At 35.0% G+C, this 72,089-nt stretch overlaps 1 protein-coding gene across 1 annotated transcript; it reads left to right on the top strand.

The window, feature by feature from the left end:
- The first annotated feature begins 31,176 nt into the window (after positions 1 to 31,176).
- On the top strand, positions 31,177 to 68,122 carry LOC131860150 (receptor-like protein 47). The gene is made up of 3 exons (XM_059214525.1): positions 31,177 to 32,658; positions 67,538 to 67,789; positions 67,901 to 68,122. The coding sequence occupies exons 1-3, from the start codon at positions 31,177 to 31,179 to the stop codon at positions 68,120 to 68,122; spliced, it is 1,956 nt and encodes a 651-aa protein (XP_059070508.1).
- The last annotated feature ends 3,967 nt before the right edge of the window (positions 68,123 to 72,089 follow it).

Below are 72,089 nucleotides of genomic sequence, written 5' to 3'. Positions count from 1 at the left end.
TACAAGGCATCTCAAGCAAAAGGAAGAGAACATTCAGAGAGGCTAATGGAACTATCTGAAAGTAGTGCTGAAGATGAAGCTAACATGGAAGCCATGATTGCCAAAGTGAATAAGCTGAATGATTCAAACTCCAATCTGAGAAAGGAGTTGGAAGGACTGACTATTCGATTTAGTCAAAAGCTTGAGAACTAGAGAAAAGTGGAAGATCTGGTAAAGGATAGAGAAAAAGCTTGAGTCATCTAGATCGGCAAAGAATACCAATGGTCTTGGTTTTTCTAGACATGAGGAAGGAGAATCCTCAGGAATAAATGCTGAAGCATTAAAGAATCAACCGACACTCAAAGGAAAAGGTAAGGAAAAATTCAAACCTGTTTGCTTTAACTGTCTTAAAGAAGGACACACTGCCAATGTATGTAGGAGAAAAGCCTACAATAATTTTCCTTATTTTATCAACAATGTACCTAGATCTAATAAGTTCAATGGTCATTGTTATGCATGCAACAAGTTTGGGCATAGAGCATTTGAATACAGGTCTATAATGGATAACACTGGAAGATATCCTCAGAGGACCCAAGGAACTGGTCCTGAACCTTTTATGAACTAGAACCACAACTGGTTTAATGTCTTCAATCATCAGTCAAGAAGCGGTGGTCATCAAGCGGCAACCAGATGGAGAGAAAGTTGTATGATTTGTCATGGTCATGGTCACACTACTGCAACATGCAAAAGGAAGAATGGAAACATGTACAATGGACCTTGGAGAGCACCTGGACTTGTTTGCTATCACTGCAACAAACTAGGTCACATTGCAAGATTCTGCAGAAGCAGAAAAAGTATATCTGATGATATACCATTCACTCAAGAAGGAGTAATAGATGTTGAAAAAGTTCAAGGAGACATGAAGAAAACATGGAAGAAGAAACCAATATTGTCGGAAGAGGAACCGGTTTCTGCACCTAGTGTGGAAATATCGGAACTAGCAAACTAAGCCTCAAAGGCTTAGGGGGAGCAAATGGCGAAATGCTTTCAAACCCCTCGTTGACACTGATAAAAGACCTTAATTGGTATGTTATACCTAACGCTTGGCAGAAGACCGAAAATGGTAAAAAGGAAAATTAGTGTTTACGCCCTAATAGAGGAGCATTAATGATGGTAGGTGAGAGACATGTATAAATGCATTTTTCAAATCATTTCTCACTATCAGTTTTTGAGCAAAGAAAAGTTTTCAAGTGCAGTGTGAAGAAAAGGCGATTTGAGCTTAGATTTCAAGAAATTGGATAACCTTGAAAGAGATTCAAATCTAGTTTGCAAGCGGTAGTGGAGAACACAAAGCAGTGATTTGGAATCCGATGGAGAGTGAAGTGAAGCAGAATCAGGAAGCCCTAAATTTGCATTTGAAAGGTATTTTTTGTGTTCTTGAAATACTCTTCAATGGCTTCCACATCTCATACCAGTTCAAGTACATCCATTGAGTCAAAAAGTTTCATTCAGAGGAAGTCCAAGTATAATGCTTTGTCATAAGTTCCAGCTGGAGTCATAGTCGAAGAAGGAATTTTTGATTATATTGATTGCAAAATAGAAGACCTAGGGTCTTTAGCCATTAATACTCAGTTAGGTCTATTTTGCGGAAATGACAAAAGGATCAAACTAGAATACTTAGTTAGGTCTTTAGCCATTAATACAGAGGATCACATCAGGATCATCTTGAGCAAAGTCCATGGTGACAAGATGTACCTAGAGAGGATGCATGATATCACGCCTCAGGCAATTCATGCAGTCACCAGTTTTTGCAACACAGGGGAAGTGCCAGCCCTGAGAAAAGTGAGCAAAATGGAAATGACCAAGCTCACCGGTTCAACAAGTGATTCACGGGGCATGACAGTCAATCCTATCAAGGATGATCTGGTGAAATATGCATGCATGGTGATTGGATACAAAACATTCTCAGCCAGTAGGATTAATTCTATATCTGCTGCAGTGGTAAATGTCGCTTACCGAATGATAAAAGAGGATGCATCTTTTGATTTATGCACCGGCATGCAGAGGCAACTCCTGCTAAATCTAAAGGCAATCAAGCAAGACAACTCACTAAGGTTTAAGTTTGGACAACTACTGGTAGGGTTGTTTTTTATTTCCAAGGCTACTTTCTAGATATAGGAGATGTCCAGTGGTCACCTGACCAACCAATAACCAAGTAGATAAAGGAAAGTATGCAAGCCATTGGAACTAGCTACCCTGAGGTACTGAACAAATACTTTGATGAGTTCAGAAGAAAGATGAGTCAGAGGGTAAGAATCTTAGGTGACATAGTGAAGAAATACGAAGATGACATCTCTTTCACTATTCAGGTGGACAAATGTCTAATGGAGGCTGTTGAGCCTAGAATGGAGGAAGTGGAACCTATGGGCTATGAGGTCATGTTTGACATGCTGGAAGGGTATGCTTCAACCCTTATTGCCTTGCCTCTTGATCCAAAGGCTAAGAGAACCAAAACCTACTTGGAGAGGATTGCACCAGTTGAAGAACCATCGGTGAAGAAGGGAAAAGAACCAATAGCTAAGAAAGCTAAAGCAGTGCCTGCAGCATCGGCATTGGCAACCACTGTGACTCCAAGAGTGACCAAGCAGTCACCAGCAAAGAAGAAACCAGAGGTAACACCGGAAAAAGTCTTCGAAAGAAAGAGGAAGACTAAGGCAAATGAACTGGACTTTGAAGAAACTAAGTCTGATGAACAGCCAAAGAAGGCTAGATAGACCAAGAAGATGAAGAAGAATGAACCAGCAGCATCCACACCAGTAAATATAGATATCTCCTCTTACAAACCTTTGACACATTGTCAAAGAACAATAAAGAATATTAGGAGAAAGTTACTTCAAGATTTAATACATTATTATGATGAATTCAATAGTGAGGAAAAAGATGAAGTACTATAGGAAATCATTCTTTATTTATGTAAAAATGACTGGTCACCATCAGAGATTAAATCTTAGACATGGGATTCATTATTTAAAGCATTGGATAACAAATGGCACATTGCCATTGAAAAGGAACAAAAGATTAGGGAGAAATTTTTTGCACAGTACTTCCTCGAACTCTCAAATTCAGAATTGTTTGATGCCCTAGATCAAAATAAAGGTCTCTTCTTCACAAGGAGAAGAAGACTCTGGTTATTGGAGGGGAGAGTTGATGATGTAGAAAAAGATACACATCAGCACATGGCCCATGCTATCAGCTCTCACAAAGCATGAATGGCCAACCTCCAAGCGGAAAAGGAACCAGTTATTTCCAAACCGGATGAGGTCTTTGATGAGGAAGGAAACTTGGTGGAAGAATCAATCAACACCATCAATGTCGATGCCCTGGATGTAGATGATGTCACTCAAGACATACCTTCTGAGGGTACTGAACAGGGGCAACAGGCTGATCAGAGTGGTGAACAAGTTGTGGACACACAACAAGTGGCAAAAGACCAGGAAGAGAAAAAGAAGAAGGATGAAGATGAGAAATAGAAGAAAGAGGAAGAGAAGAGAAAAGAGGAAGAGGAGAAATGGAGAGATGAAGAAAAGAAGAAGCAAGAGTATGAAAGGACAAAGAAAGAAGAAGAGGATAAGGAAGAAAAGAGAAAGAAGGAAGAAGAGGAGATGAAAAAGAAGGAAGAGGAAGAACAGAAGAAGAAGGAAGCGAAAGAGAAGAAGAAGAAGGAAGAGGAAGCACAGAAGAAGAAGGAAGAAGAAGCAAAGAAGAAAGTAGAAGCAGAGCAGAAGCAGAAAGAAGAAGAAGACAAGAAGAAGATGGAAGAGGAAGAGAAGAAAAAGAGAGAGAAAGAAAAGGAAGAGAAGGAGAAGAAAAAGAAGGAAGAAGCAGACAAGACCATTGAAGGAATGAAGACCACATAGATGGAAAGTCCTAAGGCAACCGGTAGCCAAGCCAAACTGGCTACTATCTCAAGCCCCATTGATCTCCAATCTGGAAGTGAGTTTGAGCTTATCCAGAGCATAAAAGTTGCCCAAGAGTGCCTTGAAGGATTTCGAAGGAAAAGAGAACAAGATATTATTCAAGTGGCTATAGACACACTTACGAGTTTAATCCCCAGTACTAATCTTCCTGACACTGATTCATCACTAGCACAACTCAAACTTCTGTGTACTATAGTGGATAATCAGGTGCAGAGTCTAGAAGAAGCAGTAAAGGCCAATGTAAAGAAAGAGCACCAAAAGGCTCTTAATGTTGCTCTAGTGAAGAAGTTGAATGAGCTTAGGACTGAACTGCTAAAGGATCAAAAGGACATAAGGAATGCCTTGGATGAGGGAAACTTGCTACTCAGCAAAATCTGTCAACCTCATCTATTCTGTGATGATGTGCTAGCCAACAAGTAATAGCTTCAAATGGACTTACAGTCCTACTTGGGCACATTCAAGACTCCTTATGACTCCTTTGCAGCATATGGGCAAACCGTTCACTGGTTCCAAATCCAGTCAGCCAAGATGGAGCAAGAGATCAGCACATGGTCTAGGGATTTGCAGGAGCATTAAATAGTATTACTCCCATGACTGCAAATTCTTCAGAAGTGTTATCTAAACCTAGAGGTCTTGAGAGTCACACAGGAACTAAGCATAATAGATGCCATGGAGGAACAGGTATCACAGATACAGATAGAGAAGGAAGTGGCAACCTCCTTACTTGAGTCCCGGTCCCTCTCCATGAAACAATTTTTGCAGGACTATAAAGCAATTTTTGACAAGTATTATTCATTATTGTCATAAACTCTTTTATATATGGAAACAAGTTTTTCAGTGGCACTTTTTCATTGTTGGCAAAGGGGGAGAAGTATATCTGGTTTTTGTTTTTACAATTTTGAAATTTTGATATATCAGGGGAGAAGTATATCAGGGGGAGAAGTATCTATTTTGAAATTTTGATATATGTTGTGATATATGTTATATGCTCTGATGATTATGCTCTGAATGCATAATTTCTATACACTCTGTTGATTAAGGGATAGTGTATATGCTTAGGGGGAGCAATTTTGTTAATGGCAATTTTTTTGTTGTAAAACACTTAGATGTCAAAATTTTATTTTCCTAAGTGTTGCCATCAATGCCAAAGGGGGAAATTGTTCGCATTTTTATGTTTATGTTGTGATTGTCATTGATGGACACATAGTTGTATTGAGATCCCCTTTATATGTATGAGCTCATGCTCAACCGGTATTTGTTGCAACCAGTATATTGCATACTAGTCTCTAGACTAGTGATTTTGCAAAATGTGTTTCCTAGTCTGAAGTAGCATGTCGACCCCAAGCAGTTCGCAAATCACAAGCGGTATGAGGGAGCAAAGTGGCACAACACATTCTTACCAGTCTTCATTTGTGACAAATCAAAAATTGGTATTTTGTATGAACTGGTAATACTCTGTGATGAGTTACCAATCCACCGATTGTTTGACGGTGCTGACACATTGATTGTGATTCTTGTGTTGTGTTATTGAGTATGTCTAGATTCATTGAACCTAGGAAATTGTAATGTAATCCTATTGGACCGACATGAAATTAGATTCCTTTAAAAGGACATCATGTCTAGGGTTTTTAAGTTGTTGCTGAAAAGGGTTAATGTTGAGCTAGGGTTTGAGGTGGAAGTCAAGAACGATCTTATCAGAGAAGATCAAGTTGTAACTGTGAGAGGGAGAGAGAAGACTAAAGTAATGCTGGAGTGCATTAGCTGTGAGCAATACTGGATCTAACCAAGCAGTTTGTGCTATTAGATAGATCAAACACTTGTTGATTACTCATATCCTTGACAAGTCTGTAGCCCTTAACTGGGTAGGCCTCAAAGCCTTTGTAAAATCCTCTAACAAGGTGTTTCACACATGTGAATCTAAAATCCTCTCACAAGGTAGTCTTTAATCAGACTTATCTCCTAATAGAGATTGAGATTCCTATCAGGATCCGTTCTGGTGAAGAACATTGTAAGACCTTAACTGGTCTGACCTTAACCGATCTGGTTTCTATTCTGCAGATAGTGACTTGTGAGTTCCATCTCACCGTGTTTTTTCCTAGTTGTGTTTCCACGTCAAATATCCTGTGTTATGGTTGTATTGCTTTTGTGGGTGAATGTTTTATTTGCATTTTGGTTTGCATGTGTGGTAACTGATTTGACTGTCACACTGCTTTACCGATTTATCTTTAGACTGTGTAAGTGTTTTAGTGAAGTAGTTTTTGGCATACTAATTCACCCCCCCCTCTTAGTATTCATTATAAAGGTATATTCATATGCCAAACAAAATACTTGAAGGAAGTTTTGAAGAAATTTGGTATGGAAAACTACAAATCGATAAGTACTCCTATGACTACAACTGACAAATTGACATTGAAAGATGATTCGGCTCCTATTAATACGACAAGATACAAATCTATGATTGGAGTTTTACTTTATTTAACACAAATGAAACCTGATATAGTGAATGCAGTATGTATTGTTTCAATATTTCAAAGCAATCCTAAAGAAAATCATGAATCAATAGTAAAAAGGATTTTTCGGTACCTACAAGGCACAACAAATCTTGGTTTATGGTATCCTAAGAATGATAATTTTGATTTATGTGCATATACAGATTCAAATTGGGTAGGAGACGTAGATGATAGAAAGAGTACCACTAGCGGTGCATTCTTTCTTTGCAGAAGATTGATTTCGTGGATCAGAAAGAAGCAGAGTTGTACATCATTATCTATAGCTAAAGCAGAATAAGTTTCTACTGCAACTAATTGTACTCAGGTATTATGAATTAAGAAAATGTTGAAGGATATAAAGGTAAAATGCAAAGAACCGGTAATTATTTACTATGATAATTCAACACCAATTGATATATCGAAGAATCCAATATTTCACTCTAAGACAAAACACGTTTCTATTAAGTACAATTTTCTGAAAGACAATGTTGAAGTAAATGAAGTGAGATTGGTTTATGTGAATACTAAAGAGAAAATTATAGATATCTTTACAAAGCCTTTGCCTAAGGGAACTTTTGAATATCTCAAAGAGCAGCTTGGGGTAATTTCCCCATCGACAGAGACTTAGATGTTGAAGTTGACATCAAATTGATAGGGACTAATAGAGAAATGTTTTTCCAGCTTTGATGGAGGAGAGCTACTTCTCAGGGGGAGCAGTTAGTTGTATGTTATGTTATGTATTGATTCTCAACTGCTTTGGAATTTGATGTCAAAGGGGGAGAGATATCTATGGAAAAACATTTGTTGTATTTTGAAGATTGGGGACAGATATATTCTTGGAGAGATGAATTTTGGTTTTTATTTCTGGTATTGATCTATTTTGTGAGATTGTTGGTTTATTTGTTTTGGCATTCTATTTTGGCACTTAGATGTTTTTCCATCTAGTGTTGCCATCAATGCCAAATGGGGAGATTGTTGGGTATTATGGATGACTTCGTCATGTGTTGCATTGGTTTTGTCATTGATGTCAACACCTATCCTTCTGGAGGTCTACATTGTTGAGTTGGCACTCTGGTTATATTGGTTTATTGTTGAACTGGCACATTGTGTTCACCGACATGGTTAGTGGCTTATGCACAGTCACCGATATATGTTCACCGGTAGGAATGATGACTTGTTATCATTTGGAGATCATTTGAAGACATGGATTGGACATTTGGATTTGGTGTTTTTGTTATTGGTCTAATTGGGTTGACATATTTGCTTTTACTGGAAGATAGGTCTAGGTTATGGACTGGTACAAGATATCATGTTCCAGAGCAACACGACACATTTTAGAAATTGTGTAGATACATTGGGGCCGACATATTGTATCGTATCAAGACTTATTTTGTAATTGATTTAAATGTAATATCTTTAGTGAGCCAACCTTAACATTTGGTCTTAGGTTTTGTATAAATGTAAGATCTCATTTGAGAGATGTAATCATATATGTAACATGATAATGGTATGAGTGTATGTGTGAATATTAAAGATCATATGAGCAGATCATAGTGCGAATCACGCAGACATTATCTAGAGGTGAAGGAAGGTTATGAAGGTGTTTGTCAGAGCTTAAACCAGTACTGAATCCAACATTGCAGATGCTACTTTGAAGTAATACATTGTTATAGGATTTAACCATCCTATTGTAGTCAGTGTGACTCTTATATTGTGATTGAGAAGTGATCTCTAGGTGGTTGGCCTTTCTGCATGTGCAGACCCCATTTGTATACACTTACTATATGCAATAGTATCATCTGATTGTGGGTAAGGTTTCCCACCATGGTTTTTCCCCTTTGAGGGTTTCCACATCAAAATATTTGTGTCATGTATTGTGTATGTTGTTTTCCTTTCTGTTTCATGCATTAAGTTACACCGATACTGATATAACTGCTAATCTGTTTTACCGGCATTAAGTTTGGTTTACCGACACTAAGTTTAAATTGGAATAATTTGTATTTGGGTTATAATTTATTGGCAATTGATTCAACCCCCCCTCTCAGTTGTTCTTTCAATTCCTAACATGATTCACCCCCCTTCTCAATGTTCTTGGATTCCAACAATTAGTATCAGAGCTTGGTTCCTCAGAAGAAGTTTAACCACTTGAGGAAGATCCAGAATTTGGAATCAATGGAAACCAGTCTGCAATAGAAACTTTGACTTGCTCTTGAAGATCTTGATAATGAGCAGATGGAGAACAATAAACTAAAAAATGAACTGAAGCAAGCCAGAGAACACATCATTTCATTGCAAGGAAATATTTGAGTTGTCAAGGCTAAGAGAAAGGAACTTTGTGATCAATTGCAAAATTAGAATAGTGATGACCCTATCTTGAAGGATGACATGCAACCCCTAACCATGAGAATGTTCAAGGAGATTGAGGATAGAAAGAAAAATGAAGAAAACCTAGCTCAAGTATTGAAGGATAGATCTAAGGAATGCAATAGACTGACACATGAGAATGACATGTTGAAACTTGAATTGGTCCAGACCTGAAATAATGAATAGGAACTTAAAAGATAGATTATAATCATGAGGGATGATTTGGTCACTGCAAATGAGTACAAGAACAAATTTAAAGCCATCTCTACCAAACCTAATGAAATGCTAAAGAATCAGAGAGATGCTAATGACAAAAGAGATCTTGGTCGTTATGAAGAAGGAGAAAGCTCTGGTACTACACAACAAGATCAATCATCTAGACAGAAGAAGAAACATGACAATCAAAACCAAAAATCACTGGTAAGACAACCTAATGCTGACAAATTCAATGGTACATTCTTTATTTGCAATAAATATGGTCATATGGCTAGTCAGTGTAGAAATAGGAATAATCAAAACAATGCATCATTCACCAGTCTTGGAAATGTAAGATGTCATGCATGTAGTTGATTTAGACATATGGCTAACCAATGTAGATCAAAAGGAAATCAAGGAAATCAAGGGGTTAACAAGGCAATTCAGAAAAAAACAATATTGTCTATTATGCATGCAATAAGATTGGGCATATTGCTAAATATTGCAGAAGTAAGAACCCACTGACAACTAATGGAAATGTAGATGAGAAGGGCAAGGCAAAAGTGGAAGACATCAAAAAGTAGCATGAAATAAGATGGGTAAGAAGATTTGATACACCATAGGAAGAACAACCTATAGAGTCATCATGTCGTACATCGGTAGCAAATACATTCAGTAACTAAGGCACTCAGCCTTAGGGGTAGGCAAATTATTGAAGATCATGCAAATACCTCAGATTAGTTCTATAGTCAGATGATTTTGATTGTGGATGGGTACTTAGGAGAATTAAGTTATTTAAAGAAACCTACTCATAGACTATGTGAACCGGTAAAGCCTAATCGACAACATTTATGACAATAAAAAATAAGGGTTAACGATGATAAAAGAGAAAAGTTAAGTTATTTTCTTCACACAATGATCGAGCATTCAAACGAGCAAATTTTTAGAGCATTTTAGAGTTCAAAGGCAATTTGAGCAAGCACTTTCTTTCAAGGCAATTTGATCTCCTGACAACATTTTCAAGGTATTTTCATGTTGCAGAAACCCTAGTTTCCATGTTTGGTTATAATGGCTTCATCTTCATCCAGCATCGATACTCCGTTGGTGGTTGAGATCAAGAACCACCCTCATCCCATTTTCAAGAAGCATCCGTACAAATCTCTTTTGGATGAGCCATTAGGCACATTTTCAAAAGTGTATCATGGATTTCTTCATACTGAGGATATTAGGGCTTATATCTACTGTGATATCGAAGAACTTGGAGGTTATGAGTTGTCATGCATTTTCACTCAAAACCCAATTTCTGACAACCAGCTCAAACAGAAATTTGCACACTTGGAGATAAAGAGTTATAGGATTTCCCAACCTTTGATGAGGCTAAATGGGTGCGTTATATTTTGAGCCGCATTCATGGAGAATTCATGGTTGGACTGACCGTACAAGATTACAAAGGAAGCCATCAAGAATGTTACCTGTTTGCACAAAATCGGAGGCGTTCTTGGCACAAGGTGTCAATTATCTAACACAAAGCTCAATAAAAGTACTGGGGAAACTTTTGATGGTCATTCTTTAAGAGTAGATGATGTCAGAGATATAGCTGTAAAGTTTGCAATGATGATTATCGGATATAAAGTTTACCAGTCAAACTAGTTAAACAGTATCTCTGGTAACACAATTTTGATGGCACATCAGATGGTTAAGGAGGATGCCCATAATGATCTATGTAGTGTAATGTTGAAATAACTCATGACTAACCTGCAAAAGATCAAGCAACACAAGAAGAATACCTTTCGATATGGCTCCTTCATTATCTATTTGGTATTTTACTTTTTGGGCACTGTTCCCAGTTTTGGCAAGCTTCAGTGGGCTTTTGACCGCCCGGTAGAAACATAAATTGCACAAGTTTTGGATAGACAAAGGGACAAGTAAAGTAAAGAAAATTTATTGGCATTTTTCAAGACATTTCAAGAGGAAATGAAGAATAGGTCTCAGATTCCCAAATCTATAATAGAAAAATATAAGGATACAATTTGTTTTATGGTTAATAAAGATGAGTGTATGATGGAGGTTGTACAACCTAGAATATTTTGGATAATGCCTATGGGATATGAGGTAGACGAGGCCACACTGGATGCCTATGCACAACATCTATTACAAGCATCGGTAGATGAGAAGGAAGAAAAATTTGGCACTACCCAGGAGAAAGGACTTAAAGTTCACAAGGAATGGGTAGCTCCGACAATTTGAAAGAAGATGACCAGGGTAGCAGTAGAATCATTGATTAGTGACTAAGGTTGAGCAGAAAGCCAAAATTTTGGAAGAACAAAGGAAGGACGAAATGAAGCAATAGAGAAAAGAGGAAAGGGAAGCCTAGAAAGCATCTCAGGCCACACCCAATGTGGTCCCAGTTACAATAGAGACTCCCAAACAACCAAAAGAATCTTCAGCTAAGTGTGCTAGTCAGACACTGGTAGAGCCACCTAAGAAGAAGCAAAAGGTAACCTGACAGTATATGACTGTTTATTCTGAAGAAATAGAGTCTAATACAGAAATCAAGGAGGTTCCCAAAAAGAAAGATGTTTTTGTTAGAGTTGTGAGGGAGAAGAAAGAGGAACAAAAGAAAGAACCAGTCAAGGTGACTCCCCAAAAGATGAAGATTACAATTGTACATAAGAGAAAATCTAAATTAGCTGAGCAGTGCAAACCCAAACCAAAAAGAAGAACCAGTAAGAAGAAGATGGACACTCAAGACTTGATTGATCAGATAATAAATGATGGTAATTTAGATAATATTTGTTCATTCTTTGATGGTTTTGATGAAAAGGACAAGAAACAAATAGAAGAGGCTATTCTTTTATATCTTGATTCTTTTAGTAGGGCATTGATAGAATTGGATAAAATTTTGCCTAAGGAGTTATATGATAAGTTAGAAGTCAGAAAACTACACACTCAATCTCTGGACAGGTAGATTAAGGAGACCGAATTGGTAAATCTTTGTCTCACAATAACTCCTCCGAAGATGGATGATTTGATCAATAAAATAGGGTCAGCAGAATTAAGCCCTAAGTATAGAATAAGCAGTCTTATGTTGGACAGACTAGAAGAGATTAGGAAGGAAACAATTGATATATGGGTAAGAATTATTTTAGGTCTAGGCTATTCATGAGTTGAGTTCCAGTTTTGTGCAATCCTAGAATATTCAGTTGCCTAAGGAAAAGTAACCAACAGATCAAAAAAATGTAGAAATTGAGAAACTGACAAGCATTCCACCGAATACCACTGTATTGGTTACTGAGTCACATTTTGTAATAGAGGACACCCGAAAAAAATGTACAAATTGCAGAGGATATAGAGGCAAATACAGTTAAGGATTTGGAGAATAAAAGTGTAAAGGATACTTAGGTTTTGGATGAGGCACCAAGTGGTGAAGCTGCCAGTGCACAAGAGCTAAAATATTCAAAAGTTCTCTCACCGGCTGATAAGGGTAAGGAGACTATGGTGGATCTCTCCTCAGGCTTGGCAATTGACACGTATGCCATAGCTAAAGGAAATTTACCACAACTTTCCATCAGTTTTGACAAACCCTACCACAAAATATCACTGGCAGAGAAGATTTTGGCAGCAGTAGCTCTTCAGGCATAGGCCACACAAGAACTAGCTCAAGAAGAGTCAAAGGACAAAAAATTGATTGAACACAGTTTTGAGGTTTCGAACCAGTTAGTCCCAAAATTTAAAGCTTAGGAATGCACAAGCTCATTGGGTAAATTAGAGGAAATTATGGATTTCATTCCCAAGCAATGTGATTCCTTATTGAAGATTTAACTAATAGAGGTGAAAGAAAATTTTGTGGCAGCCTGGAAGTTAACATTTTTGCAAATGATTGAGATTGATAAGAAGAAACTCCAAACCTGCTTGCAATCCATTGATGTAGCTTTGGCTGAAGGAGGTAATGTATATAAGACTTGTCTAGATTTTGATAAGCTCACCGGCTCCATAGACAAGCAACTGTTAGACTGTAAGAAAAACTTAATTAAGATTTCTAACTCTTACAACCTCAATCTAACAAATTCTTTGGATGATCCAATTTTGGCGGTTATGGATAAAATTTTGAGATTGGAGAAGGATGAGGATAGAATAATAAGGAGAGAAAATGAGCTTTGGAATCTGATTGGTCCCTCGATTGATAATTTGTTATTTCATAAAATAGAGTGTATTTCTAACTCGTAGAAGGAAGATCCCACTACTTCAGAAGAAATAGAGTATTATGCCAGTATCTTGAATAGTTTCATCTCTATTCTTGAATCTCTTAAAAATGGTTGGGATAACTACTTTTCATTTTTGAAGAATATGTATGCAGATATTTTGAAATTTGTATAGAACCGACTCATGTTTATAACTGTACAAAATTATTTGTGGGCACCCCACTTTGTCATTGATGTCAAAGGGGGAGGAATAAGTGAAAATTGCATATATTTCTCATGGGGAGCATTTGATGTATATAGAAGACTCATGTACAAATCAAGAGGTTATGGAGATTCAGTGGCAATTTCACGGATGGTATCATTTTTCACATGAATGTTGCCATCAATGCCAAAGGGGGAGATTGTTGGCAATTAACACTCATCTGATAAGGGTTAATGGCATTTTAGGTTCTCATTGATGGCAACTCATCATATTAGGGTAAATGGTTTAACTGTTTGGTTAGCTGACATTCACATTGCTTTACAACAACACCAGCACCGCCATTCACTTCATATCGGCTAAGTCCTTATCTCGATAACATGTCCTGATCCCAGTAACGTGTATATGGAACCGGGTAATGGATAGGAACCGACTAAGGAAATATTTTGGTACCGATTATTTCCTTCATGGATTTTGGTGGTAATGTGTGATGGTCGACATGGCCATTAGATTTATGTTTGGATTTCATTAAGTTCTAGTAGTCGGCTTGTTTATATTTCTCATTGAAGCCGACATGGTTAAGTTAGAAGGATATTTAAGAAGATCACTTCAATGATAGATCATGTTTAGTATTGAATGCAAATGTCTGATTGCGAAGATTTCAGTGAGTATTGCTATGCATTTTGGTTAGCAATTGGAAGCATTTGTATGTAGTTTCATGTGCACAACATAATTGGTAGTAGAACATAGCATCACTAAACTGGTATACAAAGAAGGATATCAGAGCATTCACTGAAAGTTATCCAGCATGGTCAGATGCAATTTATAAGTTCATTTTCATTTGTAAACACTTTGTAATATTTTGTAAGTCGATGTGACTTCTTATCTGTGTTTGAGCAGTAAGCTCTAGGCAATTAGCCTTGCTGCATTTGTAGAACCTCTCATGTAATATTTTTATACCTTGATCAAGTACATAGATATTGTGGGTATTAGCCCCACTGTGGTTTTTACCTTTGCAGGGTTTTCCATGTATAAATCTTGGTGTTATGGTGTTGCCTTTCTATGTGTTATTTGGTGTATACACTCTAATTTTATTTATTGTTAACCAGCTAATAAGTAATAAGTTCAAAACTAACATTATCAGTAGAACACTGATTCACCCCTCCTCCCCCCCCCTAGTGTTCTTGGATTCCAACAATAATAACATATAAAAATAGACACAAATCATACCTTGTTATTTATTATTTTATATTATTTGAACAATTATGTTTTCAATTATAGGTAAGAGTTCAATTATGTCATGCTTAAGATTAAGGATCATTTGATATGATAAATATTAATGTGGGATAATATGAAATAATAACATAGATTAAGCTAAATCGCCAAATCTTATATTCTCCAATATCAAAATTATAATTGTATTGTTTTAGACCTTTTACCTACAAGTTTTGAGAATTTGTCAAATACTTGTAGTTATTTAATCCTCTAATAGTTGAACTCCAAGTTTTCTTGAACATAGAAAATCTTTATTCTAAAACACCATTCATTCTATAGAAATGCACTCCAACAAAACAACATCAAAAATCAAGAATAACAATATTTACTTTAGTAAATTTCCATTGCATAATGCCAATTATATATTTTTACCTCATTCGACTTACTCTCTAAAAGTTTTATTTTGAAGAAATCACTTCTAATTATTATCACCATTAGCCCTCAAATTGTTCAATTTATACCTAGAACATATCACTTAATTTATACTTTACTGGCATAACCAAATATTGCACCTTTTTTTGGTGCAAGGGCATCTCTTTTGTGTATTTTTTATTTTATCAATAAATACATCTTTCTAGTAATTTTTTTTAATCATTTCAATGAACACCAATATAAAAACATTAAAGAAAAAATTAAAGTACTTAAATTTAAATCATTTTAATAACATCAATCTCAAAATTTTGATAGGAAAAGGTAAAATGTTAGAAAGCTCTCAACCAACCTTTTCTATGGCCTCTAACAAAATATTTGTTAATTTCTATAACCTAGTTATAGATTAACTACTCAATAACTATCATAGAAAAGAAACAAGAATAACATGTACCTATCTAATTTGTAACAACAAATACTTTGGGTTAATTAACAAAATGAACATTGGAAGCAAATTTATATGAAACCAAACACACAAACAAAATAATAGAACAACATAGATTTACCCAAGAATCCCTAGTGTGGGGAAAACCTACAAATATTGAATCTTCTATTCAACCTCAAGAGAAAAATTTCCTTCAAGAATGCAATCCTAGTTTCTACAACAATCTTAAATATATAGCCCACTTGATGAAACATCAACATGCAAGAGAGGAGAAACTTTCCTCACATGACATGACTAAAGAGAAACATTCTTTACATGATGCAAACTAGAACTTTCCTTACATGATGCAAGAGAAAGGAAAATTATCTCACATAACTAAGACTCACTCACACATAAAACCCCTCTTGGTGTTAACCTCACAACTCTAAGAAACATTCTATAATTTATAGAATAGAAAAATTTCTATTGCTGAACATTCAATTCGAGTTGAGCAACTTCCACATTCCACACTTTTCAAGCTACATAAAACTCCACACTCCCTCTTAGTGAGGAAGGTGTTTCACATAACACCCTAAATAATACAAACTTACTCTTCATCAAGTCCTTGGTTAGGATGTTTGTTATCTATTCATGCATAGGAATGTAATGTAACTTCACTATCCCCTTCTCCACACAATCTCTAATGAAGTGGTACTTGATCTCAATATTCTTTCAATTGTCATGAAATATTGGATTCTCAAAGAGTTTGATACAACTCTAACTATCACAGTAAATGATTGTAGGATCTACCTCCTAATTAAAGAGATTAGCTAGAAGTTTTTTAAGCCAGATAGCCTCACATGTAGCCATAACAACTGCCATATACTTGGCCTCCATAAAAATTAGTGAAATTGACTTCTTTTTCCTGGTGTACCAAGAGACTACTCTTGATCTTAAGTAGAAACAACACTCTAAATTTTTCTTCCTGTTAATTGTACTACCTTCCCAATCCGTATCTATGAACCCCTCGAGCTTCACTCCATCTTGCTGAATGTACTTCAACCCATAATCAACTGTGCCTTGGAGATACCTCAAAACGTCCTTCACAGCTATCTAGTGCACATGTTTAGGTTTTGTAGTATCCTAAAATTACACCCCTTACAATTTTCAACTACATTTGGGTATTCTCCTTAATGTTTTCACTCCTTGACCTGATCGGAGACCTAAATATGATCATGCACAACAAAACCACACTATAAATCACCCTAGCATCTTGATCCTGCTCCAAAATAGGGTAGGACTAGGGAATGGTGCCCTAGGATTCCTTACGACCAGGGCATGGCACCTTGGGATCCCTTATTAGGGACCTATCTTGAGGCTCATCCCTTTGGCACATCTCAAATTTAAAACAAGAAACCCCTCCTATGTTGGCTCAAGTCAGAAAATTAATCAATTACACCTACTAGCAAGTATATAAGAGGGATTTTCGCTCTCATTTGAACATACATGACATTCAATCAAGCATTCGAGCATTCAAGAGATCAAGCATTTAAGCATTCAATAGAAATTGATCATTTTCAGGCTTCCTTCAAGCCTTGGAGTAGCAACAAAAATAAGTTTTCAAGCATTGAAGAGGAGATCAACATTCTACTTCATGAAACCCTAATTCTATGCGGAGGCAAGCAAAACTTCACAAGGAGGTATAAGCATTCAACATCCCCTCAAAGAGGAGGATTTGTACTTTTAGTCCTTTAGTTTACATTATTTTAACCACTTGGTTAATTCCAAAATCAAGGTTTGATTTGAAGATAAACCCCTATTCCAAACACATTTCCCTCTCTTTCTATGTGCAGGAAATAGATACGAAGTTGTACTTCTGGAGTTAAGCTTTATTCACAAAGATAGAAAAACCATTTTTGACACCTAGAATGTTCAGAGGACTAATAGGAGGGTGTCCCTATCCTTGCACATAATCCCTGTAACTTTTGTTGAATTTCACAAAGCAGCTCTGAATCATCTCAAACTTCTTAGATCTAGGTGCATGATTTAATCCTGAATCTATAGGTCACTTTTTTGCATACTTTGTCTTCATTTCTAGCACTTAGTCTTAATTCAACTTGTCAACTTACAAAAGAGGGTCAGTTGCATTCCAATCACACCCAATTCACTTAGTATTCAATCCTTGCATCATTTAGGATTGAATCTAGTAAATTCAACCCCTGTTTTGAATGTAAAGTCCTTCCCAAGTGAAAAATGGACTCTCATCATTCCCTCTTCTCCCAAGTGGTGAATTGGCTAAAGGTTCCCAATTTTCCACTTTACAGGTTCCACTATAAACCGACTAAGTGAATTCACTATAAAATAAATGTTTGGCCTTGTGTTGACCAAATATATAAGAGAGCCTATCAACTATCTGTATAAAGTTGGGTCCACTACCTCTGATCTAGAAGCAGCAATCTTCTTCCAGTTGACCATTAGTAGCCTGGACATGGGCTTACAGTCCTCCATCCTAAATGGCTTCAAGATATCAATTATGTACTTCCCTTTTCCAAGGAATATCTCTCCCTCTTTTAGCCATAAATCCAACCCTAGAAAGTAGTGCATCAATCCCAATCCCTTCATCTCAAACTCTCATGCAAGATCCTTCTTGCAGTGTGCTATGAGCTCATTTGACCCTATAAGAAACAAGTCATCAATGTATAACACCAATATGAAAATATCACCCTTCACTTGAATATAGTATAGGTTTGGGTCAACCTCACTCTTGGTGAAGCCCACACTATGCAAGTAACCATTAATATGTGCATACCATGCTTTGGGAGCCTTCTTGATCCCATAGAGTGCTTTCTTTAACCTACACACATGGGAAACCCTCCCATGCATCTCAAAACCCTATTGTTGTTCTATGTAAATCTCTTCCTCAATCACTCCTTGGGGAAGGCCATCTTTCGATCCATTTGGTGAATCCTCTAACCCATTTGTGTTGCTATTAAAATGATAGCCCTTATGGATGAGTAACTGGCTAACAAAGAAAAGGTCTCGATCTAGTTGATCCCTTCCATCTGAGAAAAACCCTTAGCCACAAACTAGGCTTTGAACTTTCCCACACTACCATCTACAACATGCTTGATCTTATACAACCATCTTGAGCCCACCACTAACTTATTTTAAAGTTGTGGCACTACCTCCAACATGCTATTCTTAATGATGAAAGAATACTCTTCCACCATGAAATCCCTACAAACTTGATGCTTGGATGCCTCTTGAAAGCTATAAGGCTCCACCTCAATTAGCTCACTCATAAGTGTCATATAATCAGAATAACCTTTGGAATCCTTTCTCTGTTTGACTAGATCCTGAGGATCACCAACATACTCCTAGGCCTCTCTCGATGTTTTCTCAGCCACCCTATTTCTCACCCTCCTTGTGATAGGAATATAAGGTTGAGGAATCCTCTATTCTTCCTTTTGACAAAATTGCTCGGCTTTCCTTCTCTTCTCTCCAACTTGTGTGACTAAAGTTTAAGGAATTTGTGCAACCTCAACCTTGGGTGCCTACTCCTCCTCCTGAACCTCTATCAAACTATCATACTTTTGAAGATCCCTTCCCTCCTCGAACTTCATGTCCCTGTGAACAACTATTTTCTCAAGGAAATAAATGTAACACGATAGGCCTTAGATCTAGTTTCTTCCAAGTGAACGCGTCTTCTGGAGTCAATTTTCCTGACATGTAGGCTCCTATTCTATAAACACACAGTTGTATTGAAAGTTGTATTACAAGTTGTCATCAACATAGTGAGAAATAATTACGACAACATTAATGAGGCACATTCAGAGAAAGTAAAATACCACAAAATTTTCCAAGGTATGTGGCATTAATGAGTCACATCATTGAGTTTGAGCCTTCCAGTTTTGAGGAGGCATCAACTCAACAAGTATGGAAATATGCTATAAAAAAGGAGTATCAGTCCATTCTCAAGAATGATGTTTGGGATGTTGTACCTAGACTAGAAGAGAAATTAGTTGTATCTTCGAATTTTCTTTTCAAGATCAAGCATGTAGCTAATGGGAGAAATGAAAAGTACAAAGCAATATTTATGGCTAGAGGATTCTCTCAAAAAGAGGGAATAGATTATGAGGAGACATTTTCTCCTGTTGCTCACTATACATCCATCATGACTATTATTGCTATTGCATGAGCTAAAAGATGGAAGCTACACCAAATGGATGTAAATAAATCATTATTTAATGTTGCAATTGAAGAAGAAGTGTACATTGAACAACTAGATGGGTTTCTGATTCATGGAAAGATAACTCATGTATACAGATTGAAAAAGGCATTGTATTGCCTTAAACATGCACCTCGTGATTGGTATGAGAGGATTGATCGATACTTGATGAGCTTGGGATTCTCCAAGAATGATGAAGATTCAAATCTCCACTTTAAGTTAATTGGTGGTGAAACTCTAATATTGCTTCTTTATGTTGATGACTTATTTCTTGCTGGAGAGACCCAATGAGATTATTCTAAGTCAAGGGAAATACATCATAGATATCTTGAAGAGATTTGGGATGATGGATTGCAAATCTATGTCTACACCAATGGAAACTAATTTGAAGAAATTGAGTGAGTCTGCAACTAGATAAGATTTGGAAGATCCCACCATGTACAAGTAGTTGATTGGATCCTTTATGTATTTACTCAATAGTAGATCAGACATTTTATATGCAGTGAGTGCCCTCAGTCAGTTCATGTGTGAACCAAGGCAAGTTCATCTAGGTGTAGCAAAGCATATCTTGAGATAATTATATGGCATAGTAGGATATGGCTTGAGATATACTTTCGAGGTAGATCTGAAGTTACAAGGCTACTCTGATTTTGATTGGGTTCGGAGTTTAACTGATAGGAAGAGCACCTCTGGGTGCTGCTTTAGGTTGGGGCTTGCCATGGTTTCTTGGTGTAGTAGAAAGAAGTCTTCAATGGCCCTAAGCATTACAAAAGCATAATATATTGCAACATGTGTAGCAGCTCAAGAAGAAGCATGTGGCTTTGGAAGCTCCTTGTAGGTTTATTTGGACAATCATTGGAGCCTACTACTATTCATTGTGACAATCAAAGTTGTGTGATGTAATGCCCAGCCAGAAACCCTAAAGGAAAACAACACAACTACGCAACTAAAGGGTGTAATATTTTTTTTAAAAGATTCAATGCATTAATTATAACAATTGCACATTTAATAACACAACGGAAGTCTAACACATGATTTCCTAAGGCTTACCAACGAAGATTAATTCGCAGATTATATTAACACCATGGTTAATCCAATTGTCCATCCAATTAGGAAAATTAAATGCTTAAGATTAAACCTACACATACATCTAAATTCCATAAATACATGGTTTCCAATAATACCATGGATTACAAAGCTACAATATCAAGGTTACATAGAAGTTTGATACAATGACCACAAGGTCTCAACTGAACAATGCTCATGAACATGAGCTGGTACATGAACCATGAACCAAGAAACACCAGTGAAGCCTTTCCTCGCCTAAAGATACAATCCAAAACATCCGATGGGAAGTGGCACTACCACCCGACCATGTGATCCTAAAAGGGAACCACCCCACCGTGCTAGGAGATAGTAGAAAACCCTCAAGCAAGCAAAGTAAGACAAGTACGAAAGAACTACAAAACTCTGCAAACATCCATGTAACTCAACTCACAAAACACTAGTGATTCTAAGGAGAGAGTGTCATCACATAGCTTAAGGTGGATACCATGGTACAGCCTCCATAGGTCCTGGCCCCCATCTTGGGTTATCCTAGTAACCTCTCCCGAACCTCCGGTTCCAACTAAGTCTCATGCGGACCCTACCAATCCTTTCATGAAGACAAGGTGGTAAGTTTGTCATTCTAGGCCTTCTCGTAACATTATGAGCCCTATATTAGCACTCACCTATGCATGAGGTACATTAACTTAGTTAATATTTATCTCACCCATCCCAAATCAATTATTAGGTTATCACTTTTTAACTGACTTTCGACGAGTTATCCTATCATCCACTTCAGGCATGGCCCCCGCTCGAAAGCCACTCTCTCTCATAGGACACTAACAGGAAAGGTCTCTCTATGAGAACTCTATGGCGAAACAGACAGCCATACCTAATCCTGACAAACCATGGGTGAAGGATACACAATCACTAACCCAAGATTGACCATTTGGACAAACACACAATGGCTCACATCAATAAGGTTATACAACAACACCTATCCAAGGAGATATAATAACATATGACACAATGACAACTCAACCAGAATTACAATGAAATTAAGCTTGACTGCAATCACCATTTACACAAGATCCTAATACAGACAATCTTTTCTTTAAATGACCAAAAGCATAAAATACTTGCAATTAAAGATTTTCGAGAAAATAAGAAAATACAACTATATTAATACAAGGAAATCAATGTTGTCATTTGTCCAATAAGGTTAAATAAAATCACATTAAAATTAATCTCCTAATTATATGTTCATGATTTATTAACAAATAAATCTGATAGACTATATCAATAATCTAAATTAAATTCCAAATTATATATAATAATATAATATAATTACATAAATATATATATTCTGTGAATATAATATTATATAATTATATCACATTAAAATATATAATAAAAAGACGATTTAATTTGAAATATCTTTCATTTCCAAATTAACATAATTAAAACCACAGAAAATACTATATACATATATATAATATTATTTTATTTTATTTTATTTTATTTTTATTTTTATTTTTTATTTTATTTTTTAATTTTAATTTTTTAGTTTTTTAATTTTTATTTTTATTTTTTCATTTTTTATTTATTTATTTATTTATTTTTATTTTTTTTCATTTTTTTTTTATATACAATAACCCAAAAACTAGTAAATTCTATTTTCAACCAAAATTTATTTCCAACCAAATTTATTTACAGGGAAATTAAATTAATACATAATTTCTCCAAAATAATATAATAAAATAATTTCCCTTAACTTATAATAACACAATAAATTTAATTAATGATTAAATTTATTTCTATAATAACTAAATAATTCCACAGAGATACACAAATATTAAAAAGGACTGCCATAGCCAAATATCAAAAAAAAATCAAACAATAGGGAATATTTTCTCTGGTAAATCTTATTCCTCCCAAATCTTGCAATTTTCATGCACAATAAAAATCTTGGCAAAATTTGCCATAATAAATTTTCCAAATTTCTTCAAAATTAAATCTACAACACCCAAAAAATAACTTCTTTGCATAAACTGGAAATTTACTTCAAGAATGAATTTAAGCCAAGAAAAAGAATTAATCAAAAGAGGGTTTTGGATCTGACAATTAATTTACACACACATCATTCAGAAAGATAGAAGAAATAGAAAAAACAACAATCAAAAGAAGCCACCCAACCTAGTATAGCTTTCCTAGAAGAAATTTGTAGAAGAGCACCAATCCTTCAACAAGCTTCCAAATAAATTTCTTCACCTAAATCCCTGACCTGTTTCCTCTGTGTGTAACCCCTAAAATGAAGACCTATTCCCCTTTAAAACTAAAATTCTAGGTTGCATATCTTTTTCCCAAATAACCCTAATATTTAATTTTAGTAATAAAAGCAATTTTTATTTTCTTTTCTAATTTCCTCACAAACAAATAAATTAACACACAATAATTAAAAATCATTTTTCTTTCTTTTCTTTTCTCATGCAAATTAATTAATTTTTTAAATTAAAAAATTAAAGAAATACTTTAATTTTAATTAATTCTTTTATTTTTTTATTTATTTAAGATTCTAGGAAACAATAAATGAAATTAATCTAATTTATTTTTCACTAAAATCTAAATAATATATATTTCTAATATCATGCAGCTTGTAACTTAATTTAATAATTTCATTTAATTAATTAAATTTATAATCTCAATGCATAAAATACATAATTCCCAAACATACCAATAATGAGATAACTTCATAAATTTAATTAATTAATTAAAACCACTAAACACACAAATTGAGCAAACCTCAAGCAAATACTCATAAAAGATCAAACGACAAAATACGAAGGTGAAACAAATTGACAGGACGACCAACTGACGACACTCACATGAGTGTAACTGAATAAAATAGGGTCAACTACTATCTCTTCCACTTCCATCAGAAAATATAAGGCACGCTCAGACCTGTGAAGCCAGGTGGAGACGATACCTCGTACCTACCCGATACTTGTACCTACAATATCCTGCATCACCAAACCACACATGCATATATACAATATAACAAACACGGCATACACATCGATGAAGGAGAATCGCGACGTTCCCTATCTCACCGAAATGAGTGAAGGAAAATCGTCCCCTTGCATCCAATACACACGCAGACACACAACATATAATTCCACATTGCATATCTAGATAAAGTATAGTGTCAGTACATAGCAATAGTCCATAAAATATCGTAAATCACAAGTACTGAAATACTACAAATAAATTATGCATCTCATATCCAGATAAAGCATGAAATAATGTCATATAAGTCTGAATAACACATCTTGGTATTGTATCCACTGAAAGTAAACAATAATAAAATATGAGTCTAATAAGTTCAACGAGTAGGGGTACTACATTCTCCCCCCCAAAACTAGGCTTACTCCTAGAAGCCTAAAACAAATAAGAATACAGTTCAAAAGACCTAGCACCCCAAAAGAGAAGATGGTTCAAATCTATGGCAAGGTTAAGACAAAGGAAACACAAACATTAAGACCTAAGCAAAAAGGTCAAGTCGAATAGGCTCACTACAAACTCAGAGTACCTAGTGTTGAAACAAGGGCTCTAATACCAAATGTAATGCCCCGCCAGAAACCCTAAAGGAAAACAACACAACTACGCAACTAAAGGGTGTAATATTTTTTTTAAAAGATTAAGTGCATTAATTATAACAATTGCACATTTAATAACACAACGGAAGTCTAACACATGATTTCCTAAGGGTTACCAACAAAGATTAATTCATAGATTATATTAACACCATGGTTAATCCAATTGTCCATCCAATTAGGAAAATTAAATGCTTAAGATTAAACCTACACATACATCTAAATTCCATAAATACATGGTTTCCAATAATACCACGGATTACAAAGTTACAATATCAAGGTTACATAAAAGTCTGATACAATGACCACAAGGTCTCAATTGAACAATGATCATGAACATGAGTTGGTACATGAACCACGAACCAAGAAACACCAGTGAAGCCTTTCCTCGCCTAAAGATACAATCCAGAACATCCGATGGAAAGTGGGACTACCACCTGACCATGTGATCCCAAAAGGGAACCACTCCACTGTGCTAGGAGATAGTAGAAAACCCTCAAGCAAGCAAAGTAAGACAAGTATGAAAGAACTACAAAACTCCGCAAACATCCATGTAACTCAACTCACAAAACACTAGTGACTCTAAGGAGAGAGTGTCATCGCATAGCTTAAGATGGATACCATGGTACAGCCTCCATAGGTCCTGGCCCCCATCCTAGGTTATCCTGGTAACCTCTCCCGAATCTCCGGTTCCAACTAAGTCTCATGCGGACCCTACCAATCCTTTCATGAAGACAAGGTGGTAAGTTTTTCATTCTAGGCCTTCTCGTAACATTATGAGCCTTGTACTAGCACTCACCTATGCATGAGGTACATTATCTTAGTTAATATTTATCTCATCCATCCCAAATCAATTATTAGGTTATCACTTTTTAACTGACTTCCGACGGGTTATCCTGTCATCCACTTCGGGCATGACCCTCGCTCGAAAGCCACTCTCTCATAGGACACTAATAGGAAAGGTCTCTCTATGAGAACTCTATGGCGAAACAAATAGCCATACCTAATCCTAACAAACCACAAGTGAAGGATACACAATCACTAACCCAAGATTGACCATTTGGACAAACACACAATGGCTCACATCAATAAGGTTATACAACAACACCTGTCCAAGGAGATATAATAAAATATGAGTCTAATAAGTTCAATGAGTAGGGGTACTACATGTGAAGGTATCTGTCAATCTAGTGTTTCATGACAATACAAAACATGTTGAGATTAAATACCATTACATCAGAGACATGGAACTGAGGAAAGCTATTCAGTTGAGATATATTTGCATTGATGATCAAACGGTTGACATTCTCACCAAGCCTCTCTCGATAGAAGTTTTTGCTTTTCGAGACAAGCTTGGAGTTGTGGAGAATGAAGCCCTTGTTGAGAGGGAGGATAAACATCAGTGATTTGTGTTATATACTATAATGCATTTTTTCTCTAAGATGGAGAAATTTGAGGTGAAAGCTCTTGTCCATCTCTAAGACGAAGATGTGGTTCTTTCCACCCTCTGGGAGTAGCCATGGTGGATGTCATGTTGAGAGACTCCATGACAACATCATGTTGGGAGACTACATGTTGAACTTTTTATACTTGTTCTTTTTTCACTCATGGGGGTAGCCATGGTGGACGTCATGTTGAGTGACTCCATGGTGACATCATGTTGAGTTACTTCATGATGGGCAATTGTGCACATGTTTCTTTCCATTTATGGGTGTAGCCATGATGGACATCATGTTGAGTGACTCTGTGATAAACTCTTGTCACAAATAGGTGCATCCATTGTGGGTGTCATGTTGAGAGACTTCATGACATTGGATATATAAAAGGATTCCTCCCTAGTTGATGATATAGCTTCAAGCATCATCCCTAATTATTGAATATTAAATTTACATGAATCAATGATTTGCTAAGTAGCTAGTATTCTATTAATTTTTTAATTTTAAGTTAAATATTATTAAATAAATAATAGTTAATAATTATTGAATTTAATTGATTAACTCCAAGAATTGTTGCACTGGGTATGCACTCCTTCGGGTAGACGCGACCTAGGGAGAATGATGTGAGTGAGAAAATAAGTCACATCTCTTCCAAAGAGACGTGATCATCAACCAATCACCCATAATGCATATATCTAGCGTCGGGTCTTCTCATAGGAGGTGATACAAAGAAAAGGTGAAGTACCTTAGGGAACACCAATATGCTAGAATTAATACAACAAGAAGGATGATTCCAGATAAAATCCAATTGTAAATTGATACTTAGTAAGGGACATCGCAAGTGCATACTATCATAAGGATATCGATATTGAGAAGTAGATTGACATCTCTTCATAAGGCAGATTGTGATTAAGGGAATATATCATTCATTATTTCTGTATTTTTGCTTAACTGAATTCTAATCATAAAAACAACATCATGCCCCTAGTTATGCAAGTTGCTTATTTTTTTTTGGTAAGACAATTTTGTTCTTGTACAACCACATGTAGATATGTAGAAGGTTGCATTCATTTTGTTCATACCCTAAGTGGAAGTTGATGTAGATAAGGGGAGAAATTTTTGTAGAGATAGATAAGTGTTGTAGGTTGAGGTTGTACAGTGATGAGGAGATGCACTTTTGTCTTTTATTTCAAATGGAGAGAGATATGCTAATGTTTTGGAGGTTGCACAAGTGTTACCATCAATGACAAAGGGGAAGATTGGTACAAATATGAGCAAGTGTTTTCATTGATGTCAACAAAGGTCTTGAAGTATTTGACCAATTATGTTGTAGCAAAATTTTTCTTACATAATTACATTGTTGTATTAATATTATTGGTGGTGAATGTAGATGATACATTGTGTTAACTCATGTCTTATTTGGAGCCTTGAAGAAGGTTTCAAAGATCCACAATAGAGTTTGGCTAAGTTTGACTATTTTGGTGAAGAGTCTCTTAGATAGAGTTTACTATCAAGTGGTTAACATTGTTTAGCATTGATTAATATTTTCTTGTGGTTGTAATATTGGTAGATTCAAATGCATGTTACATCAAAGGTTTCATGTTCTCATTCGATTTGTAGTTTATTTGGTGTTGGCCAAAGTGTCGGTTATGCAGTAATAGTGTACATGATTTCAAGAATGCTTGGCATTCTTCCGGCTTCTGATGTTTTTAGCATTTTAGTTCTCTTATATAGTTTTTTTAGAGTTAGGAGATGCTATTTTATGTATCTATAGGTGTTGTGGAGGTCCACATCATGTTATGAGCATTTTTTGTTAGGTTTCTTTAACAATTCTATCTTCTAGAGCCAACTTGAGTGTTTTTTGTCTATGCGGTAGCATGCTGAGTTGAAGGCAATGATTTGGTATTAATATGCCAACATGGTGTATTACTTCACACATCTTGTTTTCCTTCCGCATTTCTTTAGAGAATGCATTTAGGGTTGACTATTTATGCTACACATTACATCTAATTAGGTCGATCTAATTACTACATCTTTTTGAGAAAATGATATTTCAGGGATGAGATACTTTGGAGGATTGTATGATTTGAATGAGAAGAATGATATACTGTGTCAATTAAGTGTGAAGGTACATAATTATAGATGAGCAATAACGTAGTCAATCTTAGATGTTTAGAACAATAAATTGTAATCAACATTTCAAAGAATGTGTTTCTCTTTATCTCAATAATAATTATTCTTTGTAATCATACCTTTGTATATTTTCCTAAGGAAGTGATCTTCAATGTTTCTCAAGTCCATTGTATCTTTCCCCAAGGTTGTGTGCCTTAGCCTGCAAGTTCAAATCAAGAGTAGTGAGATTCCTCGGCATAGAGCCTAAAACCTTGTAATTAGTTGTGATATAATGAGATAGTTCTCACTATGGTTTTTCCCACATTGGGTTTTCCACATAAAATCTTGGTGTCCTTGTGCGATTGATCTTTTGTTTTAAATTGTTTACTTCCACACATGTGATAATTAGAATGAATCATAAAATAATGGTTAAGTTTTAATATTCTATGATTCACAACCCCTCTAAAAATCTGAAAGTGTTCAACACTTTTTTCTTTTGTTGATGAAGTTAAGCTCTAGTAAATTTCAAAAATGGAAGACAAAACTTATGTTTCTCTACTATTTGCTTGGATTGAGGTGTTTTTTGTAATATAGCCTCTTTTAAAAAAATTCTTTGAATTTTTCTACATAACACATCAAGGGCTGCATCAATAGAAATAGATCTCATGTCATAGAGTTTTTAAGGTTCAATTCCATAATATTATTGTCTCCCAGTAAATTTGTTTCTCTAGATGTGAAAAGTTACCAAAATTTCTTTACACTTGTGACATCGTTAGGTAAATATTTTTTCATGGTTCTAGATACAAAGCAGTGTCAATATGTAAGAAAATAATTTTATTTTTTAATATATAATGTATTTTAAGCTCTAACATCCACTTTGAAAGTTTCTGACATCATGTTTGGTGGTAGTCAACTCTTGCAAAATCAAGGATTGGAGATCTACTTTGGGATCTTTTTCTCGAAGTTGAATGAGTGTAACTTTAGAATGTTTCTAGCCCCATAATTTTTTTGCAAAGAGGAAGAAATTGGATCATCTAATGTGGTATTGCTAGACCCACCAATACCATATGTGACCATAACCATTTTTGCACTATCACCCTCCTAGTTGAGCCATTGAACGTATTCCTCAATTTTCTTTTCTATTCAAACTAATAGCTAAAGAAACATTGAAACATTGCAATATGTCAATGTAGCACCTATGATGATCAAGAACATAGTATCTCATCAATAACTAGCAAGTGATGTTTTACCAACATAATTTTTTATGGTAGGAATAAGGAGAGGAGGATTGACTATGTTTTGCATACCTTTTAAAGTAGAGGTACTTATTTGTAAATGAAGCATCTTGCATCTTGCACATGTAATCCATATCTCTATGAAGTCGTCGATTCTCTAATCTATCCTTTAAGCTTAAATTATCCAATCAAATGGAAATAAATTACAATCTAGTGCAAAGAAACATTGTTGACCAAAAAAAGGATAAACATAATGCCTTCCTACAAAAAATGTAACACTAAATTTATTGATTTCTTTAAGAACTAATCTTCACATAAGAAAACCAATAGATAACTGTAAATATACATTAATACTTAAAAAAAAATTATTCAAAGGTAAAGTCATTACATGTACCTTTCAAATCCCTTCTCTTCTTCTCGAAACAACATGAGATGTCTTATGTCACTATTAATTATTAGCCGATAGGCTTTTGTTATAAGTGAACTTGCCATAGTACTTTTTCCCTGAAAAGTTATCTCACGCCTGAAAAGAAAAAAAGTGCCTGAAAATTTTGCTGGAAGATATTTACTTCTTCAGGTTTTTCTTCAAAGGTCCGCCTTTAGTGAGCGTCATGCGATTAGTTGTCCCGTATGAGCTTCGTGCGATTGGTTGTCCCATATGAGCTCACTCATAGTTTGACGCCAATATCAATGTATCCTCCATGTCCCACGTTTGACATTTAATGACTTGAAAAGCTGCTTTGGCACCAAGATTTATGTCTCCTCATGATTTCAACGTAAAAATCTGCCAAAATAGTTTTCCTACAAACTGTGGCCTTTTTTTTCACCTTAGCACAATACAACATACAAAATATTAAAAAACAAAATAAATGTGAAATCTTTGTTAATGGATCATCCATATTTGAAAATATATTTAATAAAATACAACCTATATTATTATATAAAATGAAAATTCATTTTCAAAATTTATTTCACGATAGAATCCCATGTTTCTACCCTCAGTCAAATGCAGTTAAATTTATCTTCTATCTCTTTATGGAACTAGTGTTATTGAAAAATATGGGTTCAGTATTCATTTAATTTTCTTTAAAATAAATTTAAAAAATACCTCCATTGGAGGGGTATTATTTCTATTATATTATTTATTTATTTATTTTGTATTAGTTAAAATTATTTAAGAAAAAGAAATTAAGAGTTATTTATTTAAAGATATGCCCACCACTGAGAAATCCACTACATCCTAGTGGAAATTTTTGATAGCATTCAATGCTTCTATGCATGTTTAGGGTTTGTTTTTAATAAAATAATAAAAAATTTAAAACAAATCAATTATTGACAATTAGAATTAGTATTTCCTCTTCAACTTCAATGAATCAACTTTCATGAAAAATCTTTTTAATTGATTTTTTAAACAATCTATTGAATAAAATAATTACTCAAAACAAAATTAAAGTTGAAATTAAAATTATCATTAGTGTTTCTTGTATTGAAGATAAAATATAATTTAATAAATTATCTTTAAGTAAAATAAAATATTAAATAATAATAAAATTTAATATTAAATTATTTAAAATTATATTAAATATGTAATTTTGATGTCTTATGTTTTATGTTTTCAAGTGCATAAAGTTCTTACATAAAAATTGCCAAGAGATGAAAGCTTGATTGTGCACAGAGCTCAAGAAAAACTCTCAACTAATTTGAAAATACTCTGAAAATAGCATTTCGAATCGTATCCGCATAATGGTTGTCCATGTGAACACAATCATAAGATAGCAGACAAACCGCAATTATCAGAAGGAAGAATCAAATATTCCGTCAATGTCCCAAGTCTGGTAGGCTAATTTGTGGAAAATTGACAGAAGAAGATTATTAAAAACTGGTACTTAATTAATTAATGTAATTTAGAAATAAAATAACCATTGACCTGTTGACCGGCACGCAGGTTAAGAGAACAGGCCGCCCAGAGAAGAAGTGCAATTGACCGGCACGCAAATGGCCATCCCTCTACGCAAATTGACTGGTATTGTTTTTCTTCTCTTCTTCTGCCCTCCTCTTTCCCAGCCATTAATGTCCGGCAGATGTCCTTCCCACGAATCCCAAGCTCTGCTCCTCTTCAAAGCTGCCTTGAATGACTCCGAGGGCTATCTGAGTTCGTGGGTAAATGGAACAGACTGCTGCACCTCCTGGAATGGCATTTCCTGCGACAATAACACCAACCACGTTATCTCTGTTGAAGCCCTTTCTTTCCACGTTGTGATATCTGAGAGCATCTGCCAACTTCGTTTTCTCACATCACTCACTATATCTGGAGTATATCAAGGTACTACCACCATTCCTCCCTGTTTGGGAAATCTCTCTTATATTGAGCGTTTAGTTTTGCATTATAATAGCTTTAGTGGGATGATTCCCCCTCTCGTTTGTTTGCTAACCCGCCTTAAAGTCCTTAATCTTGCAAGCAATAACTTGAATGGAAGCATACCTTCCTGCCTTGGCAATCTTGCTTCTTTAGCATACCTTGAACTTAGTTACAACCAACTTAGTGGAAGAATACCGGCTTCTCTTGGAAGTCTCTCTTTAACTGACCTTCTCCTAGGTGACAACCAACTGAGCGGCATCGTTCCAGATTCATTGGGCAATCTCTCTTTACTCGAGCGGTTGGATATTAGCAATAACCAACTCAGCGGGACCATTCCCCCTTCATTTGCTCACCTTTCCTCACTCATTGAATTGTATGCTCATGGCAATCGTTTCAATGAAACCGTCTCTTCTTTGTCACTTCCACCTTCTTTACATTTTCTATACCTGTCATTACACCATTACCAGTCGATTTCAGAAACTTCCTTTCACAACCTTACAAGATTAAGTGATTTGTATTTATGTGATTGTGTCCTAAATATTAGCACAACTTGGATTCCACCCTTTGATTTATCTTATCTAAGTTTAGTGTCATGTATGATTGACGGTGAATTTCCACCTTGGATTTCAACACAAATTTCACTTGAACGGTTGGTTATAACTAATGCCAGTCTTGTGGGCGTAATTCCCTCTTGGCTATGGGAAACCAGTCCTCAGTTAAATTATCTAAATCTTTCAGGAAATCATTTGGAAGGAAGCCTATTCTCAAATACTTCATCGTGGATGAATCTACGTCGACTAGATTTGGCTAGAAATAAATTGAGTGGGTGCATCCCATCAATGTGGTCTTTTTATATGGGTATACTGCTGCTCAATGACAATTTGTTCAGTGGCAATATTCATCCAAACCTGGGCGACTTATCTAATCTCAACATGTTAAATCTTGCAAACAACAAGATAACAGGAGTGATCCCTGTCAGTTTGTCCAATTGTTCTAATCTCGAAATGTTAAATCTTGCAAACAACAAGATAACAGGAGTGATCCCTGTCAGTTTGTCCGATTGTTCTTATCTCAACATGTTAAATCTTGCAAACAACAAGATAACAGGAGTGATCCCTGTCAGTTTGTCCAATTGTTCTTTACTTATTGTCCTGAATTTGGGAAATAATAGTTTGGAGGGAAGCTTACCACATGAGTTTAGTAAGCTAAGTGAATTATATTCATTAGTTGTTCACAATAATAATTTGGATGGATCATTCCCTCCTTCAATGGATCATTCCCTCCTTCAATAGCAAATTGTTCAAAGCTACAGGTTTTTGATATTGGAAATAATTTGTTTGAAGGTCAAATACCAACATTAATTGGAAATATCTCAAAGCTAAAAGTATTGATAATGAAGGAGAACAAATTTACAGGCAATATTCCTTTAGAGATAGGTCAATTAAAGCACCTCCAGATCTTGCTCCTTTCTTCCAATCATATCTCAGGTTCAATTCCACACACAATTGTATTCCTGCAAGCAATGGCAAATGAAAGTCAAAATGGTTTTGTATTATCCACTTATACTAATGGGCCATTATACCAAGATGGATTGGATATGACTTTAAAAGGTACAGATCAACATTACCAATATATTCTTTCCACACTCACATCCATAGATCTCTCAAGCAATGAATTGGAGGGAAAAGTTCCTTCTGATTTTGGGAATTTGAAGGGGCTAAGGCTTCTAAACCTTTCAATGAACAACTTGAATGGGACCATTCCAAAAAGTCTTGGAGAAATGTATCAATTGGATTCATTAGACCTTTCAAGAAATCATTTTTCAGGACAAATCCCTACAGAGCTTGAATCTCTAAGCTTTTTGGGTTCACTGGATCTATCAAACAACAATCTTTCAGGAAGCATACCACAAGGACCACATATGATTGGCTTTGGAGAATCCTCTTATTCAGGGAATCCTAATTTATGGGGGTGTCCTCTACCCAAAAATTGTTCTTGGCCACAATTTGTTCGTTCTCCTCCAATTTACACTAATAAAATAAAGAAAAGCACTAAATATCCATGGTATGGGATATCATTGGGATTGTCCTTTGGAATGGCTTTTGGGGGGATAATATCATTGATTGTGATAAAAATCAGTTGGAGAAATGAATACTTCAAGAAAGTTGATGCAATCCTAAAGTTCTTATTTCCCTGGATGAAGAATTTGACATTGTGAAGATACCTACAAGTCATTGAAAGGTGAGTTTTTTTTGTTCTTTGATGTATATATGACAATTGATTCTATATATTAAACTACAAAAATTCAAAAGAAAATTAGTACATTTTTTAGATAAAATATTTATTGACTATTGTATAAATTTTAGATTATTTGTAATTCTTTTAAATTGAATAAAATAATTTTCTAATTGTTACTAATATATAACTTTGTGTACAGGAATCTATTTTTTCTTATGAAGATTTTTGGTGTTTCTAAAGACTATATTGCACATGCTTTTGAGAAAGACATACATGCAATTACATCATATACTTCCATGGAGGATAGATTTGAAAGTTTGAACAACATACAGATTGTGTGGAAACTTTTATTTAAGACAGTGATATATGCATGTTTTTCTTTTGCTTAAATTTGGTTTTGTAGTGCTTTTGTATCTCCTCTATCCCTGAAAATTAGAACAATATGGGTGGATATATGTAGAACAACAATACTTTGCAAAACTTTCTTAAAAATGGTAACAACACTTGTGTGTCTTTCAATTGAGAGAATGTGTTGCAGACTTGTGGAGTTTTTTTTGATGGATATAGGTAGAGTGACTATGCTCACATTATATGCATAGCATTATATTAACTCAAAATAACATACAAAATGTAAACAAAATGGTCAGAAATTTTCATTTCCAGATGGAAATATACAAAATGTTGATGCTTATAATTATTTTGAATTTTTCTACATATTGCATCTTAGGCTTTGAAACTCATTTTTCTCTATATTGACATTATTATTTCAAGGACTGGTGTTGTAAGGTTCCCTTCTTCTGTGTGAATGCCGATAATAATCAGGTTAAGCCAAGTGTTGTCATTGGAGTATGTATTTTATTATTTATACGCACACTTTGACACCTTAATTTGAGTAAACATCTTAAGCATTTTTTTTAATTAATTCAGATTTGAAGGTTTTCTGCCTTTTTTTTGGTGGCTCATAGTTCCCATTGTTATTGACATGTTATTGAATTTGGCTATGTAGAACACCTATTCCTTATTAACATCGAAAATGTGAACAATTAGTGTGGAATATATTCATTTATGCTGAGAATTTGGTTATGTAGAACATCTTTTCCTCATAGTAACATGGAAAATGTGAACAATTACTATGAAAATTTCCATTTTACACAGAGATATGTGTTTATCCAACTTAATCATCATCTTTCTTTCTTTTAGTCCATTTTGAAATTATATGAACTTTACTTAAATTCTCTGTAAATAAAGCCACATGCCATCTTCAATTTATTTTTGCTTGATTGTATTATTCAGTTTTCCTTTTGGGCTGTATTTTTGTGGAAAACTCTTTAATTTAAAGATTAAAAGGGAGAAATTACAACGCAGGCATCATGATTCTATGCTGCATCTACCTAGAAGAAAGCACATGCACATCCTTATTTTTACATATGTATGCATGTTTTTTCTAGTTCAAGCAAGTACGGTGCTTTCTGTTTGGGATATTTACTAGTTTAACCTTTAACCTCAAGCGTATTCCTACATCATACATCATTGGAAGCTACTATCGAATAAAAGCAACATGTTGCCTAGTTGAAATTCACACTACTTAATGTGGTGATCATGGCATTTTTTCTACTATGATTTCTCAATACAATGGATCTAGTGCTCCAATGGTTATTTGTTAGTTTTGGAAAGTTACATGCTTAATGAATTATTTTCTTTACAATTAAATGTTGTTCAATACAATTGAAGAATGACAAGAATAGGGTTTTCCTTGTCATGACACCCTACATCACTAACATTTAACGATATATTTCTTATAATTCTATTAAAAAAAATTAACATACAAAATTAGGTTGTGGATGATAAGGTGTATTAGATCGTGGACGTATGCAAATAAATTTAACCCTTGGTTGAGGTCAAACTAATTAAACAATCAAAACTGGTCATAATTATCTTGAAGACTAAGAGAGAATAATACAAATCATTTCATAAATTAATAAATTGTTTGATTCCGATCAAGATTGTATGTAGTTTGAGACTAGATAAATCTTGTTGAAGCTTGTCCATGGTATCCATATTATTTTCACACAAAACCTAAGACTATAAAAAAAAGAGAAGCCACCTATTGGTCTCTTCATTCTTGTGTTTGTATTTTTTCAACTAAAAAAATCCTCCTAAAGATGAATTTTTTTATCGTACAACTATATAATCATTAGCTTTTTGTGACTTTTTCTCTAGGATTATAGTAGTGAGTGGCCATGATGATGTAATTAGATCTAGAGTAATGTGTAATGTAGTAGATAGGTCCCGCAAAGTTAATGGCTCAATTTTAAAAAGGTTCTTGGGAAATAATATGATTCCATAGAAACTAATAGAATATGTTTGGTTTCCACATTCAATTATCCTTAGAGTTGACCACCATATATTAACTAAAAATTTAATTATCTACATTATAACACATTCTATATTGTCCTAGACAAGGTAATCACATAGGAAACTAGGTTTACAGAATCTAATAGAATGTATAATTATGTAATAATCTATGAGCTCATTATCTTCCTAGAAATTCCCTTCCTAGGTTATAAAGACACGACTAAGCACTAGAAAAAAATTTAAGATCACATAGCATTTGAAGAACATTGTGGATGAGGTGCAAAAGATGTGATTTCTTGTCGCAATGCTCAATGATCACATACAAGATCAGTATGTGTGTTATGATTCAAATGGTAGAAAATTAATATGATTGAATAATTTTTTTTAGATATGTCTTAATGTAATATTAATGATCTCAATGAGATAAAATAGTGGTTAGACAAGTCGGTGCATTTATATGATTGATATTTTAAGGAGTTTTTCTCCAAAATTATATAAAAATATATGTGTCATCAATTATAAGTAATATTTCATTAGTGGATTCACCACACACATATAGGAGTTGGTGCAACACATGTCACATAATAAGGAACCTATAGAAATAATTGTATTGATTGATTTGTTTGAAGACCATAGTCGTATGTGTTAATTGCATGAATTGAATCTGAAAGGTTATAAAAATGACCATTAGTTTGTGGTCCATTTGACTGAAATGAAGGTCAGATAGTAATCAACTGCCTGTTAGTGTGAACCCAAGTGATATGAATTACCACATTACATGCTTATTTTTTTCTCATTACTGTTTATGTGATCCATGACAACAAAAGTGAGACATTATCTTGTGTCCTACAAAATTTGCAAGGGATATAATTTAATGGTGTAAATTTGGCTAGAGTGAAACTCATAGTACTAACTTTCATCAAATTGTTAAATCATGTTGAGATCAATGTATTGAGTTAGTAATCATTGTCATTCCTAGTTAAAACCTATGAATTAAAATAAATAGTATACCAAGATCAAGGCTTTGATCAATGTGGGTATGAGGAATACAAGATGCTAGTAAAAATTATATACAATCACTTGCTATAGTTGTGGCAAGCTATGGCATACTTTATTCAAATTCAAAAAATTAGGCCCTTTTGTAGATACCATGATGATGACCACAAGACCTTGGAATGCACCATATTGCTATAACCATTCGAGACCCTATTAGGTATTAGGATATTAATCAATAAAAATAAGATAAAAATAAATAAGATGAGTGTGAGAATTTGTTGAAAATAACCAAGATCAAGAGCACATTGAATAGCACAAAAGAGAGACAATAATTTGATAAGAATAAACCGTATTCTAATCAAGATGAAAATACTGATCAATTGGATCATCAATAATTACATAAAATGTAGATGAGCCTTCTTATAAAGGAAAGGCTAATAGACAAGAGAGCACACAATGATGACATGTGGCTCAATAAGATGCAAGGGTAGGTGGGGGTAGGTAGGAGAAATGGTAAACTATTCCACATGAGGTGGATTACCCATACAAGGTGGAATTGTCACTCTACAATAAGTGGATATGATAAAGTAAAAAGATCACACCATAAAAGGTGGAAATTCTCCTACATACACACTCCCAATGTATGCACATCTCCCTAAGTGTCTCATATGCAAACTACAATGTGATGCATGTACCTAGGTAAACTTAAGTAAAGTGTAATTATATCCAACATGAATAAATAATTACACCAACACCCCCCCTTAAGTGCAACTTAGGGGAATGCACTTAAGTCTACAATGCAACTAAGCAATGCAAGATGGGTCCTGACTACAAGGTCATGTTAGGTACCCATGTACATTTATGCAAATTCAATTTCCCATAAAGAAGGGAAAGAGAGAAAAACCCAATAGGAAAAAACCCTCCCCTAAAAGCGAGATGAAAACTATATACAAAGGAACTCTCAAAGAAGTATGAGAAGGACAAAACCCCATGTGATGAAAAAGTCCCCCCCATATGAGAGAAGAAGAAGAGAGACCAAGTAGACCCCCCTCAATGTAGAATCTGCACCAATGGTAGAAGCTTGAAGCTGAATGAAGAAACTTCTCCATGAATGTTGAACAACATTCCTCCCCTTGGGAAGAAACAAAACCAAAGGTGTATCCGTTAAGTCTCCCCAATCATGAAGGGAAGAGGTACGAAAAAATCTCATGATGAATGAATTCTCAGAAAACTGCTCAAGTGTCCCCATGTCGATGTTGAAAGTTACCCCTTCCAAAGGTGGTGTACTAATCCATGCTAGTAAAAAAGGCACTCCAAGATATAGTGGAGATGAATGTAAAACAATATCCAAAGACTCACATGTCTCCTCTAAGGATAAAGAGACCTCCTCCAGGTATTGTACATAAGAATCCACAATCATGTCAACCTCAAAAGAATGATCATCTCTAGAATGAACAAGAGGCTCAGAGTGTTCCCTCACAACAATCAAAGAAGGATCATCTTCATCAAAGAGAAGATAAATGTCATCAATGATGTCTCCCAAATCTACAATTTAGGACTCGACAAATAAATCAATAATGTCTATCAAGTAGTCATCCCAATGAGCTAAAGCTGGAGGACAAGGAATATCCCATTGCAGTGAATCACAAGAAGGCAAAACTGGCACAACATGTGCATCATCGGGTGCAATAGGTGATGCGAAATCAATAAGAGGAGACACAAGGCTCAACCCACACACCACAATGGGGGTAATTTAATTGTATGTATGGGGAGCACTACCCAAAAAGTAGTGCTTATCCCCCATACATGGGAACATACAACCCACGTGGTGGTCCAGCCCATGTGGGCTTAAAACATTATTTAAAGTAAAGTTCATTTTTATTTTAAAAGTGGTTGTTAATTAATATTTAATGTAATCAATATTTTTGTTTTATTTAATAATGTTATTTGATATATATATATATATATATATATATATATATATATATATATATATATTAGTGATATAAATAATTTTTAAATTATTTCGAAGGTAGGAAATGATTTTGTTTTAATTGAGAATTCATTAAGATTTTCTTTTCATATGAAAAAGAAATTTAAATTGGGAATTAAATAATTTATTTTCAATTTAGTGAAATATATATATATCAAATTGTAAATTGTAATTTCCAATTTCGATTTTTTTCTTAATTGGAATATGAGATTAGATTATTGTGTTTGACAATGGATGTTTTATTTTTGATAATGAATATCATATTTTTTGTGGGAGTAATGAATAATTGATTTTATATCATTGTGCATACTGCATACATTATAACTATTATCATGTGATTTTGGTTTGAGAACTCACGATGAAATATTTAAATTATTGTATGATGCAATCGAACTTTAGTGAGTTAGTAAACCATGAATTACCTATACCTAGACAAGGTAAACAAACTGCAAATCAACTTAGATCCTTTAGAAAACTGGATCACTGTTGTGTGTAAACAATAGGAAAGAAGATTGTCTTTTCCAATCTATGCCTCTGCATGTTTAATTTTCTGTAATCGCATTTGCTTAAGAAATGACAAGTCTTTTATCAAACTCTCTTTCCCTTCTCTTTACCTAGATGATAAGGTTTTTAGGAATGCTACAAAAGAATGCTTTGATTTAAATAGAATGTTTATAAAGCATGTGAAATTGTAATTTTGCATTTTGGCTTCATATTGAAAGATGGAAGTCTTAAGCTTTGGAAAAGAAATTTGCATAGTTAGTAATGTGGTTATGAATGCTTAGTTGAATTAGAGAAAGATATAGGAATGATTTTATTTCCTTATGTAATGGTGAATTGTTAAGAATTCCAGTACTTGTATCTAGAATAAACTTTATTCAGTTATTCATGTGGAAAGCATAGTTAAAACCTTCCTTGACTAGATAATAGGATACTGAAAAGTACTCTCTGTTAATGTGACTAAACCAGTACTGGTTCTTTCTTTATGTATTGTAAGAAACCCGTGCTTTCTATATGTGCCCATGGGTTGGTGAAGCAATCAACCATGGAGGATATGTTTCTTATGAGTATGGGAAACCATATTGTTTATGTGATGTTGCTTATTTGTTTCCCTAATGAGTACCAAACCTCGGGTTGTTGGTAATTCAGTATGTTAAGGGGTAGTATTTGAAGTCACCATTCCTTGAATAGTATGGATTGATGTACGAGTAATGTCTGCGCGAAGCGACTTTAGCTTCTCTATTTCGAGGAAAGATATAGTTATACAATAAAACTGTATCAAAGGTGTACTCAATACTTTCCCTTTTGATGAATCTATTTATAAGGTTTATGTGTGCTAGCCGATTCCTCTCTTTTATTTGAGCATATTGATGTTCGTTCTTGAGCATAGTGATGATGTATCTTGGAGGATATTGTTGCCTTGTCTTCATGAAAGGTAGGTTTTGTTCACATGAGTTGTCAGTTGGTAGGTGTTAGTAGACATGTGGGTTGACCTTAGCCATGTATACCTCTGGCTTACGGCGAGTACCTTGAGAGATACATCGCTATGCAGGACATGACCTACGCGTGCCTTTTTTCACGAGGTACACTACCCTGTAGGATATGTCCATTGCATGTTTTCTCCACTTGGAGTACTGCCATACCACATGATGACATGATGCGGAGTGATGTTGAGGTACACATTGCCATGCCGTGTGGATGTGTGACTAGGCCACACCACATGATGAGCTACTACAATAGCTAGATGATTGTTCCTTCCTTCCTCGTTTGTGGCTAGATGCTAGTCACATAGTGATGTTATGTGCAGTTGTGATATTCTTATTTATTTCTTTGTGGATCAGCAATTTATTCTATTTTGACTTTGAAGGTTTAGCCACAATCTTTCGATCTTTTGCTTAATTGATTTGGTGTTGCAAAATCTAGATTATTTTCTTGCCTTACTATTGGAATTGACAATTTATTATCCATATTCTTCTATACTTTGGTGGCTAAATTGGTTTATCCTTATTGTTTTCGTATGCTGGTCTTGTGTCAAAATGTGAAATTCCTCTCCAAGGACGTATGAGACGGTCTTGGTTGAGTGTGTACGAGGAAGTAGACATAGGGAACCTTGAGGATGGGGGTATGTGAGGCTGTGATGCAGCTAGGATCCACTACCTGCCTATGTGTGGTGACTATCTCTTGGAGGCTAACCACCTTACTCAAAAAGGGATGTTCACAAAGGTCTTGTATGGATGGTAGCACCACTATGGTGTGCCTTAGCACCATTGAGCCTTGAGTGAGATATTCAATATTTATGATCATATTATTGTTCTGAGATAAGGCATAGAGATGCTAATTGTGCATGCTATCTTTGACCGATTATTTTTGACCGATTATTAGACATGCTCACATGTGGCCATTTGAGTTGTGCATTCCAGTTATGTGGATGATTATTATGTGTAATCATGGAGTAATTTGTGTTAACTTGTCACTATGTTATGGGACATAGTCATTGGAAAGGTATTTATATGTCTGGCAAGTGCAAACAATTGTGTACTATATGTTGCTCTTATTTATTGAAAGTTAACTTGGTTGTAGAAATTGAATTTTGAAGCTAGTTCTATGTGATAAATTTTTATGATGAGGGTGGATTGGTAAAAGAAATTGATCATGATGGCATGTTTTCTGGTCATATTTGATAGATGAGTATGGTAATTGTTGTTTACCTCTTTTAATGCTTTAATTTGGTGTAATGAAAGGGAAAAAATTCTTGTTTCTTTGTTATGATTGTAGATAGTTTCTAGAATGTTATAAGAAAGGTATGGATTTAGATGTATCTTGTCAATGGATAAGGGCATTCGTAAAGGTTTTAGCAATAATGTTTCATTTATTTATCGAAACATACCTATGTGCAATTTTATAATTGTTGATTGAGTTTCGGGGCTAATGCGTGCGATATGTTCTCCGTCTAGCCTTTCGACATCCAGAAGTAAGTTGGAACCTAGGGGGGGAGAATGTAGTACTGCTGCCCTAATCAATTTCTAATCTCGGTTTGACCTTCATTAGTTTATCATGTTATAATGTTATAGTCAGATGTTTTGATTTTTGTGCGTACCTGTTAATGTGGTTTTCGCACCAATTCATATACAAGTTTATTAGTTCTCCTATTTCATGTTATTAATCTCGAGCTAACACTTTCATTAAGTATATATATGTATGCATGTATGACTCTTGGTTGCAGGTGATTTCAGGTACAGTACTACATGGGTGCGAGGTTCGTCTCCGCCTGGATTCGTAGGTTTGAGTGTACCTCTTTGGTCCTTAGATTTTGGATTAGGTGGTTGTAAGACCCTCGTTTGAGCATAGTCATGCTCAAGTGAGCGTCGTCGTCGGTATTCCCTTTGGGTGCGTATGAAAGTCATCTATCTGCTTGGCTTTCTTGGGTTGTGTGTTTGTGAGTGGTTAAATTGAGTATTTAATCCTTAATATTTAATTTGATTTAATGAGTGTTTACGCATTAGTATTTTGGGGGCTAAATTAAATAGGTTCCTTTTATACGATTTATCGTTAATTAGAATTGTTCAATTCAAGTTGGTAGCAAGTTCGTTTAAATGGTTAATTTTAATGATAAATATTTTCAGTTATGCTTTTTGAAAGGAAAGCTTTAAATTTAATTGAAATAAGAAATGATGTAATTTCTTTGGCATTTTGGAATAGAAAAGGGTAATTTAAGTTATTTGGTAAAATCAATTTTAATTTGAAAAGAAAGTTTAATATATTGATATAGTTTAAATGAATGATTTTTGGGGATTAATTTTAAATGAAAATATTTTAAATCCAAAAATAAAAATTTTGGTCAACAATCTCCCATTTAACCTAGGTTTGAAAATATTTTTGGGAGGATTTTTTTTAAGAGAGTTATTTTATGGAATGGAAAATTTTGGGCATTTGGAGGAGAAATTTGTATACAAATTTTGGGGGTTTTTGATTTGCTTGAAGAATTTGGGATGTCTCTTCTACAATTTGTCTTCCAAGAAAGCATTTGCAGGTTGGTTGATTTGGATTTTGATTAAGTATTGTTGAATTTTGAAACTCTCTGAATTTCTTGAATTCTCTTTTGTTTGATAGTTAGTTTGTCTAATTGGAAATGAAATCTTAATTTTCCTTCTTAATTTGTGTTTGAATTTGTGAGTAAATTGATTTTTAGTATAAATATGCTGTCAAAATTTGGAAAAAGCCCAAATTTAGTTGCATAGAAGTTAATTTGTTTTCAAAAAAATAAAAAAATCATTCTATGCTTATTTCACTCAGAAAATTTTCCAAATAAACTTGGCAATGAGAGTTTGATTTATACAAAAAGAAAAAGAAATAAAAAATTCATAACCTATGAAAATATATATATAAAAATAAATAAATCAAATTGACTGTTTAAAAAAATTAAGTCAAGGACTATATGAGTTTGATGGAAAACTCAAATTTCTGCGTTCTTCGTTGTGTTCTCAAAAGTGAAATTTTTTGTTAAAAAATAAAATAAAATAAAATGACTCTTTTTTTAATTCAAAAAATATATATATATTAATGTAGTGGGTGGGGAGCATGAGGCTCAACCCACACACCACAATGGGGGTAATTTAATTGAATGTATGGGGAGCATTGCCCAAAACGTTATGCTTGTCCCCCATACATGGGAACATACAACCCACGCGGTGGGCCAGCCCATGTGGGCTTAAAACATTATTTAAACTAAAGTTCTTTTTCTTTTTTCTTTTTTTAAAAGTGGTTGTTAATTAATATTTAATGTAATCAATGTTTTTGTTTTATTTAATAATGTTATTTGATATATATATAATTTTTATATTTTAGTGATATAAATAATTTTAAAATTATTTTGGAGGTAGGAAATGATTTTGTTTTATTTGAGAATTCATTAAGATTTTATTTTCATATAAAAAAGAGATTTAAATTGGGAAGAGAATATGAATTATTTATATAATTTTATTTTAATCAGAAGATTAAATATTATGTTAATTTGGGAATTTGAAAGTAGGAAATGAAAATAAATTTAATTGGGAATTAAATAATTTATTTTCATTTCAGTGAAATATATATATCTAATTGTAATTTTTAATTTGTTAATTGTAATTTTTAATTTGTTAATTGTAATTTCCAATTTAGAATTTTTTTTTAATTGGAATATGAGATTAGATTATTGTGTTCGACCATGGATGAAAATGATGTTTTATTTTTGAAAATGAATATCATAATTTTATGTGAGTAATGAATAATTGATTTTATATCATTATGTATACTGCATACATTATAACTATTATCATGTGATTTTGGTTTGAAAACTCACGATGAAATATTTAAATTATTGTATGATGCAATCGAACTTTAGTTAGTTAGTAAACCTTGAACGACCTATAACTAGACAAGGTAAACAAACTGCAGTCAACTTAGATACTTTAGAAAACTAGATCGATTGTTGTGTGTAAACAATAGGAAAGAAGATTGTCTTTTCCAATCTATGCCTATGCATGTTTAATTTTCTATATTAGCATTTTCTTAAGAAATGACAAGTCTTTGATTTTGTTTGTTGGACCCTGTCTTAAGTTTGAATTGGGTACCTGTTTCTATCCTCGATCCCGAGTTTGACTGTTTTCTTGTGATGGTGTTGTAACTGGTCATGTCCTTTATGCGAGTGTCGAATGTTGATTCATGGTTAGCCATAGCTAGTCCAGTCTCTAGTTAGAGTACTGTTAGTCAGTGCACCTCGTATGAAGTCTTGTTTGACCAAGTGGGTATTCATACCATGTTGAACGTTGTTTGCTTGACCTTGTGTATTCTGTGGTTTAGGAGTTCATTTGAGTATAGCCTAGTGTCATTTTGGAAAGTGGGTTTTGATTGGAGGCCACGCCCAAAGTGGCTACTACGTAACCCATTGGAAGTGTGTCTAAATAAGTGATAACCTAATAGAATATTAGAGAGTTAGTTAATGAATCACTAAGTAAGATAATTGTGCCTCACACATGGGATGAGTGCTAACATAGACTTGGCATGCAGTGAAAAGGCCTGAAATGGCAAACCATCATCCTTGTCTTCACGAAAGGATGTGTGGGTCCGCATGAGACTTGGATGGGCCAAAGGTTAGGAATAGGTTGCTAAGGTAACCCACTAGATGGGCCAGAACCTATGAAGACCTACTATGGTAACCATACCAGGTTATGTGATGACACTTGTCCCTTATGTTCGCTAGTGTGTTGTTGTGTTGTCTTGCTAGGAGCACTGTTGTGGAGTCGTCATGTTGCTTATGCCCTTGTCAGTACCTGATATCATGTTAGATGTTGGGTTGTGAAGACTTAGTTTCGTGGATGCTCTAGTGGATCTTTTTATTTGCTTCTATTATGTTTAGTTGGATCCTTTCCTATTCAGGGATCATTTATGTATTTATTTGACCAATGTGGTCGTATGTATTATTGGTTATGTTCGCCTTGATGGCAGGTTTGTAAATGATGTGACCTTATGTATTCTTCTCTATTATTTATTTATTAGAGGGGTCTTATAGTTGAGCAGACCCAGAGATGTAACCCACTAGGGGCGAACTCTGATATCAATTTGGTGTTATGTGATGCTTATGTTCTTATGTTTCTTTTTTAGTTTTAGCATGTATGGATGGCATTTTGTTAGAATGTATAAAGTGGATTAGATGAAATTAATCTTAAATACATGTGTCTAGTCATCTTATTTAATGCAGTGATTTGGATCATGAAGGATTGTAGATTTGAATAACGGAATGTATTCAATTATTGATAATGCAATTAAAGAATTCTTGGAAAGTATTCATTAGTTTATGATGAATTTAAGTACGCTTTGAAATTAGATGCATGTCTTAAGTTTTAATGAAAGTTTGAATGTAATGGTTGGTTGAATTTTATTGGATGAACTTAATCAGGGTACCTATACTTTTAACCTCAATGGATGAACCTTAGCATGTTGTCTATATTTTTATCTTCTGAAAGAAATTATCCTTTGTTTAAGTATTATCTTGTCATTAAGTCATTCAGCTGAATTGAATTAATTAGCATGAGTCAAGAGTTAAATGTGGAATTAAGTAATCACATTGGGAAACTCTTTAGGTTTTAGTTGAAGTCTTCCGTTGTGTAATCTAAATTTTGATATCTCATTGTAAATTATGTGCACTCTATTCTTGTGTTTTAGCTTATCCCTTCAGGGTTTCCTGGCGGGGCATTAAATTTTCTATCAGAGCCAAGTTGCAAACACTGGGATCTCTAGTTTCGCTTGTACCCTTAGTTGGTGTGAGATGTATAGACCTTATGTTGTATGCTTGTCCTCCTTTTGTATGTGTGTGATTAAGCAGACCTTAACTAGTGTGTAACGTGTGTGTTCACACCTTGTTTTCACCTTCTTGATGTTGGTGCTTTGGAGTGATTATATGTGCTTTGTTTGCATATTGATGTCTTGGTCTATGATTACTCTTATTCAAAAAGAAATTCGTAGGTACCTTCCTCATTGATTGTTGTACTCTTTAGACTAATCCATTTGGGTTGGTCAATGATGTCTTGAATCTAAAAGTATGAAATGTGCTTGTTTAAGATTATGATATAGCTTAGTGTTATCCACTTGAAGGACTAGTATGGTGGATATTGAATGCTTATTATGTAGCAAATTGAATGATTATCACCCTTCCTCCTCTCTCTCTAGAAATTATAATGTTAGTGATATGTGTAATTATCTCTTATGTGACTTTTCTTTTTGCAAGAGAAAGGTTGTGACTTCTTGAACCCTTGTGTGAGCCTTATGATGCTTATGTGGTTTTAGATAATAAAAGGGCTATGGGTTTGAAAGTTCATATTGGTTATTGAGAGAAAATTGTATGTTTACATTAAAGAATTCTTCATGTGTATTGTAGGAGTAACTTAATTAAATTTTGTCTTAAGTAAGGTGCATTAATATGCGAATAGTTGTTATGTAAAGCTTCCTTGTTTGTAAAAGATGTATAAAAAGGGAACATGTTATAGTATCTTTGAGAGTGTATTAATGTGTTCCATGAAAGATTGTTTTATGTGTATCATTAAACCAATTTGATTGAGGACCTATTTTAACAATGCTCCATTGAACTTGCTTTTGGACATATATATATAATTGACTTATTATGATTAGAAAGTGTAAATGAAAGGCTTGTTTGATGTGCATACATAATTATGTATTATTTAGTTGATAGATCCTCTTTTACCTTCTTATCATACCTTGAATTTTCAATAAAAGGTTACAAATTATGATATGTTTTGTAGAGAATTGAGAATAGTGAGTATTCTCAAGAGTTCTTGTATTATCGAAAAGATTGTCTGTCTCAATTTCTTGTTTGGAAAACTAGGACATTCTGTTGCAACCATAATAATTGGAAATTTCATGCTAGTCCTATTGGCAATTCGTCTAAATGGTAGTGAAACGAAAACCATGCAACTAAGATGATAGACTTATAGTGAGAAATTTTATAATGTAGTGTGACCTTGTTGGTCTTGTGTCTATGTGTGAAATGGTTTAATTATCAAAATCTCTTTCCCTTCTCTTTACCTAGATGATAAGATTTTTAGGAATGCTACAAAAGAATGCATTGATTTAAATAGAATGTGTATAAAGCATGTGAAATTGTAATTTTGCATTTTGGCTTCATATTGAAAGATGGAAGTCTTATGGAGAAGAAATTTGCATAGTTAGTAATGTAGTTATGAATGCTTAGTGGAATTAGGGAAAGATATAGGAATGATGATATTTCCTTATGTAATGGTGAATTATTAACAATTCCATTACTTGTATCTAGAATAAACTTTTTTCAGTTATTCATGTGGAAAGCATAGTTAAAACATTCGTTGAGTAGATGATAGCATACTAAAAAGTACTCTCTGTTAATGTGACTAAACTAGTACTAGTGCTTTGTTTATGTATTGTAAGAAACTTGTGCTTTCTATATGTGCCCATGGGTTGGTGAAGTAATCAACCATGGAGGATATGTTTCTTATGAGTATGGGAAACCATACTGTTTATGTGATTTTTCTTATTTGTTTCCCTACTAAGTACCAAACCTCGAGTTGTTGGTAATTCGGTATGTTAAGGGGTAGTGTCATGCTCTGTGAAGTGTACCTATTCCTGCAAACACAATGCACTCAATAAATCATTGCAAGTATGGTTAGAAGATTTAATCAATGAAATGTAAAACCATAGCGAATCGACTTATTGTCTCCTAGTAAATGCGAGTATGAAAAATGCTCTAAGGTCTGATTATGCAAATTCTAGTGACTTGACTTCACTTAGATGGAGGATTTGAATGATGAAAATGCATAATCTAGCAAGAATAACATGATTAAGCTACATGATTTCATGATTATTCTAGAAAAATAAACTAGAATGGAAATGCAATTAAGCTACAATTGAACATGATAACAATGCTTGAAATGACAAAGTAGAAGCTCAATGCCTATAGTAACAAATGCATAAGATGAGATCAAATTGGAACCCTTTGTGCTCTAAAATAAGGTCTATTTATAGGATTTCCCAAGGCTAGGGGTGATGTGGCAAGAATCAATGGTCAAGATTGATCTAAAGATATCAATGGTTAAATTGGAGGAGGTTGGCAAAGGGGGTTGGATTAAAGGGAACATTTGTCATCTCCATGGTGACAAGTGTCAAGAGGCTTCTAGAAGAGGTTGGATGAAAGGGGACACTTAGTGACAAGTGTCACAAAGGCTCTAGAAGATGCTAGATGAAAGGGAACATGGGGGTAGGTAGAATGGGTTAGGTTTAGGAGTGGTAGAAGTTAGGAGAATTTGAATTTAGAAATTTAAATAATATGAAAAGGCTAATTAATCTCAACAACTCATGAATTTTATTTGTTTAATTAATTAGGGAATTAGAAGAAATGAATTTGGAGGGAATTAATTAATTTGAATTAATTAATTAAAGGGGATTTATTGAGATGAACCTATTTAATAAATCCTTAGATTTATTAATAAGTAGATGAAAGGGGAAATTTAATCAAATTGCTTAGTGAATTTAATTAAATTGGAAAGGAGGATTAATTAAATAATTGCTTATTTAATTAATTATCTTTAGACCATTTTTAGGTGTATACATTTTGCCCCTCTTTGAAGTGAGGTGTGATGATGTGTTCATTCAAAGAATAATCTCATTTTGATGCTAATATTGATTTGGATAGGATGCCTCGGCTCTTGATTGCTAAATTTCGGTATGATGATGCCTCCTCGGGAGATCAATTGAGATAATTGATCTTTGGATTTTTTTGCAAGATTGATATCCCGATAGATTTGATTTGATTTCTACAACTGTGGTTGATGAAAATGCGAGTTCTTCGATTAGCTTGATTGCTTAGATTGAATAAGATTGAAAAATCTTGATTGATTAGAATGATAAAATCAAAATTCAGTCTAGTTTTAGGAAGGATTCATCCTGTATAAGACAACGATGATCAAAGTGTCTGGTTTTAGGAAGGATTCAACATGTATAAGACATGATCAAAATGTCTGGTTTCAGGAAGGATACATCTTGTATAAGACATGATTAGAGTCGATTAGGTTTGATTGATTGATTTGATTCAATAAGGTTGATTAGATATAGAATTGGCAGTTTGTTGATATCAAGTTGTAGAAATATTTGGATATGCTGATTGTTGATTCTGTTGAGAGAGATAGCATAAGATTTGAGCTAGGTTGACAATATTTGAAGAGATATGAGTCATCATTTCGATTGTGTATACACTTGTGATGATACTTTGATGATTCCTGCAACATATTTAACCTTGGATAAAAGGAGCTTGTGGGATCCCATGCAAGAATGAAATGCAAGCTAAAATGAAAATGAAAATGCAATGAGATGCAAACTACGATTGGACCAGTGACTGAATTATTTTGCATTTTTGTCATCATTGAGATTTTTTAAATGTGGGAAGTGAGTGCAAACATTGATGGTATAATTAAACCATGATGACCTGAGCACTTTTTTCTTGGATTTTGATATAGAAAGTTAGCACAAGCATCGAGGTATAATTGAACCGAGATGACCTGAGTGTTGCTTGTGTAAAACAGGCAGTATTAATCATTTCAATACGCAAATCGGAAATGTCTTCAATGATATTCCGGTGATCATGTCCTGAGACTAATTTGCACATATTAATGATTAATTTTCAGACAGCAAACAAGAAAAATGTCATGTTTCTTCCTTGTTCCTCTAGTCAATGACATCTTGGAGTCACTTAGAAATCATGATAGCGAAAAGAAATATAGAAAAGTTGAACAACCATGTTACAATCAAAAAAGATATTATCTACTAAAAAGTGTGTGATGTGATTAAATCGACTTGGTGATAACTTGATAGTTGATAGTTTGATCTTGTGTTCAATGTTGGATGTGTCTCGTTTTTCACTTGATAAGAGTTGTCTAACTATTTGGTCTACCTATTTGATTAAGCTCAAAATTGATCAAGAGTTTTGCCCCCAACTAGGTGTAGGATTTTTCCCCAAGGCTAGAAACAAAGTCATTATGATATATAAAATGATCCAAACCATGGCGAGAAGCCACCTAGGATGTCTGGCGTATGTATAAAGGCTTTATGCTTGGTCATGGATAGTGTTGATGGAAAATGACTAAATGCAAGCGGAAAAATGCATGAACTAATAGACAGAAGAGCTAGTAGACAAATAGCACCTCTTTGCTAGGTTTTCGCCATCTTTTTTTATTGCACCTTTTCTGATATTTGATTTTTTTCTTTCTTTTTTTCTTTTTCACTCTTTAGGATTTTTTTGATTTTTCACTGTTTTTTTATTTTTTTTTATTTTTAGACAGAATTTCTTCAGGTGCATGCTATTGATTGGTTCCTTGAGCTGATCTCCATCCTATGTTGATAGCTGATATGCTTATGATCCAAATACTGTTGTGACCACAAATGGACCTAACCAGTTTGGTTCACATTTTCCTCTTTTCTCAATCTGCCTGATTGTGTGGATTTTCTTTTAGCACTAGTTCTCCCACTTGAAAGACTAGTGGTTTGAACCCATGATTATAGCTCTGGCACATTATTTGTTGATATACCTTTAGATGATCAAAGGCATTTTGTCTCTGTTTATGGATCAGTTCTAACTCTAGATACTCTTTGTTCTTCATCTGGGATGAGACCTTTTAGTGATACATGTAGAGAGGGTATCTCTACTTCGATTGGCAATATGGCTTTTGATCCATATACAAGAGAGAAAGGTGTGGCACCTATTGGTGTGCAGATACTAGTGTGGTAGGCCTAGAGAGCAAGGTTTAGTTGAATATGCCAATCTTTCCCAGCATCATTCACTATCTTTTTAAGGCTTTTCAGAATAGTTTTGTTACATGCTTTTGCCTGTCCATTTCCTTGTGGATAATATGGTGTGGAGAATATGTGCTATATTTTGAAATTCTCACATAGCTCTTGTACATCCTAGTTTTTGAATGGTCGCCCATTATCAGTGATAATGGTCATTGGTATTCCATAGCGACAAATGATGTAATTCAAGATAAATGTAGTAATTTGTTTTCCTGTGATATTTATGAGAGGTACTGCCTCAATCCATTTTGTAAAATATTATGTATCTACCAAGATAAATTTATGTCCATTTGATGAAGAAGGATTTATCTTTCCTACTAGATCAAGACCCCATTGACAGAAAGGCCAAGATGTTGCTAAAGCATGAAGTTCTTGTGCTGGTGCATGGATCAAATTCCCATGGATCTAACATTGTTTACATGTTCTTCCTAACTTGAAAGAATCTCGTTCCATGGTCGGCCAATAATAGCCCAAGCGTATGAGGTTTTTCGAAAGGGTAAGACCACTTGAATGAGTACCACAAATGCTGTCATGGACTTCATGTAAGGCCTTCTCATATTCTTCTTGTTCAAGACATATTAAGAGAGTACCGTCTAGACCTCGTTTAAACAGGGTATCCACAACGAGAGTATAATGGGAGGATTGGCGAATAAAGTTTCTCTTTTGGTTCTTCGATAAATCTAGAGGTAAGATGTTATCTTTAAGGTATGTGTAAGTTTGGCCATAGCGGGATGAATCATTTCTGATAAGTTGACAAATGGTTTGGGATTTAGGACAATTAAAGGTGGGATGAAACAACTCTTCAACTAGGAATTCGTAACATTGTTGATTTTCTTGTGTCTATAATAGAGAAGCAAGTGTAGCCGTGGTGTCTGTTGCTTTATTATCATTTCTTGGAATCTGTTCAAAAGTTATTTCTACAAAGTGCTTCTTGATATCATCCACCATCTTTTTGTAAGGCATGAGTTTGTCATCTTTTGTTTGATAGTCATCATTGAATTGATTAATGACGAGCTGAGAGTCTCCAAAGACTTGAAGTTGTGTTATATTCCATTCTATAGCCATTTTGATACCTGTTACCAATGCTTCATACTCTGCTATATTGTTTGTGCATGGAAAGCTTAATTTGTATGCTTTTGGGATTATATGACCTTGTGGTGTGATGAATAGAATGTCTACTCCTGATCCGTGTTGTGTATATGAACCATCAAAGTATAGTTGCCATATTTTTGTCGTGACTGTTAGGATATCAGCATCAGGAAATTCAATCTGTAGAGGATGATCATCTTGAAGTGGTGTTTCTGCTAGTTGATCTACAATGACTTGTCCCTTGATAGCTTTTCTGTCAATATATTTGATATCAAACTCGCTTAGAATCATGATCCATTTTGCTAGTCCTCCTGTCAATGTGTCTTTACTGAGTAAATACTTCAGAGGATCGATTTTAGCTATCAACTTGATGGAGTGAAATAGTAGATAGTGTCATAGTTTTTGAGAAGCAAAAACTACTGCCAAGCATGCTTTTTCTATTGATGAATAGTTGATCTCATATCCCAGTAGTGTTCTGCTGATGTAGTAGATGGCTCGTTCTTTTCCTTCCTTATCCTCTTGTGCGAGCAAAACTCCCAATGATGTTTCGATAATTGATACATAGAGTAATAATGGTTTTCCTGGAATTGGTGACATTAGAACAGGTGGTTGCATGAGATATGCCTTGATCTTATTGAATGCTTCTTCACATTGATGGTCCCATTTAAAATTAACATGTTTGTGCAATAGGTGAGTAAATGGTTGACATTTATCTTCTAATTGATCCACAAATATTCTGATTGACTGGAGTCTTCCTTGTAGTGATCTTAGTTGACTGATATTCTTGGGAGATGTTATTTCCATGATTTCTTTAACCTTAGCTAGATCTACTTTGATTCCTCTTGCTGAAATAATGTATCCCAATAGCTTTCCTGAAGTGACACCAAAGGAACATTTCCTAGGGTTTAGCCTTAGCTTGTATTGTTCTAACATGTCAAAGATATTTTCCAGAATGTCCATATGTTCTTCTCTGTTGTAGGATTTAGCTAATATGTCATCCACATAGTCTTCCATGAATGTATGCATCATGTCATGAAATATAGTTGTCATAGCTCTTTGATATGTAGCACCTGCATTCTTTAATCCAAAAGGCATGACATTCCAGCAGAAAGTACCTCGTGGACATGTGAAAGTTGTCTTTTTTTTATCTTCGGGTGATATTTTGATCTGATTATATCCGGAGAAACCATCCATTAGAGAAAACATGGAGTGTCCAACAGTTAAATCTACAATGATGTCGATGTTAGGCAAAGGAAAGTCATCCTTTAGACATGTGTTATTAAGGTCTCTAAAGTCTGTGCATATTCGGATGCTTTTATCTAGTTTTGAAATACGAACAATGTTAGATACCCATTGAGGATATGCTACAAGTCTGATGAATTTTACATCCAGTAATTTCTTTAGTTTTTCTTTGACTAGAAGAGCGATATGTGGATGCATTTTCCTTAACTTTTGTTTAACTGGTTTGTCTCTTGGATTAATATTTAAGTGATGCATAATAAGCTCTAGATCTAACCTTGGCATGTCTGCATATGACCAGGCAAAATTGATTTGTCGTCGCTTGAAGAATTCTACATATTGTTGCATTTCTACCTCTGATAAAGATGTTGCTGGATGAAGAATCTTTGGTTGCTCTGTTGTGCAAATGTTAATTGCCTCTGTTGGTTTAATCAAAATGGATGATCTTTCTTGATAGTGCTCAGGTAAAGTATCAAATCCCCCATATTCCGGTGCCTCAAGGAGGTTTTCACCATTAGATATGTCCTTTGTTTTTACTTTTTCCCAGTCGAATGTTGCCAATAAATGGTTTTCAGCATTAGACTTGATATTCTTTTCTTTATTTTCACTTTTGCGACTAGGAGATTTGGCACCCACTTGACTGGAAGATGCATTGCTGACATTCCTGGTGAGAGTTGTTACGGGTTCTATTGCATTAAGATATACAGATATGGCATGGTCATTTGGAAAAGTATCAATGGCAGTATGTCCTTTATTTTCCCAATCAATAAGCTTAGGGTGGATTAGAGGTAAGGGATCTTCAGGTTGGTATGTTTCAAGGGTTTCAAGGGTCATGATGGATGTATCAAAGTTTTCAATATGTATGTCAATGTCTAGGATGGTACTCTCATTAGAATGATCTTGCATAAGAAGTTCCTGATCATCCTCAGTTAAGTCCAGGTTAGCCGAATGTGATTCTAATTCAAGTGAACTAGTTTTTGACATTTGTCCTGCATACGTGTGAACTATATCAACTTCTATATCTCCTTCAAAGAATTTTTCTTCAAGTGATTCTTCAGAGTGATATGAATCCCATTCCCATTCATTAGAATCTGTATCACTTGTAGCCTGCAATCTACAGATTTGATTATATATCATTTCTTCCACTTTTCTTGCTATACTTTTTATTCTTTCATATTCAACCTCTTCAAGACTAAGATTGAGTTTTTTCAACTTTTCTATGAGTTCTCCTGAACTTATATTAGCTTCTTTCTTGTTTTAATTGAGATTGCTGCTTGAGAGATGTTTCTAGTTTGTTTCTCTTGTTGATTTGAAGCTTGCTTCTTTTGCCATTTTGTGTTTGCTTGTTCTTGTTGCTTAACTGATTTTTCTTCCCTTTCAATTGCCAGTTGTTCTTGTCTGTTTTCATGTTCCTCTTGTTGTTGACTAAAAGATGTGTCTTCCGGTAGAGTGACTTGTCCATACCCTAAACCTGTTTTGTCATTGGTATGTTGAGTATGAGGCTCAATAGGTTCTGAGATACCTTCTTTTCTTTTTCCTATAGGGCCTTTCCCAGTATATCCCATTCTCTGGAGGATATTGAATCCTTTTCTATATTTTTCTATAGGTATTCTGACATTGTTGACCTTTTAATGAACTTCTTCATCTTTGTATAGCCATTGTAGTACATCTTTATCTTTTGTCTCGTCTGATAAGGTTCGAGCACTAATGAATGCTCCATCAAATATCGGAAGATGTTTCATAGTTGATTGTTGTTTAGAGCTTAATGGTTTTCCCAAGGATTTAGGAGAAAGTGGTAATTGTGATATTGAGTATTCTCCATTCCCTTGATCTCTTAACTACATTTGTTTTTCCATACTTGACAGAATAGAGGCAAATGATTTTTCTTTGGATTGTGTGTTCAAAGATGTTGCTTCCCTACTATGAGGAACAATTACTTCCTGAGTCATTTTTAGATTGCTACAATATTGGAATGGATTTGCATCTGCAGATATTGTGATTTCTTGTCCCTCATAGGGAAATTTTACATATTGATGATAGGTTGATGGGACAGCTTGCAAGTCATATATCCATGGTCTCCCTAGGAGCACATTATATGATAGGTCCAAGTATAGAACTTGGCATGCTGTGTCTTTTTGTAGAGGTCCCGCTCTGATTGGTAGTATCACAATTCCCTTGGAGGAACGTTCTTCTTCATCATAGGCTTTTATAGTGATCCTTTTCTAGATATCAATTGCATCTTCTGAATATCCTAAGGCATGAACAAGACTTAATGAACAAATATTTAGGCCAGCTCCACCATCTATTAGAACACACTTAACTCGCGTTTTGTGGATGAGGACCTCGATATGTAAGGGAGCATTGTGAGGGTGTTGCAAGGACATGTCATCTTCTTTAGTGAATGACAAGCAATGACGGGTTGTAAAGTGTCCCACCATGGTCTGGAATTGCTCGATATCAAGATCTTTGGATATAGTGTTATCTACTAATGCTCGTTCAAGAATTTCTTTATGCGCGGGTGAAAGCTTTAAAAGTTATAGGATGGATATTTCGGTAGGTGTTTTCTGCAATTGTTCCACTAGATTGTATTGTTTTGTCGTAGTGGATGATGTGTTTGTTGTAGGACGCGTGGGATGCAAAATTCATTCTTCTTTATCAAAGCAAAGAAAAGTAATCAATTAGAAACAAGGGAAATCACGAGTCCCTTTCCTAATCAGAATTTAACAAGCAATACAATGAAATAATGCAAGATCAAATAAAATAGGAATTATAAATCAATTCAAATAAAACTCCCTATTCCAAGATTTGCATATCGCTTCCATTGCTCTTCTCCTCTTTGTGGTATGATGGCTCTCAGATATTGCGCTGGTAACCTGCAAGTGACACAAAGATTCAAAGTTCGTGATTATTGAAAATGGAGATTGGATGCTCAATTTATAGAAAATTGGAGAAGATTGATTGAAAGGTGGAACATAATGATCAAGAGGTGTGAACTCGGGTGAGCTCAAATGCAAGTTGATAGTTGAACTACTGATTGTAGGAGTGAAACTCAATAGATTGAATAGATTAATTGAGTCAATTGATTGATGAAAGAGTTAGCTGAAGGAAGAAAAAGGATGATTGGTGGAAATAAAGAGGATGACACAGAGAGTTTAATTTAGAAAAAGCTAACTGAAAGATGAAAATAGAGATTGGAGAGATAAATGATTTAATTAATTAATTTAGCATGTGCTTGCACTTAGATTTAGATTATTAATTTAATCTTTGCATGAGATATTATTCAAATAATTGAATTTAATAATTAAATTTAGCATTTGAATATATTTAGAACTTGACTTTGATTTTCAATTTGGTTTTTGAAATCATGCACATGTAATTGAATTTGGAAGAAATCAGAAGAATATGAAATTAAATGAAATTAGAATTTGGGGATTTGGAAATGGAAGACTTAATTAGTTAATTAAATATTTCAAAGAAACTATTCAATTATTTAGAAAAGGAATTTAATTAAATGATAAAGATTATTTAATTTAAAGGATTAAATTATAATTAATTAAATAATAAATATTTAATTAATATTTAGAAGAGGGTTGAATGATTAGATGATTTGAGATAGAAATTGAATATTAGTAATTTATTTAAATAATAAAGATTATTTAAATTGAGGAATTAATCAGAATTAATTAAATAATAAATATTTAATTAATATTTAGGAAATGGTTAAAATGATTAAATGATGATAGAATAGGAAAATAGAATAATTAATAAGATGATGAAGAAATATGAAATTAGAAGAATTTAGAAGAATAAGTTTAATTGACTTAATTAAATAATAAAGATTATTTAATCAATTAGAAGAATAATTAGTACGTGATCAATGAGACATTTTTAGGTGTCTACATTTGCCCCTCTTTGAGATAAAGTCAGAATGACATTGTTTCAAAGAAAAAGAAAAATTATACCCCAGTATGCCCCGGTGATACTTAGGGTGTAAATATGCCCCCTCGGAAAAGGTGGTCGGAAAATTCAAAAATTGAGACCATGTTTTCGATACTAGTGTAAAGAGCAAGTGTGTGAAATTTTGTGTCATTTTGAGATCGTTTGAGTAGGCTACAAGTTGTTTGAAGCTAGCGGGGACCACGAGCATCAAGGTGTCTTAAAACCCTAATTTTGAGCTATAAATAGAGAATTCTAGGTTTTCATTTGCTCATTTGTGATTTGGTAGTTCCTTGGTTTCTTTGCAATTTATGTGCTTGTTTCTAAGTATTTGACCATCATGGCTGGTTATAGAGCTTGATTGCACTTGTTGGACCAAGTACGTTCATATCAAAGACCTCCTGGGACTGGTGGCATGGTATTTTTCCATCGTTTTTTCTGATTTTTGCCTATTTTTATGCCTGTTTTTCAAAAAATTTCCACGATCACTTTTTGCTTTGTGTCACGCAATCGCTTGTCAGTTTTCACGCATTAATGTTTAGTGTACCACAAATGCTTTAAATGCTACGCATGTGTCATAAGTGTCACCGCATTAGCTCATTTTATCACGCAAGAGTCATATTTGTACCGCATAAGTCATAATTGTTACGCATTCATTGTATATGTAAGTTTTTGTCATGCGTTTGAAATTTTTTTAAGTTTATCTGTATCCAACATCTGATATTTTGATCATTTTCTCATTGCAGGAGAACATTGGAGTGTTATACTGTCGACAAAGCAGAACTAGTGGACTTGATCTTCGAGCTAACCTACCAGATGATGAGATTGAGCATACTCGTCAGCTTGGTCTTTACCATGTATTGCATTTGCCAGAGGTTATGGCCAATAGGGCCATGATTACGGCTTTGATAGAGCGGTGGCACTCAGAGATGTGTTCATTTCATTTTTCGACTGGTGAGGTATCCATTGCCTTAGAGGATGTATGGTGTATACTGCGTATTCCCATTCATGGTGAGAGAGTTATATATGACCATGATGATGGCATTGCTAGATTATGTGCACTTTTTGAGTGTGATATTCAAGATTTGCAGATCAGTGGCCGTTATGAGATCCCTTGGGCCCAATTAGACTATGATGACTTGACCATTGTATTATGTGGTATTGTCAGTGGTTTACTGATACCTGATCGATGAGGTCATGGGTTTCCAGTTGGATGGGGCAGAGTGCTCCATGATATGATTGTGCATCGTCAACTGTATGCTTGGGGTCCTTGTCTACTTGCCATGTTGTACTATCAGATGCATGGTATTGTGTATCTGGGATACTGTTCTATTAGTTGTGGTGTTACTTTGCTGCAAACATGGGCATGGGAGCACATTTCTATTTCTAGGCTTATCATTCATGTAGATTTTCTACCTAGTGAGCCTTATACCTTCAGGTATATAGCAGGTATCAGACACAGGGATTTGGGGAACACCTTGTATTGGAGACATCAGTTGGATATATTGTAGCATTTCATTTGGAGGCCTTAATTAGATTACCTTGGTAGGCCTAATGATGTAGTGCACTAGTCTTTCTACTAACAACAAATATGTAAAGCAGAAAATCAAACCCTAGGTGTTCCCCCCACTCCAAGGAGAGAGAAAGGAGGTCACTAGGATTGACGGTTTTCACTTAGGAGAGACTTTACATTCAAAAGAGGGGTTGAAACTCACAAGATCCAATCCCACACAATGCAAGATTGAATTCTAAATGAGTTTCAAGGGTTGAGACAACAAGGATACCCTCTTTTGTAAAGAATGTAGAAGGAAGTATTGAACTAGGAATGTATGTAAAAGTAAGAAAGATTTGCTTGTAGATAGAGATAGAGACACGGGATGAAGCTACGGACCTAAAATTAGTAGTAAAATGTTGAGATGATGTTGTCTTGCAAATTTGAGCAAAAGTTAACGGGACGATGGCGCCCAGAGTGCACACGATCCTCCGAAAAATCTGTGAAATGAAGGGGGATCTGTTCGTCTCTACACAAGGATTCCAGATCTTCAATTACAGCCACGTACCTACAACCTACACACAGAAAAGAGAGGATGATTGGGGGGTTAAGGATTAGGGGTTTGCCTTCAGGTCAAACCTCGGTTTTGGAATTAACCAAGAAATGAGAATGCTATAAATGTAAATGTTTGTAATGTAATCAAGTACTAATACCTTGTTGTAAGAATGTTTGTATTCTTACATACGAAGGTGTAATGATGTTGTGTAGATTGTATGTTGTAAGTGATCTCCTCTTCAATGGTTGAATCCTTGTCTTGAATGCAACACCTAGCCTTGAATGGAGACCTAGAATGCTCAATTGCTTAAAGGAATGCTTGAATGCTTGAATGTTTGAATGTTTGAATGTTTTCCTATCACTTTCGCCTCTTATACACATATGTTTTTCCTCCTTAAAATGGGAGAGGAAATGTAGTTTATATACTTGTCAATTAGGGTTAGGAGACTAATTTTTCCGACCTTAGGCCGACCTAGAAACATTATTTTCCAAATTGCAAACTTGAAGACCCGATGCCCAACAAGAGACTGGGCCCAAAATAGGGCCAGGGACCAGGATACTGGGCGCCATGGTCCCACCTCCCGGGACAGCAGGGTGTAAGGAGGATCAGGCCAAGGTGCAGAAAAGATGCAGTTTTTGATGTCGCAAACAGGTTTTGGGGTCTCCATTCAGGTTCAATGTTGCACCGCCATCGTGAAGACCCAAATGCAGTCGAAATTGCAAGTGTCGCAATTTTACGATGCTACATTTAACCCCCACTTTAGCAGGAGTATAAGCGTATGCCCATACTTCCGGTAAAGTACAAGGAAACAACATTGAAAGACTTTCACCACGTCAAGGAGGCAAGATACACCAAGCCCCCAGTGGACTAAGGATCTTATGACGTTGATTGACAAAGTAAAAGGGAATATCACGAGGGAGAACCATGACTGTCAGTAGTAAGGTTCCCTCACTATGAGTCATGCAAGAAAAATACCAAAAATTTTCAAGGCAAAACTAAGTTCGCCAAGAAATTTTCAAGAATCTTGAAGAGATATGAACGGAGTGTATGCCCCCTACGTTAAAGTGATCGCACATGCCTCATCGGGGGTGATTGCTTTAAGGTAGTGATACACATAAGAAATGAGAAGGGAAAGGAGCATGTTATCACAAAGATTTAGCCCCCAAGTGTGAGATAAACCCAAGGATAATGGACACAAATCATGAGGTGACTTCGCTTTCCTTGGGGTCAGTATGTTGTATGATAATTCATGTATATCATATGTATATATGCATAATTGTTCTTCATTCCCCAATCAAGGAAGGTCACCTAGAAGAAGGGAACACATGTGTCTTTTGAGTCAACATGAGAGAGACCAACAGAGATCTCAATGCTTTGCATCGTCCTCAAGTAGACAACACTAAGGACAACAAATAGAAGAAAGAGAATAACACATAGAAGAAGTAACAAAAGAGAGGAGGAGAGAGTCTGCTATGCTAATGAACTAGTCTAGCACGTCATCCACCCCCTGATCTTGCTGATCAATATTTCGGGAAGGCAGGAAACATGCTAGAGGAGGAACATCCAACACAGCAGATGGAGCTATCGCAAGATCCAAAAAAGGGCCATGTTCATGTTCCAAGCCACGTTGTTCTTGTCTAGGAGCTAGGATAAGTGCTTTAGAAAATTCGTTAGATAAATGGTTATCAATATCAACATATTCATATTCACTATCAGAAGAAAGAGGAGTAACATTTTCATCATGAATAACATTTTCATCTATATCATCATCAAGATTTATAAAAATAGGATCTTTAACTCGCACAGGATCAAAACCATTATGGATCTTATGTTTAGGAGATTTTGGCTCAATTTTTGGCTGAGGAGAAAATGGAATAATACTAGCTGAAGGTGTTTTTGGGGATTGCAAAGTTTGAGAAGCAGCTGCACGAGCTCTAAGATGACGCTTTCGTCGGCGTTCACGCGTAGAACGATTTCGTCTAGTCTTAGTAGGAAGTTGAGAAGATTGAGGAGGAGGAATGTTCTCATCCTTATCACTTGGGTGTTTAGGTTGTGGTCTCTTAGGTTGGATAATAGGAGAAGAGGAAGGTCTCTTCTCTTTATAAGAGGAAGGAGGAGGAACTACTCCATATAAAGGAGGAATATTTGGTTTAGGAAGGAGACCAAGTCCATCATGACGAGGAGGTATAGGTCTACTTTTAGAAAGTTTATTAGACATAGACATAGTCACATCTATAGGAATGGGTTGGGAATCTTCTTGAGGAAAGACATTAGTTTTATCTTTCAAAGGAAGAACTTCCTTCTCAAGAACGATAGGAATATCAAGTTTGGGTGTTCGAGGTTCACTTAGAGATAGGATCATATCTTTTTTCCACTTTTGATAAGATTTGAAAAGATGATCACTTCATGGTGGAAGAGATTGGAATTGTTTAGGCCAAAAATAATCAATAGGAATGCTAGAAGTTCTTTCAGCTAGTTTAAAGAGACTATGATTGACAGTAACAACTTCACCATTATGGGGAAATTTCAAACACTTGTGAATAGGAGAAGCAATAGCTTTCATGGAAGATAGCCAAGGATAGCCTAGCTTCACATGAAATTGTTTGGATGATGGAATAATAGCAAAGCTCACATCAAGGGATTTGTTATGGACCTCAATAGGTAATGTAATAGAACCAATTGCAGGAGAAGAAAATGCATCAAATAATTTCACAACCACATTTGTTTTGTCATAGATCACTTGATTCAATTGCAAAGTAAAAAGAAATTCTTCAATAATAACATTAGCCATACAAGAAGGATCAATAAACACTCCACGGCAAGGTGTATTCTTGACTTTTGCAACTATATATAAAGGACCATTAGGTGCCCTGATAGTTTCACTGGAATCAAATGTGATGGAAGGTTCTTTAGGGATTTTCTGCTACTCTACAAAGTTAATCACATTTGGAGTCATAGACACAAGACCATCAGGCGAGAAAGAGGAATCATTAGTCTCAATCACATTAGAGGTATGAGAAGGTAATGGATCAGCAAAAATCTTAAGATTTTGGTTACGAAGAGCTACAGATGTGTTGCCTTTATCATTCACGCCTGAAACAGAGATAGTATTATTATCAATCAAATCTTGAATTTTACCCTTTAAAGCAAAACATTTTTCAATATCATGCCCAGGTTGATGATGAAATTGACAAAAAGATTTGTTATCAAAATAGGGTGAATTAATCTTTGCAGGATCTATTTGCTTTATAGGAGGGAGAGTAAGAACATTTTGTTCCAATAACTTATTCATAATACTATGCAATGATTCATTCAAAGGAGTAAACTTTCTTTCTTTCTTGAAAAAGTTAGAAATAGAAGGCACACCTAATGCTGCATTCACATTGTTGTTGATGATGTTTTCATTGAACTTAACGAACCCTCTGTTCGTTTTAAACTTCCCAAATGGTTGTTGACTACTATCACCCTTATCACTCAGAGCCATAGGATTTGCTTGTTCCATTTGACTCACAGCCAGTTGATAATTGTGAAGAGTTGCACACAACTGTTGGAAAGAAGTAAACTCAAAAAATAGAAGTTTTTCTCTAATATCTTTTTGTAAATTAGAAATAAAGATTCTTTGAATATCATTGTCAGGTACTGGAAAAGAAATTTGAGCACACAAATGCTTATATCTACCAATGAAATCAGTCACTTTTTCTTTAACACCTTGTTTACAATGCATTAAATCAATCAAAGTAACTTTAGGACTTATATTGTTTTGAAATTGTTGAATAAAAGCATTTGCAAGTTGTTGGAATGAAGTAATAGAATAGGAAGGCAATGAGAAATACCATTGTAGAGCCTTATCTCTTAATGTTCTAGTAAACAGTTTTGCAAGCAACCTTTGGTCATGAGCAAAATCAGTACATATTGTTTGAAAGGTCTTAACATGTGTTAGAGGATCACCTTTACCATTATAAAGCTCCAACTTCAGGATTTCAACATGCTTAGGGGGGATAGCTTGAACAATGCCGAGAGAAAGTGGGCTCGCAACATCAAATGTGGGCACACTAAACTTAGATTGATTCATAGATGCAATTTGTTGTTGTAAAGAAGAGACAGTTTGTGCAAGATTGTTAATGGTCGCTTCAGTCGAAGAGTTCATATTAGACATGTTAGATTGTGATGGAGGTATTATGTTATTGAAAGAAGGTATTGATTGAGAGTAAGGTGGTGGGACACTATGATGGTTAGTCATAGGAGATGATTGGAAACAAGGAGCACTACAAGGAGGAATGGAATGGTTGAATGAATTGCCCCCTTGCGTCATGTTCATTTGTGGAGATGTAATAGGGACACTCATTGAAGGAATGGATGAAGAAGTCAGATTGAATGAAGGAAGAGAGTTGATTGAAGAGGAAGGATTGCCCCCATGACTGGTGATCATAGGTGGAATGTTTTGTATTGAAGTAGTCATTATGTTTGATGTAAAAGTAGGTATACTAGCAATAGAAGTTGTCAAAGGGATAGAATGATTGACTTGAGTAGGAGGTTGTGTATAACCTAAAGTTTCAGCACAACTCTTCATAGGCATCACATTCGAATCCATGATGTGTGCAATACTATGCAAAATATCAATTCCATTCTTATCACTTTGAACCATACGTTTTAGACCCTCAATTAATGAAAGAGCTTGACTATCGGGGTATTCTTTAGACATCCATTGCTGAAAATCATCAAATTGGTTATCCAATTTCGAAAGTTGTTCTACAAAAACCTCATGGAGAGCTTCTTCATCATTAAGAGGATTAGAGGAATTACCCATGTCCTCATTAAAAAGGCCATTCAAATTAGGTTCCATCTCCTCGGTAATTAAACCTTGGAAAGACTTAATTCTAAGGCTTCGTCTAACGAGAATAGTGTAAGTAGGGCTTATTGTTGTAAAACTCATGCACTAGAGAGAGAGAGAAGATTTTGAATTTTGAAAATAAAGTTGGCAAAATTGAACAATGAGATAATGATTATCCAATTTGAACTTTGTGAAAGAAGAGGGAAACACAACTTCCAAGAAAGGTAGGCACAATTGAAAAATTAGGGCCAAGGAGGGGTAGCTCTTAATTTTAATTGTTATCTTGAAAATTGAAATCTTCAATTTTGAATTTATTTTCAAATTTAGAGGTAGCAAATTTCAATAAAATCAGCCAATCTCCTAGATTTAAGCTGTTAAATGCAATCCTGACAATCTCCCAAAATTTCAGAAAAAATGTCAGAGACCGTGGCGAACGGAGTGCACATGGTCCTTGCAACTTTTTTCAAAATTTTCAAGGATGAAGGTTATGATGATTTTAAAGCTAATATGAAAAAATTGAGTGATTTTACGATCTGTAGATAGGCCAAATTAAAGTTGCAATCTCAAAATTGAATCCTACCAAGATTGTTTGAAAAATGCAAAATTTGAATTTTGAAAAAGAGAGGGAAACTAAAATTTTGAATTTTATGATTTTAGAGGGAATACTAAAAGCAATGCAAGCTTTGAAATTTAAAAGTTGACTCAATTTCATGCAAAATTCAATTTTGAAAGTGGAAATCAAAGTTGTTGCAATTAAACACTTAATTTCAAAAGTCACAAATTGCAAAAATTTGAATAAAGCACTAAAACTTTGAATGAATGCCGACACACTTTTCAGATTTAGGATATTAAGAAACACAATTTTGACACAAAATTTCAATTTCAACAATTTTTGAATGATTAGAAGCCTTAATCCAAGCAATCACTAGACCAACTTTGACTTTAATTTTGAAAGTGTTAGAATTGATGAAATCAGCCAAGATTCTGAATTCTAGCAGAAAAATACAGTAAGATCTAGCTCCCAAAATTTTGAAAAAAATGTCGGGGACAATGGCGCTTGGGGTGCACACGGTCCTCGCAACTTTTTTCAAAATTTTCAGGGATGAGAGATATTATGATTTTGTTGCGGAATCCAAAGTTACAACCAATTTGGAGGTGTTTTGATCAGTGAAATTATCGGTCAAAGGTTGAATCAAGAAGGTTTTAAAAATTAGGGTTTTGACACTTGACCACTTAATTTTCAGAATTAAAGCACAAATATGAATTGATAATTTGCAATAGAAGGGTAGATCTCAAACAAGAATTAATAATTAAACATTTCACAAGCTCAATTACTAAAAAGAAAATTTTAGGGTTTTTATGCAATTAACCTCTAAAATTTGCAAAAGATCAAACATGGAAATGTAATTAAGGAAGCAAAATTTTTCAGATCTAACCATGAATAATCAGAATTAGGATGTTCACGTTGGGTTCACCAAAATGTAAAGCGGAAAATCGAACCCTAGGTGTTCCCCCCACTCCAAGGAGAGAGAAAGGAGGTCACTAGGATTGACGGTTTTCACTTAGGAGACACTATACATTCAAAAGAGGTGTTGAAACTTACAAGATCCAATCCCACACAATGCAAGATTGAATTCTAAATGAGTTTCAAGGGTTGAGACAGCAAGGATACCCTCTTTTGTAAAGAATGTAGAAGGAAGGATTGAACTAAGAATGTATGTAAAAGTAAGAAAGATTCGCTTGTAGATAGAGATAGAGACACGGGATGAAGCTACGGACCTAAAATTAGCAATAAAATGTCAAGACGATGTTGTCCTGCAAATTTGAGCAAAAGTTGACGGGACGATGGCGCCCGGAGTGCACACGATCCTCTGAAAAATCTGCGAAACGAAGGGGGATCTATTCGTCTCTGCACAAGGATTCCAAATCTTCAATTACAGCTGTGTACCTACAACCTACACACAGAAAAGAGAGGATGATTGGGGGGTTAGGGATTAGGGGTTTGCCTTCAGGTCAAACCCTGGTTTTGGAATTAACCAAGAAATGAGAATGTTGTAAATGTAAATGTTTGTAATGTAATCAAGTACTAATACCTTGTTGTAAGAATGTTTGTATTCTTACATGTGAAGGTGTAATGATGTTGTGTAGATTGTATGTTGTAAGTGATCTCCTCTTCAATGGTTGAATCCTTGTCTTGAATGCAACACCTAGCCTTGAATGGAGACCTAGAATGCTCAATTGCTTAAAGGAATGCTTGAATGCTTGAATGTTTGAATGTTTGAATGTTTGCCTATCGCTTCCGCCTCTTGTACACATATGTTTTTCCTCCTTAAAATGGGAGAGGAAATGTAGTTTATATACTTGTCAATTAGGGTTAGGAGACTAATTTTTCTGACCTTTGGCTGACCTAGAAACATTATTTTCCAAATTGCAAACTTGAAGACCTGATGCCCAACAAGAGACCGGGCCCAAAATAGGGCCAGGGACCAGGGCGCTGGGCGCCATGGTCCTGAGGGACTAGGGCGCTAGGCGCCATGGTCCTAAAGGACCAGAGCACTGGGCGCCATGGTCCCACCTCCCGGGACAGCAAGGTGCAAGGAGGATTAGGCCAAGGTGCAGAAAAGATGCAGTTTTTGATGTCGCAAATAGGTTTCGAGGTCTCCATTCAGGTTCAATGTTGCGCCGCCATTGTGAAGACCCAAATGCAGTCAAAATTGCAATTGTCGCAATTTTATGATGCTACAAAATATATCTTATTGGGAGGAATTTTGAGACTCAGTGGATCATAGAGATGTATCTTCCTGGGTGGGTTCTCACAGTTTGGTGAGGTACAGGTGACACATGTGGTTACTGCATATTTTGCTCATGTTTCATGAGAGGTATCTCATTGGGGTGTGTGTATTCAGCCACATGTTGCTTCTACTAAGTTCAATTCTTTGCAACCATTACTCTGGGGTTGGGGTAGAGGTGGAGCGGATCCATGGACAATAGCGGAGTATGGTGCGTGGTTTGCTAGGCACAGGCCAGTGCCTTTGACTGATCTTGCTGTTCCAATTACAGCACAACAAATTCACCATCCTAGACAGCGATTGATGATAGACGCAGGGGAGAGAGCCGGAGGAGATGGTGGAGATGGGGGAGGAGGTGGTGGAGATGGTGTAGATGGGGGAGGAGAGGGATAATGTGGTGGAGGAGAGGGAGATGAGGATATAGATATTGGTGGAGACACTGAGTCTATTAGTAGTGAGGACAACGATGATTCTTCGGAGTCATCGAGTAGCGAGGGTGGGGATGATGATGATGATATGCCAGAGTTGGAGGATGTGCCTGCCACAGAGGGTGGGATAGGAGAGGTTGGTGATGGGGATGAGCTGCAGACTCTAAGAGTGCGGGTGCAGAGGTTGGAGGATGAGGTCGCTAGACAAGATATTGAGCAAGAGACCTACCATGCAGATTATGGTGCCCTTAAGGTGAAGCAAGTGTGTCTTTAGCAGGAGAGAGATGAGGCAGTGCGATGATGTCAAATCACTATGGATGCCTTTGATCAACTTTTTAGAGCAAGTACAGATGCACGTGACCAGGGAGAGAGATATTTGACTACTGCGCAGGTGGCTATTTATTATAGATAGGCATATGAGAGAGCCATCCCTGAGGGTCAGAGAGAGCCTAGCTTCAGTGCATTCATGAGGAGGAGATCAAGTAGATCTACTTCATGATGGACTAGCAGTGGTGGTGTTATGGGACCACCTTGACATTCTGGGGCAAGATCTAGTGGATAGGATCCACTTGCTGATAGAGGCAGTGTTGTGTGATCATGTTATATAAGCCTTCGGGCTTATTTATTGTATTCACACACATTATCATTTTTGAGTTATATATATACGGCATGCGGGTTTTTGCAAATGATCTATGTATATTATTTTTTCTTTCCATCTATGATTTATATGATGAGTTGTATGATGCATATCTACTTGAATTCTATATGATTCTAAATGCAATGGTAGTATATGTATGTAATAATGATGTAATGAAATCTAAAATGAATGCAAATGAACTCTGTAATGAAATGCAAATGAACTCTATAATGAATGCAAATGAACTCTATAATGAAATGCAAATGAACTCTATAATGAAATGCAAATGAACTCTATAATGAATGCAAATGAACTCTATGATGAATGCAAATGAATGCTACGATGAATGCTTTTTTGTATGATAATGGTTGAATCAATTTTAACTTAGATACACCTTGAAGGAATGTTAGTTAGATCGTAGAGAGAAAAATTGATGATAGAAAGAATGTTAGAAAGAATGCGACTAGATAGAAGATGAGAAACCAACAAAACTATCAATAAGCAAATGAGATGAAGATGAGAATGAAATTGAATGAATCACAAACCTGTGTCACATATTTTATTGCGTCAATATATATTCATCACATAGCCTTATTATTGAGCAATGAAGCTTTAGTACATCAGGGTATAAGGAACCAAGATGCAAAGATATCTCATTGTAGAAACAAACACGTAGCAGACAAGGAGTGAACCCTCCATTCTCGGAATTGCGTTAGGGGTCAAGGTATGTGTGGTGATTTCACCTTGATGTGAAGGCTCTTATCATAGACACCCACTAGAGCAATTTCCCTAGAATTTTATTGGTTCACACCACAAACAAAAAACAAAGAAAAAGATAATGCTCATCATAGCTCCTCTAGTCACTTGTGGACATCCTTGAGTAGCATAGAAACAATATCTGTCACCAAATGATAAAAAGATAAAGATGGACCCGGACAAAATTCAGCAGCTATACTGACCTTGTGCCTTCGTTCTCAGTTGTTTGAAGTGATGGTTGATAATGTCTAATCTCAGAAAGTTGCGGAACTCATTTAAAACTAACCTATCTAATTTCGAGTGTATCCTCTTCTGTTTAAGACAAGATAATGATTACGTTGATATGGATATGATACGATTGATAAGACAGTTTGATCAGTTGATCGCAGATATTTGACTAGATAGTCGTATCCTTTGTTAACTTGGTGCGAAGTGTTTGTTGGATATCTACTAGGGTATTTGTTTCTCGTAAGATATTTTATTGCAAGTTTTTTGATTGATTGATTTTTGATTTTTAGTTCTTTTCCAAGATCTTTTTCGATGTTTTTGGATTATGTAGATCGATATTTGAATTTTTTTGTTTGATTTTCTTAGGATCGTATATGGATGTTTTTGGTTGATTTTTTTAGGACATTATATGGATGTTTTTGAATTTTGAGTTTTTCATTGTTTTTGGATTTTGAGTTTTTCAATGTTTTTTTGACTTTTTTAGGACTTTATCTGATTTTTTGGATTTTTTCAGGACTTTATCTGATTTTTTTTTTTGGATTTTTTCAGGACTTTTATCTAACTTTTTTTTGGATTTTTTCAGGACTTTTATTTGATTTTTTGGATTTTTTCAGTTATGCCCCCAGTGTGCAAACCTATATGACATGATGATCTGCAGAATGCATGTGGAGAAAAAGAATTTTTGACATGACCTATGTGAATGCAATATGCAGGATGAAGATGCGTTTCCTATTCGAACAAGGTTGACTGTACTTGTTTTTAGTATTTGTAATACATCAATTGAAAATGAAGGTGCAAAACATTTCGTAGATAAGCAGTCAATTGATTTCTAAGGCCCTTCGGAACATTCATCTCAACACACTTAGTGACTAGAATTTACAACTGGAGACGCGGAAAATTTCCCCATTGGTTCTTGAAACTTTGATCTTCTTTTGCCCATGTATGTGCAAATGAGTTAATTCCCGCTCTTGTGTTCACTAAAGATCCTTAGCATCCTATATGACTAGCTACATGGATTATTCTAACTTCAGAAGCATCTTGAATAGAGCCTCGCTACCAGCAAGCCTTGAGAGCTCCGACGAGGTTATAGACTATAATTTCTCAAATATTGCTCCATTGCTAGTAGGCATTCATAGCCCTGATGGAGTTACTTGTATGTTCCCATAGTCAAGCTTTTTATCGCATTTGTATGATATTTCAGTTATATATCATTGATCTTTTTCCTTTAGATGGATATTTGGCATAGCTCTTTTCTTTTTTATTTTCTTGCCTTACTTGTAAGTGATGAAACCTACTTGGGTGTGACAATTACAGCAGCGCTAAAGTAGAATTTTAGATTTTTCACTAGTCATATGATCAACTAGGTGTCTCGAGTAAATTAGAGATTTATTGTGTTTGAAATATAGAAATTGATAGATTTTGGGTTAACAAGTCTCAAATAGCGAAATCACTACTCAACCATAAGTAAAGCGTCGTCACAGAGTAATGTTGAAAATGAATGACCTTAAGACCTCAAAGACTTCATGTCTGAATATCTAAGAAAGGAAATGACCCTTGTTTTCCTTAGATGCAAACGAATGATAAACTCAAATAGTTGCCTTGTTTTATTGATGCTTCTATATGAGAATGCAGAACTTTAAGAATGTGATGCGTCTAAAAAGGAAACTACATGTAATGCAGTGTTCTAAATGATATGATATGCAACACGGAAAGTAAAACCTAAACTACATAGCCCTTAGGTATAATATCACTTAAGGTGCATGTTGTTCATAGGGTCAGAGATTGGATCTCCCTCCATGGTAGCCAAATGATAGGCTCCATTGCCTATGACCCTTGTTATAATGAAAGGACCTAGCCAATTAGGTTCGAATTTCCCTGGCCTTTCTTGTTCTGCTAAGTTCCTTTGAATCTCTTTAAGTACTAGATCTCCCACTTGAAAGGTTTGTGGGAGGACCCTTTTATTATAACTTCATCTTAGTCTATTTTAATATCCTTGTAAATGATTGAATGTTGTTTGTCATTTTTCATCAAGGGTCTCTAGTTCTTGCAACCTTGCTACCCTGTAGTCTTCTTTTGATATAATGTTCTATAAGGATACTCTTAGAGATGGTATTTCTATTTCAATGGGGAGTATTGCTTCTATACCATAGACCAAGGAATATGGTGTTGCTCTTGTAGGTGTCCGCACTCCTATTCTGTAAGCTCAGAGAGATGGATTTAACTGGATATGCCAGTCCCATCCTATGTCAGTGACTACTTTCTTAAGAATTTTCAATATTGTTTTATTTGTAGCCTCTTCTTTTCCATTACTTTGTGGATAATATGGCATGGAAAATCTCTGTTGTATGTGAAATTTTTCACACAATTCTTTCACTTCCTGGATTTTAAATGGACACTCATTATCTATAACAAAGCACATCAAAACTTCGTACCTACATATAATGTAGTTGAGCATGAATTTTGATATCTTCTTTCCAGTAGTGTATGTTAAAGGAATTGCCTCAACCCATTTTTTAAAGTATTTAGTGGCTATCAAGATAAACTTGTGCCCATTGGACGAAGTAGGGTTGATTTTACCTACTAGATCTAATCCCCATTGTGAAAATGGCAATGGTGATGT

This window comes from Cryptomeria japonica, chromosome 11 (assembly GCF_030272615.1).
Source record: "Cryptomeria japonica chromosome 11, Sugi_1.0, whole genome shotgun sequence".
In the NCBI taxonomy this organism is placed as follows: Eukaryota; Viridiplantae; Streptophyta; class Pinopsida; order Cupressales; family Cupressaceae; genus Cryptomeria; species Cryptomeria japonica.
Note: the sequence above shows the minus strand (reverse complement) of the source record. Positions and strands in the feature narration are given on the sequence as shown.

Coding starts and splice junctions, on each gene's coding strand:
- LOC131860150 (XM_059214525.1), top strand. CDS start 31,177: ATGGCCATCCCTCTACGCAAATTGACTGGTATTGTTTTTCTTCTCTTC. Junction 32,659..67,537: donor AGATAACAGGAGTGATCCCT/GTCAGTTTGTCC, acceptor GTGTGTATTCAG/CCACATGTTGCTTCTACTAA. Junction 67,790..67,900: donor GAGGAGGTGGTGGAGATGGT/GTAGATGGGGGA, acceptor GATTCTTCGGAG/TCATCGAGTAGCGAGGGTGG.